We start from the raw sequence: 71089 nt of genomic DNA, 5'->3' as shown, positions 1-71089 counted from the left end.
ACCTCCACCCCGGCACGGACCCCCTCCCCAACCCCCAACCTCCACCCCAGCACGGACCCCCCCCCAACCTCCACCCCGGCACGGACCCCCTCCCCAACCTCCACCCCAGCACGGACCCCCCCCCAACCTCCACCCCGGCACGGACCCCCTCCCCAACCTCCACCCCGGCACGGACCCCCTCCCCAACCCCCAACCTCCACCCCAGCACGGACCCCCCCCCAACCTCCACCCCGGCACGGAACCCCTCCCCAACCCCCAACCTCCACCCCAGCACGGACCACCCCCCAACCTCCACCCCGTCACGGACCCCCTCCCCAACCTCCACCCCGGCACGGACCCCCTCCCCAACCTCCACCCCGGCACGGACCCCCTCCCCAACCTCCACCCCGGCACGGACCCCCTCCCCAACCTCCACCCCGGCACGGACCCCCTCCCCAACCCTCAACCTCCACCCCAGCACGGACCTCCCCCCGACCTCCACCCCGGCACGGACCCCCTCCCCAACCTCCACCCCGGCACGGACCCCCTCCCCAACCTCCACCCCGGCACGGACCCCCTCCCCAACCCCCAACCTCCACCCCAGCACGGACCCCCCCCAACCTCCACCCCGGCACGGAGCCCCTCCCCAACCCCCAACCTCCACCCCAGCACCGACCCCCCCCAACCTCCACCCCGGCACGGACCCCCTCCCCAACCTCCACCACGGCACGGACCCCCTCCCCAACCTCCACCCCAGCACGGACCCCCCCCCAACCTCCACCCCGGCACGGACCCCCTCCCCAACCCCCAACCTCCACCCCAGCACGGACCCCCCCCAACCTCCACCCCGGCACGGACCCCCTACCCAACCTCCACCCCGGCACGGACCCCCTCCCCAACCTCCACCCCGGCACGGACCCCCTCCCCAACCTCCACCCCGGCACGGACCCCCTCCCCAACCTCCACCCCGGCACGGACCCCCTCCCCACCCCCAACCTCCACCCCAGCACGGACCCCCCCCCCCAACCTCCACCCCGGCACGGACCCCCTCCCCAACCTCCACCCCGGCACGGACCCCCCCCCCAACCTCCACCCCGGCACGGACCCCCTCCCCAACCCCCAACCTCCACCCCAGCACGGACCCCCCCCCCAACCTCCACCCCAGCACGGACCCCCCCCCCCAACCTCCACCCCGGCACGGACCCCCTCCCCAACCTCCACCCCGGCATGGACCCCCTCCCCAACCTCCACCCCGGCACGGACCCCCTCCCCAACCCCCAACCTCCACCCCAGCACGGACCCCCCCCAACCTCCACCCCGGCACGGACCCCCTCCCCAACCCCCAACCTCCACCCCAGCACGGACCCCCCCCCCAACCTCCACCCCGGCACGGACCCCCTCCCCAACCTCCACCCCGGCACGGACCCCCTCCCCAACCCCCAACCTCCACCCCAGCACGGACCCCCCCCCAACCTCCACCCCGGCACGGACCCCCTCCCCAACCCCCAACCTCCACCCCAGCACGGACCCCCCCCCAACCTCCACCCCGGCACGGACCCCCTCCCCAACCTTCACCCCGGCACGGACCCCCTCCCCAACCTCCACCCCGGCACGGACCCCCTCCCCAACCTCCACCCCGGCACGGACCCCCTCCCCAACCTCCACCCCGGCACGGACCCCCTCCCCAACCCCCAACCTCCACCCCAGCACGGACCTCCCCCCAACCTCCACCCCGGCACGGACCCCCTCCCCAACCTCCACCCCGGCACGGACCCCCTCCCCAACCTCCACCCCGGCACGGACCCCCTCCCCAACCCCCAACCTCCACCCCAGCACGGACCCCCCCCCAACCTCCACCCCGGCACGGACCCCCTCCCCAACCCCCAACCTCCACCCCAGCACGGACCCCCCCCAACCTCCACCCCGGCACGGACCCCCTCCCCAACCTCCACCCCGGCATGGACCCCCTCCCCAACCCCCAACCTCCACCCCAGCACGGACCCCCCCCCAACCTCCACCCCGGCACGGACCCCCTCCCCAACCCACAACCTCCACCCCAGCACGGACCCCCCCCAACCTCCACCCCGGCACGGACCCCCTCCCCAACCTCCACCCCGGCACGGACCCCCTCCCCAACCTCCACCCCGGCACGGACCCCCTCCCCAACCTCCACCCCGGCACGGACCCCCTCCCCAACCCCCAACCTCCACCCCAGCACGGACCCCCCCCCCCAACCTCCACCCCGTCACGGACCCCCTCCCCAACCTCCACCCCGGCACGGACCCCCTCCCCAACCTCCACCCCGGCACGGACCCCCTCCCCAACCTCCACCCCGGCACGGACCCCCTCCCCAACCTCCACCCCGGCACGGACCCCCTCCCCAACCCCCAACCTCCACCCCAGCACGGACCCCCCCCCAACCTCCACCCCGGCACGGACCCCCTCCCCAACCCCCAACCTCCACCCCAGCACGGACCCCCCCCCAATCTCCACCCCGGCACTGACCCCCTCCCCAACCTCCACCCCGGCACGGACCCCCTCCCCAACCTCCACCCCGGCACGGACCCCCTCCCCAACCTCCACCCCGGCACGGACCCCCTCCCCAACCCCCAACCTCCACCCCAGCACGGACCCCCCCCCCAACCTCCACCCCGGCACGGACCCCCTCCCCAACCTCCACCCCGGCACGGACCCCCTCCCCAACCCCCAACCTCCACCCCAGCACGGACCCCCCCCCAACCTCCACCCCGGCACGGACCCCCTCCCCAACCCCCAACCTCCACCCCAGCACGGACCCCCCCCCAACCTCCACCCCGGCACGGACCCCCTCCCCAACCTCCACCCCGGCACGGACCCCCTCCCCAACCTCCACCCCGGCACGGACCCCCTCCCCAACCTCCACCCCGGCACGGACCCCCTCCCCAACCTCCACCCCGGCACGGACCCCCTCCCCAACCCCCAACCTCCACCCCAGCACGGACCTCCCCCCAACCTCCACCCCGGCACGGACCCCCTCCCCAACCTCCACCCCGGCACGGACCCCCTCCCCAACCTCGACCCCGGCACGGACCCCCTCCCCAACCCCCAACCTCCACCCCAGCACGGACCCCCCCCCAACCTCCACCCCGGCACGGACCCCCTCCCCAACCCCCAACCTCCACCCCAGCACGGACCCCCCCCAACCTCCACCCCGGCACGGACCCCCTCCCCAACCTCCACCCCGGCACGGACCCCCTCCCCAACCCCCAACCTCCACCCCAGCACGGACCCCCCCCCAACCTCCACCCCGGCACGGACCCCCTCCCCAACCCCCAACCTCCACCCCAGCACGGACCCCCCCCAACCTCCACCCCGGCACGGACCCCCTCCCCAACCTCCACCCCGGCACGGACCCCCTCCCCAACCTCCACCCCGGCACGGACCCCCTCCCCAACCTCCACCCCGGCACGGACCCCCTCCCCAACCCCCAACCTCCACCCCAGCACGGACCCCCCCCCCCCCAACCTGCACCCCGGCACGGACCCCCTCCCCAACCTCCACCCCGGCACGGACCCCCTCCCCAACCTCCACCCCGGCACGGACCCCCTCCCCAACCTCCACCCCGGCACGGACCCCCTCCCCAACCTCCACCCCGGCACGGACCCCCTCCCCAACCCCCAACCTCCACCCCAGCACGGACCCCCCCCCAACCTCCACCCCGGCACGGACCCTCTCCCCAACCCCCAACCTCCACCCCAGCACGGACCCCCCCCCAATCTCCACCCCGGCACTGACCCCCTCCCCAACCTCCACCCCGGCACGGACCCCCTCCCCAACCTCCACCCCGGCACGGACCCCCTCCCCAACCTCCACCCCGGCACGGACCCCCTCCCCAACCCCCAACCTCCACCCCAGCACGGACCCCCCCCCCAACCTCCACCCCGGCACGGACCCCCTCCACAACCCCCAACCTCCACCCCGGCACGGACCCCCTCCCGGCTCTCCCCCGGAGCCCAGCCTACTCTAACCCCCCCCCCCCCCCCCCCCCCCCCCCCCCCCCCCCCGCCGCACACACACACAAGCCGAGACACACCTCTCCTCAGGCAATCAGTCTGCGGCCACGCCATTTCCTGCCCAGAGCCAACCCCCCAGGCCGTCACTCACCTCCTCGCTGGTCGGCGTGAGCCTGGAGCACCGGGTCACGCCGATGAAAAGGAGGTTTGATTCACGTCGACGTGAACGGTCATCACGTCGACGGGACTTCGGCCCATCCGGAAGGGAGAATATCGGCAGGCCGAAAATCGGCTGCCTTGCGCAGACCCGTGACATTCTCCGCGGCAGCGGCGCCATTAACGCCCCGCCGACTTTTCTCCCTTCGGAGACTTCGGCGGGGGCGGGGGCGGGATTCACGGCGGCCAACGGCCATTCTCCGACCCGGCGGGGGGTCGGAGAATGACGCCCAGGATCCCCCCTGCAAATACCCCTTGAACTCTCCCCACCCAACCCTCCACGGAACACCCCCACAGAACAATCCCCCGCTCACAGAACACCCCTATCCAACACTGCCCCTGGCAATGCCTCCTGGTGCTGCCCGGTAGCGCCCGGGAAGTTCCCGGCTAGTCCCCAGGCATGATCCCTCTCCCTGAACTCCTCTGGGTGGTCGGCCCAGGTGCACGCTGTGGGAGACCAGTAATTCACGCCTATCCGTCCTCACACCGACGTGAATGGGTTTGAAACGCGATATGTGCCTCTCACAGATTTTCTGTTCCTGCCTTCATCAAACCAGCTTGAAAAGAGAGAGAGAGGGGGAAATCCCCCCCCCCCAATATGGTGCTTCCTGGTGCTGCTTTCTGTTTTAGTTTAAACTCCAACGCTAACCAATGGAATTCTCCCTTTTTGAGTTCTCTTTGCTTACGCATTACTCAGTAAACAGGAAGACAGACGAACCCGAACCACAGAAGAATATAGATCCTAAATCAGCCCTCTGTGGAAGGCACATCTTTGCTTTCCATCTCCTGTTTACTTGAGAGCTACTGTTTAAGGAATCACAGTGTATTTAGGAGTTTATTTATTACTATTGCGTTCCCTGTATTAAACCTCAGTTGATAGGAAAAGCGATGCCGAATTGTCTTGACAGCATTATACAATAAAAGGACAAAGAACAAAGAACAACACAGCAGATGAACAGGCCCGTTGGCCCTTCAAGCCTGTACTGGTCATGATACCAACTTTTGCCAAAACCCTCAGCATTCCTTGTGTTTGTCAAGATGCCTTTTGAGTGCCGTTAATGTATCGGTCTCCACAACCTCCCCTGGCAACGTGTTCCATGCACTCACCACCCTCTGCAGAATAAACCTGCCTCGCAATCTCCTCTAAACTTTGCCCCACGGACCTTAAACCTATGCCCCCTGGTGACTGACCCCACCACCCTGGGAAAGAGTGCCTGCCCATCCACTCCATCCATGCCCCTCATAGTCTTGCAGACTTAAAGGGCAGCATGGTGGCGTAATGGTTAGCACTGCTGCCTCATGGATCCAAGGAGCCAAGGAGGTGGCGGGGAGGAGGAGGCTTGTGGGATACCATTGGGATCCCGCCAGATATGCCCGCCGGTACCTGAATCTGCTGAAGCGTTGGTGCTGTTCTGGATCACAAATTAACTGCATCACCGGGCAGCACGAGGGCACAGTGGTTAGCACTGCTGCCACACAGCACCAGGGCCCGGGTTCAACTCTGGCCGTGGGTGACTGTCCAGTTTGCCTGTTCTCCTCGTGTTTGCGTGGGTTTCTTCCGGGTGCCCAGGTTTCCTTCCACAGTCCAAAGATGTGTAGGTTAGGTGGATTGGCCATGATAAATTGCCCCTTAGTGTCCAAAAGTTAGGTGGGATTATGGTGACCGGGCAGAGGAGTGGGCCTAGGTAGGTTGCTCTTTCAGAGGGTCTTTGCCCACCCGATAGGCCAAATGGCCTACTTCTGCACTGTAAGGATTCTAGGATTATTCTATGAGTCCAGAAGGATTGATAATCATTCCATTTTGAGTTTTGGCTGCATTACACCAGAAAAGGCCTTCCAAAATTTATCTTTAATCAGATTGACCTGAGGATGCCACTCTTGGACCTTTTGTGCATTTTGTATCTCAGAGCTATTCAGGGATGGCACTAATTCTTACCTGTGCAGTGGATTTTATTCACAGTGATTTAGAAAGACTGTTCCATGCTTCTGCTCTGGCTTCCAGCTCTTTCCACAATTTGTTTACCTTTTTCTGAGTCCAGACCTAGGCTTACCCGACCAAGCACAGTGAGCATCAATAGTAAACAGATTCACATAACCAAACGCAGATCAACTGAACGCGACTGAAGAGTGGCACTTTACTCCAAATTTCCTTTGGCAATGGTGGGTTGGCAGGTGCTGATGGCATCACCGTGGCTAGAGGAAAGTGGGTGGGAACATTCTTCCTCATCTTCACCACACGCATGTCCGTGTAATGGCACCAACAGTAACCTCCTCTGACCTGTCATCCACACCCCTCTCCCCCAGGACCAGCACATCGAGCAGAATTTTATGATGGGAGCATAAGATTTACTGAATTTATCCTCATGGGTTATAACATTCATCTTCAAGGGTTTACAGATGGTGTTCCCCAACTATGGGTTGTGGTCTCTGGTGGGGCCCTGGAATGAAACTTTGGACACAGGAGCTCTGAAGCCATGATGGCGGCTGTGGAACAGAGAATCTGTTGGGTGTGGGGTTTGAACCCACAATTTTCTGGACCAGAAGTGAGAGTGCTGACAGATGGCAACCACATAGGAGAAGAGGAGAAATGGCGGCATGGTGGTAGAGTGGTTAGCACTGCAGCCAGAGACCCGGGTTCGATTCCGACCTTGGGTGACTGTGTGTGGAGTTTGCGCATTCTCTCCATGTCAGCATGGGTTTCTTCCGAGTGCTCAGGTTTCCTCCCACAGTCCAAAGATCGACAGGTGGATTGGCCAGGCGAAATTGCCCTTTCATGTCCAAACAATAAGCAAAATCCAATCCAAATCAAAAACGTTTTGATTGGGGTTGCAGGGTTACAGGTATAGGGTGGGGGAATGGGCCTAGGTGGGGTGCTCTTTCAGAGAGTCGGAGCAGACTCGATGGGCCAAATGGCCTCCTTCTGCACTGTAGGTATTCAATGATTCTATGATATGTTTAAATGGTTAATCTTGTTATGTCGCATCCTCAGTGCATTTGCTGTGTCACTTCATTTATGCTTGGTGAGTAAATAATCTGCAGTCCTTCACTGGGAAATTTATTTTTATGGTTGAATATTATATCAATGCATAACGTCCTACATCATTACCCAAGTTATCAGTGCCGTATTTGCATTTCCATCACTCTCTGTGAAAAAGATAAGGAATGTGGGAAATTAATGTATGTTGTGAATAGTTAGAAATAAGGGGCAGTGGAGATTAATGGGTGTAATTCTAATTCAATTTCATGCCTTCACTAACGTTCAGAAACCAGTCAAGCATCGCTGAAAATTCACGATTTAATCTGAGCCACTTGATTGATGGTTGGGTTGTAACCTTGCTGGTGTGTTATTCTCAAACATCAATTCATTAGTTTCTTAATGGAAACATTGAAGTTGTCAACAGTTGCCACATTAAGGCATCATCTCTCCATATCGCAAAATACAATTGTGAGTCCTGTTTGCAATGATAATAGTGACGTTTTCTAATCTCCATTTCCAGGACACTTTGGAGAAATTTTGGCCAATGGGGTGAAATCAAGCTCTCCACTCTTGATTAAAACAAATGATCAGTAAAATAAACAAACTAAAGAGGGGGTGACCCTGTAACCCTGCAACCCCAATCAACGTTTTGGGCACTAAGGTGCAATTTAGCATGGCCAATTCCCTTCGGACAATTTAACATTTCCAATTAAGTCTATACCCGCCACCCTACAGGTTGGTGCATTCCAAAACTCAACGCACACACTGCAAAAAAAAAAGCTTTCCCTCATATTGCTCCTGCTTGTTTAGCCACCGATCAGTGGCCAGTCCTGCAACCGAGTTCCTTGTTTCTACCAGAGGTCCCCAGTACAAGGTTCTGCCAGAGGGCAAGGCTGCTCTAGGATATAAACAGGCAGTACTAATGGCAAGACCCAATAAATTCAGGTGCTTTGTCGCCTGGACTGGCAGAGCATGGGGCTTCTGTATTCTCCCTATCCAGTGCCCTGTGACAGAGGAACAATGTCGGGTACCCAACAGAACAGAAATGGATTTATCCCCCCAAAAAACAAGCTCATTCTAGCTCTCACACCGACAGTCCCTAGTCAACAAACCTCACAAATAAACGGATTAAAATCCATAGATGTGCAGGTTAGGTGGATTGACCATGCTAAATTGTCCCTTAGGGCCAAGGGTTGTGCAGATTACCTGGGGTTACGAGGTTGAAGCGATAGGGAGCCCGGTTTGGTGCTCTTTCAGAGGGCCGGTGCTGATTCAATGCGCCAAATGACCTCCTTCTGCACCGTAGGGATTCTATGATTCTATCAAAATGAACCAAATTCTAAAAGAAGCGCGATTCAATGTGTTTTTTAAATAATCTTTAATAGTGTCACAAGGAGGCTTACATTAACACTGCAATGAAGCTACTGTGAAAATCTCCGAGCCGCCACACTCCGGTGCCTGTTCGGGTACACGGAGGGAGAATTCAGAAAGTCCAATTCACCTAACAAACCCGTCGAGATTTGTGGGAGGAAACCGGAGTGCCCGGAGGAAACTCATGCAGACACAGGGAGAACGTGCAGACTCCGTACAGACAGTGACACAAGCCGGGAATTGAACCTGGCGCCCTGAACCAACTGTGCTAACCACTGTGCGTGTTGCTGGATACTTGGACCGACACAGCAGCTATTGCAAGAACTATCTAATTTCATCTGCTGTCTCCATGTGGACTAATACACATGTACACTGATTTACCTCTTTTGTATAGGTCCCTTTTCCGAAGTAAAACCTCGATGCTCATTAATGGCACTAAAAGTATACAGCCTGTCCTGAAGCAATCAAGTTTTATGTGTGTTTGTCAGTGAACAATGACGTTTTTTTATTGTATTTACACAGCTAGAGTTAGATTAGATTACTTTATTGCCACGATCCAGTGCTTTAAAAGCCGAGAGGTTGCAGATCTCTTGACCCAGATTGCCGAAGAGAGTTCTGAAGCGAAGTTCCTGACCCCAGTCAGCATGAAAACTCTGTTTGCCATCCTTTTCCTCACCAGTTGCTTGTCAAGTCTCGTGGAAAATGTTATGGTTCAGGTAAATTAAGTTCTTACCCATTTTCCAAATGATGTTGACATAACGAACGCCTTTATACATTCACGAACGTGTGGCAGATGTAAGTCTGAAAATTACTTTCAGAAGTGCCATTGCATAACTATTTGATGCGGTACTGAGAGAATGCAGCACTGTTGGATGTGCCGACTTTCAGGTGATACCCAAGACCAAGGTCCAGTCTGCCCTCTCAGATCCCGTGGCACTATTTGAAGAATGTGCTCACTATCTACTGGCCAGTATCTGTCCAGTAACCAAAAGTACCAAAACCAGGTTTAAAGTTATCCATTCATCTGCTGCATGCATGCAAAGGCCAGAATTCTCCGACCTGGTGCCGGGTTGGAGAATCCCCGGGGGGCGCGCGGGAATCGCGCCCCGACGTTAGTCTCCCTATTCTCCGGTGCCATTTTTTGGGCGCGGCGGGATTGCCGCCGCGCTGGTCGGGGGCTGTTGACAGCGGCCCCCGTGGCGATTGTCCGGGCTCCGATGGGCCGAGTGGCCGACGAGTTTGGCCCAGTCCTGGATTACTCACCTCACACACAGCGGGATCTGGATGGTAAGTGTGCGGGGGCTGTCCTGGGGATCGGGGGGCCATGGTGGCCTGGCCCGCAATCGGAGCATACCGATCGGCGGGCGGGCTGGTTCCGTGGGGGCCTACTTTACCCCACGTCGGGCCTCTGCAGGGCTCTGCCATATTGCCCAGGGGCCGGCACGGAGAAGGGTAGCCCCGCACATGCGCAGAAATATGACGGCTGTTCCGCACATGCGCAAGAACACGCCGGCCGTTCCGCACATGCGCGGACCCGTGCGTGCCATTCCCCACCTGCTGGAGCTGCGGGGACGACTCCGGGCGGCAACCTATCCCCCTATAAAGGTGAGAATTCCTCACTTTCGGGTGCCGTTGACGCCGGAGTCGTTGCCGCAGGTTTTCCCGCCGGCGTGGGGACATAGCCCCATTTTTAGAGAATCCCGCCCAAAGCGTTTGTCTAGTTTGCTTACACAGGTAACGGACTAGCGCTCAGGGTGTCCTGAAGATGTGATATGAAAGCACCACAGTCCCAGAAGACCATAGTCTGCTGTCCCACTTTGAGGAGTTCTCGACACAGTCATCCAAGGCCGGGGATCAAACCTGACTCTCTGGCGCTATGGGGCAGCAGTGCTAACCGCTGTGCCACCGTGTATGTCGGATGAAGGTCAAAGTGGAGGTGGCCACTGTCAAACCTTTTTAGATTTAAAATCAAAAGAGGGTTGTGCAGCAAGGCTGCCGCTGTTAGATTATGGGGATGTGGTGTTTGGGGTTGGGGTTGGGGGGGGGGGGGGATTGAACTCCTCGAAAGAGCAGACTGTGGTTGCTTTTGCACCCAAGCTACCCCAGTTGAACATCAGGAAGTTGTGTCCAGGCACCTAAACTGGCCCCCACCACCCACGAGAACCTGGAGCCAGCTGGAAAATCCCAATTGGCCTCTTTCAATTGGTGTTGAATGGCTCTTATTGAGCTGTCTGTACCCACCGCCATCTGTATACATCTAGCTCTGCTGCCCTCTTTCCCCAATATTGCCTCCACCCAGACCATAAGAAATAGGAACAGTAGTATGCCATTCAGCCCTTCGAGCCTGTTCCGCCATTTAATAAGATCGTGGTTGATCTAACACTCACTGAGTCTACTTTCCTGCCTTCTCTCCATAACACATAATCCATCCACTGATTAAAAACCTATCAATCTCAGCCTTGAAAATATTCAAGGACTCGGGCTCCGCAGCTTCCTGGGGTAAAGAATCCACAGATTCATCGCTCTTTGAGAGAAGAAATTCTTCCTCAAATGCATCTTAAATGAGCACCCCCTTATTCTGCAACTGTGTCCTCTGGTCCTGCACCCTCCCATTCGAGAAAACATCCTCCCAACATTTACCCTGTCTAACTGCCTGAGAATCTTCCATGTTTCAATTAGGTCACTTCTCATTCTTCTCAATTCCAAGGAGTACAGACCAAAAAGTGACCTGGGGGAGGATGGAGCCAGTGAAATGGCATGTTGATCAGCAGGGCTGTTTTAATCATCCGCACCCCTCCGATACCAGCCCCAGCAAAGCTTATAAATCAAATCATGGAGCTCTTCAGCCCATGTTGTCTGTGCTGGCCATCAAGCACCTATCTACTCTAATCCCATTTTCCAGCACGTGGCCTTGTATGCAATGGTGTCTGTTGATGTAATGTGACTGTAGATGTGATTATTCATTCACAATGCCAACAACAGAAGCACAAAGGGGCATTTGATAGTTAGGTAACTACAGTTAGAGATTGGATCCTCTGTTTGCACACATTAGCGGATAAACATTTAACACAGTTGTATACTCTTCCTCTACCTGTTATTTTAAGCCATGACATAAAATCATTGAAAACATTTTAACCTTTTCCACCATCCAGGAATTACTGGCTGTTGCTTGTGAGCACCTGTAGCACGATTTTTCAAATCCTACCAATGTTTTAACCAGGGTTGGCGACTTAAATCAGCTGCCAAAATGATAGCTGTGGATGAGACACAAAAGATTCTGAGGTTTAATTTCCCACGCCAGAGACTTGAACACATAATCCCGGCTGGCACTTCAATGCGATGTTGAGGGACTGCAGCACAGTTGGAGATGCTGTTCTTTCCGATGAGGTATTAAAGCGAGGTCCCACCTCCACTTTGAGATGGACAGAAAACTCTGGAGAGAAATGAAAGGGAGTACTCAACCAACATCTAAAGCAGCTCATTTGGCCTTGTATTTAATTCTGATTTGCAAGCTTGTTGTTGGCAGTTGCTGCAATGACTGCAATTCAAAAATATTTTATCGGCTTTGGAACATCCTGGGGTTGTGCAAAATGCTGTAGAAATGATTGTGTAGTTGATTCTTTTCATCACCACTATCCAGAGTATTGTCAACTGTGACTGGGTCATCGAATCACTGTGACCAGAATCAACTGTGACTAGAATTGTTAAGTCTCTTTCTCTTTCCACAGCTGCTGCCTGACCTGCGGAGGATGCCCAGTATTTTCTGTTTTTTCTTTAAATTTCAGATTTGCAGCATCTGTGGTATTTTGCTTTGGTGTTAGTAACTGACACTTGCTGTGTTTCTCTATTTTTATCAGGATGGAGACTACGAGTTCCTCTTGGAGGAGGTGAAGCAGTTGTGGTTACTGATGAACAAAGGCCATCTAGGCAGCACTCCAGATGCTGATAAATCTCAGGTTTCTACACTGTGCAAAAATCCGGAGCTCCCTGAAGTATTTCAACCTGTCTGTGTCTCAAATGATGCATCTCAGGTTTTCCTCAGACTGAGTAAGTAGAGCACTGATTAAGTTATATCTGAGGGATTCAGTTTAAAACATACAGAACATAGTGGATGATTCTCCGGCACTGCCAGGGGCTGGGGCCTGAAGGAGGGACTTGGGTGGGTTGGACCTGAAGGGGGAGCTCTGAAGGGGAGAGAGGGGGGGCTTTGGCGATCCCATATTGGGGTGTTGCTCATTTGGGGGGGAGGGGGTTGGTGACAGTGATGGGGAGGAGGGGTGGGTTTATGCCCGCAGAAAGTTGGGAGGGCGTTTTTGTTTCGGGTTATTCTGAGATTGGAGGGCCCTTTAAAAATGGCGTCCTAATCGCTGAAGATCTGGGCCTTGTCGGCGCTTTCAGGTCCCACACATCGTGTTTGCCGCCATTTTCAAAACAATAACACAATGTGGGAAGATCATGATGGGAATTGCACCGGATCTAACATAAGCTATGAGCAGTAAGTCTCTGAATTTACTTGCATAAAATCATACAGACAGAATCGTGTGCATGTTTGATGTCAAGAACTCACAGCAGCACCTTCCAAACCTATGACTGCTACTATCCAGAAGGACAAGGACAGCAGATATCTGGGAAAACTATCACTTGAAATTCCCTTCTAAGTCACTCACCATCCTGACTTGGAAATATATCGTCGTTCCTTCACTGTTGCTGGGTAAAAATCCTGGAACTCCCTCCCTAACAGCACTGTGGGTGTACCTACACCTCAGCGACTGCAGCCGTCCAAGAAGGCAGCTCACCACCACCTTCTTGAGGGCAATTAAGGATGGGGAATAAATGCTGGCCTATCCAGCAATGTCCACGACTCATAATTGAATTTTAAAAATACAGAAAATACATTCAGCCGATCTCTTTGAATTCAATTAGACCCACCCTCCTGCACATTCCCTAAAGCCCTGGGGTTTTTTCCTCTCCAGGTGCATATACAATTTCCAACTAATGGCTCAGTCAGCTGCTTGGTCATTTTAGCAAAGATGCCAATATTTTTTTTTAAAACATTTTTTATTCTCCTCCTTTTTCACATTTTCTCCCAAATTTACACCCACCAACAACAAACAATAATCGGTAACAAATATGTCAATCCCCACATCAATAACTATCCCATCCTCCCACCAAACGCCAAACATTAGCCCGCACGTTCACGTAAACAAATGACAAAAAGGAATCAGGAATCACCCATAGTCATCATCAACACATACTGCCCCTCTCCCCCCAACACTCCCACCCACCCCCCCAACTAATGTTCAATGTTATCCAGTTCTTGAAAGTGCATGATGAATAATGCCCATGAATTGTAGAACCCCTCCATCCTTCCCCTCAGTTCAAACTTAACCTTCTCAAGAGTCAAGAATTCCAACAAGTCCCCCCGCCACGTCAGGGCACAGGGTGGAGAGGTTGCTCTCCATCCCATCAGGATCCGCCTTTGGGCAATCAACGAGGCGAAGGCTACAGCATCTGCCTCTGCACCAGTTTCAACCCTGGCTGGTCCGACACCCTGAATATGGCCTCCCGGGGGCCGGGTCCAGTTTCATGTGCACCACTTTAGAAATTACCCAAAAAACCTCCTTCCAGTAATCCTCTAGCTTTGGACAGGACCAAAACATATGAACGTGATTAGGCACCCCCCACCCCGCAACATTCACACACATCTTCTACACCTTCAAAGAATTGGCTCATCCTCGCCCTCGTGAGGTGTGCTCTGTATACCACCTTCAGCTGTATCAGCCCCAACCTCGCGCACGAGGTGGAGGCATTCACTCTCCAGAGCACCTCACACCAGAACCCCTCCTCCATATCCTCTCCCAACTCTTCCTCCCACTTTGCTTTGATCCCTTCCAGTGGTGCCTTATCCTCTTCCAAAATAGCTCCGTAAACAGCTGACACGACCCCCTTCTCCAGTCCCCCTGTCGTCAGCACATCCTCCAGCAATGTGGAGGCCGGCTCTACCAGGAAGCACTGTATCTCCTTTCTGGCAAAATCTCGAACCTGCATGTATCTAAACATACTTCGCTTCCAGCTCCTTCAGTCCTGCAAACCGACCCCTAAGAAACAAATCTTTCAGTGCCTTAATCCCCTTCTCCTCCCATTTCCGAAAATTTCCATCCCACCTCCCTGGCTCAAAACTCTGATTCCCCCGAATCGGCATTTCCCTTGACCCTGCCCCCAACCCGAAGTGTTGGCGAAACTGCCTCCAAATTCTCAATGAAGCTATTATTACCGGACTTCCTGAGTACTTCCCCGGTGCTATCTGGAGCGGCGCTGTTGCTAGTGCTTTCAATCCCGACCCCCTGCACAAACTCTCCTCCATTCTGACCCACTGGGAATCCACCCCTCTGACCCAGCTCCGCACCTTCTCCACATTCGCCGCCCAGTAGTAGTACATCAGGGGTGAGATTCTCCGACTCCACGCCGGGTCGGAGAATCGCCGGGGGCTGGCGTGAATCCCGCCCTTGTCGGTTGCCGAATTCTACGGCACCGGATATTCGGCGGGGGTGGGAATCGCGCCGCGCCGGTTGGCGGGCCCCCCCGGCGATTCTCCGGCCCGGATTGGCCGAAGTCCCGGTGATAGAATGCTTGTCCCGCCGGCGTGGATTAAACCACCTCTCTTACCGGCAGGACAAGGCGGCGCGGGCGGGCTCCAGGGTCCTGGGGAGGGCGCGGGGCGATCTGGCCCCGGGGGGGGGCCCCCACGGTGGCCTGGCCCGCGATCGGGGACCACCGATCCGCGGGCGGGCCTGTGCCGTGGGGGGCGCTCTTTTCCTTCCGCCTTCGCCACGGTCTCCACCATGGCGGAGGCGGAAGAGACCCCCTCCACTGCACATGCGCGGGGATGCCGTGAGCGGCCGCTGACGCTCCCGCGCATGCGCCGCCCAGCAAAGTAATTTCCACCCCAGCTGGCGGGGCACCAAAAGCCTTTCCCGCCAGCTGGCGGGGCGGAAATCAGTCCGGCGCGGGCCTAGCCCCTCAAGGTTAGGGCTCAGCCGCTCAAGATGCGGAGGATACCGCACCTTTGGGGCGGCACGATGCCGGACTGATTTGCGACGTTTTTGGCGCCGGCCGGTGGACATCGCGCCGATTACGTAGAATTTCGCCCCAGGTTCGGAAGACCCAAATCCCCTGCCTGCCTTCCCCTCTGTAGCAGCACCTTTCTAACTCTGGCCATCTTCCCTCCCCATATGAATGAAGTAATCGGTTCTTCAATCTCTCTGAAAATAGCCTTTGGCAGGAAAATCGGCAGGCATTGAAAAATAAACAGAAATCGCGGCAGCACGTTCATTTTAACCGCCTGTACCCAACCCGCCAGTGACAGAGGGAGACCATCCCACCTTGCCAGATCAACTTTCACGCCCCCCACCAAACTAGAAATGTTGTACCTGCGGAGCCCCCCACTCCCGGGCAACCTGCACCCCAGGTACCTAAAGTGAGTCCCTGCCCTACGGAATGGCAGCATCTCCCCCCCCCACCCCCGGCCGAGACACCACAAAATACTCACTCTTGTCAAGATTTAGTTTGTACCCCAAGAAAGACCGAAACACTCGAAGCAGCTCCAATATGCCCTCTATCGACACACTTGGTTCCGACACGTATAACAGCAAATCATCGGCGTATAAGGACACCCTTTGATCTTCCCCCCCCGCACTATTCCTTTCCATACCCCAAACGTCTTAATGTGATGGCCAACGGCTCAATCGCGACTGCAAACAGCAGGGGGGGACATAGGACATCCCTGCCTAATCCCACGGTGGAGAGAAAAGTATCTCGAGCTGATGTTGTTTGTGTGGACACTCGCCCTCGGCTCCTGATATAGTAGCTTTACTTGGTCCAATCTTGGTCCAATCCCAAACCGTTCCGGAACTGCCACCAAGTACCCCCATTCTACCCAGTCAAACGCCTTCTTAGCGTCCAATGCCACAACTACCTCCGTTTCCTTCCCCTCCGCCGGTGCCATAACAACGTTCAATACCAGTCTAACGTTTGAAAAGAGCTGTCTCCCTCCCACGAACCCCATCTGATCTTCACCTATCACCTTCGGAAGGCACTCCTCCAGCCTACCCGCCAGTTCCTTCGCCAATACATTTGGGTCCACATTCAGAAGCGATATGGGCCTATACGACCCACACTCCATCGGATCCTTATTTTTTTTAGCAACAGGGAAATCGATGCCTGCCCCAAAGTTTGTGGCAACACCCCCTTCCCTATCGCCTCTTCAAACATCCCCACCATCAGGGATGCCAGCTTATCCTTGAATTTTTTATAAAATTCCACCGGAAACCCATCCGGCCCCGCCACCTTCCCCGACTGCATCCTCCCAATCGCATCCTTTATCTCCTGCTCCACTATTGCTCCTTCTAATTTAGCCCTGTCCCCCTCCCCTAACCTCGGGTACTCCAACCCATCTAGAAATTCCTGCATCTCACGGTCTCCCCCAGGTGGCTCTGACCTGTACAACCTCTCATAAAATTCCTCAAAAACCTTGTTAATCAGATCCGGAGCCATCACCAACTTCCCTGCCCTATCCCTCACCTGAACAATTTCCCTTGCCGCTGCTTCCCTCAGGAGCTGACCTGCTAACATACGCCCCACCTTATGTCCATGTTCGTAAACTGCACCCCTTGCCCGCCTCAGTTGGCGCACCGCCTTCCTGGTGGACAGTCGGTCGAAGCTCGCCTGTAGTTCCTTCCACTTTTCCAGCTTCGCTGGGTCCCCATCTTCTGCATAACTCCCACCTAGCTTCAACAGCTCATCTATTACCCTCTGCCTCCAACCTCTCCTTTGTCCATCCTGGCCTTAAACAAAATTACCTCACCCCTCACCACCGCCTTTAGAACCTCCCAGACAACTGCCTTCGACACCTCACCCATACAGTTGAAACCTACATATTCCTTAATTACCTTTCAATTTTGTCACATGGTCCCCCAAATGTCCCACATCTAATTTGCGCCCCGGCCTCTGTGTTACCCCCTTCTCCAGTACCATTACCACCCAATGCGGAGCGTGATCTGACACTGCAATTGCCGAGTATTCCGACCCCTTAATTCCAGCCAGCAAAGCCTTCCCCATCACGAAAAAGTTGATCCGTGAGTACACCTTATGGACTGCCGAGAAAAACAAGTACTCCCGTTCCCTCAGGTGCAGAAACCTCCAAGGGTCCACCCCTCCCATTTCCAGCATTAGCCCAGCCAACGCCTTCGCCCCCCCCTCCCCCCGATAGGACCAGCGAGCGTGGCCGTGACCTGTCCAACCTTGGCTCCTGCACCAAGTTCCAGTCCCCCCCCACTATCAGTTTGTGTGTGTCCAAGTCGGGGATGGCCCCAAACACCTTCTTTGCGAATCCCACAGTGTCCCAATTGGGACCGTACACACTTAATAGCACCACTAACCTCCCCTCCAGCGCCCCTGTCACAATCACATATCTACCCCCCTGATCTGCCACCACCTTCTCCATCTGGAAGCGTACTCTTTTGCTGACCATTACCGCTACCCCTCGAGCCCTTCCGTCAAATCCAGAGTGAAACACCTGACTAACCCAGCCCTTTTTAAGTCTCACCTGGTCCTTCACCGTCAAGTGAGTCTCCTGCAGCATTGCTACATCGGCTTTCAAACTTTTAAGATGTGCAAGCACCCTTGACCTCTTGACCGGACCACCTAACCCCCTCACGTTCCACATGACTATCCTTACTGGGGGTCTCTCACCCCCCACCCCCCACCCTTCTTATCCACCATCATCATACCACCGGGCCCTGCCCCATGAGCCTGACCCGCCCCTATCCATTATTGACATCGAATCCCTTCCCCCCCCTCCCAAAAACCCCCCCTACATTTCCTCTCAAAAAAACATCTCCCAGCATCAATCCCTTCCCCCTCCTCGCTCGCCTCGTAGGCCCATCAAAATCTGCTAACCAGGCTCCAATGTCCGCAGCCAGATGCAAATATTTTAAAATGTTTTTTTTAAATTGAAAGATTCTCAACCTTTAAAGCCTCATTTCAGGACAGCAGAAATGTAATGCTCAATTGCCCTGGGTTTGATTATGTGAGTCTGTTGACAGTTTATTCTCACTGCGCTCGATTGTTAAGACTGGGTGTGGACTAAAAGGGAAGTGAGCAAAGCTATAGAAAGGGATGGATGCCAGATCGGCAGAGTATGGAGTTGACAAGGGCTGGGGGCCCTTGGTTTTGGGCAAGAGATGGGGGGGGGGAGTTGAAACGTGAGGAAGAACCTCTCTTTGCATCTAGTGGTCGTGACTTGGAACACAACGGTGATTGAAACGGAGATAATCAATGAACTCAAAAGGAAATCGTTGGGCAATTGAGAGAAGCAAACTCTCAGGGCTACGGGGAAAGAGTGGGGGAATAGGACTGAATGAATGTAGGAACAGGAGTAGGCCATTCAGCCCCTCGAGCCTGTCCTGCCATTTAATGAGATCATGGCTGATCTGTGGCCTAACAAATGGGTTGCTCTCCAGATAGCTGTCATGGACTCAATGCATTCTTTCTGTGCCATAATGATTCCAGGATTGTGTGCAGCTGAAGTACAATACAATTTATTTCTCTCTCTCTCTCTCTTTTACAGAGGAACTATCGGTGAAAGCGGACATCTGTGAAATCTGTGCCTATGCTGCTTGCAGTGGCTGTTGATCAGGGATGCAGAACCTTGCGATAAGCCAGGAGTAGACGTGTAAAAAACTGTGGTTGTGAAGCTGCAGGAATGAGTGCAAAAAGCACCTTGTTTGTCCCCAGACTAATTGAGCCAATTTCATTGAATCATTAAAGCTACAAATGGTCTTCCTTTAATAATTGTTGGAACGTGTGTCATTGGGAATCATTGTCCATTTTCTTCATTGAAGTAACACAGAGTGGCTGACCTGTAGGACTATAATATCTTCCTCGGCACCCACTCATCATTGCACTGATGAATGGCTAATGTTGCATCTCTCCCTGCATGCCCTTCTCATTACCCATCTTTTTTGATCCCCTGTTGCCTACCTAACCCCAAGAGTGAGTTTCAAAAATCCGGCACTGAATTTATGCGGAAACTGAGGAATGTTGGCTCATAGACATCAAAAAATAAATGAACCTACATAACATGTCTACATGTGTGTCAATCCTAGAGTGGATCCTGATGGTTGCACAGCTCACAATGCATAGCTGAACCTCACCTTTTTCATTGTTATCGAATGAGCACTAAATATAGATCTCAAAGTGAATCAAAGTTAATCCAAGTCTGGGCTCAATCATAGAATTTAAAGTACAGAAGGAGATTCGGCCCATCGGGCCTGCACCAGCCCTTGGAAAGAGCGCTATGCCCACACCTCCACCCTATCCCCGTAACCCAGTAACCCGACCAAGACCTTTTGAACACTAAGGGCAATTTAGCATGGCCAACCCACCTAACCTGCACATCTTTGGACTTTGGGAGGAAACCGAAGCACCCGGAGGAAACCCACTTAGACACGGGGAAAATGTGCAGACTCCGCACAGACAGTGACCCAAGCCGGGAATCGAACCTGGGGCCCTGGAACTGTGAAGCAACAGTGCTAACCACTGCACTATCGTGCCGTCGTGTAAATTTCAAATCAGATGAATCTTCCCATTAACTGACCAGGGTTCAATTACTTTCCAGTTCTGGCAAGCTAAAAAGTGTCCATTCAGCATTGGTGCATTGGATATCTGAAAACTTTCTTTTTTTAATTTGAAACTTTACACTATCTGTCTTAGTTTAAACCTTATCGAATTTATACTTTGACCGATTGCAGTAATGCAATATGAACTCTGCAACATCATTTTCACAATAATATTGGGCCTCGATCCAGCCTGGCAAAGGGTAACGACGTGACTGTGAGAGTGTTGGTCTAAGATTGGGATCTCCCTCGCTATTGTAACTCTCCAAGTTTACATTGATTACTTTCACTTGCAAAGTCCTGAATCGCATTGAAGATTTTTCTGCTGCCTCCCACAAGGTGCTTTAGAAACGTTAGTTGTGAACTGGATTGGATTAACCTGGGCCACAAGAAACATTTCTCTTGCTGAAGGGTTGAATTTTGCTGCAAAGGAAACTCTCTAAGTGTATTTGTGTTCATAGCCATGTTTTTGTACCATTATATTTGTTATTCATTTCCATATAATAAAAGTAATCAAAAACCATCCTGCCACTGTCTCCTGTGTAATCAAAATGTAAGTCATCAAAATTGCGCCTTGTTTTGATCAACGCGATTCTCCAGCCTCGTTGTGCTCTTATACGAGCGAAACGAGGCCAGAGCATAGCGGGAGAGGCCAAAAACAAGAACCATGCCAGGCGGCAAACAGTTTGCGATGCAACCAGCCCGCTCCCGTAGGCGAAAAAGGGATCTCGCCGTTGCGCGGCGAAAATCCAATTATCACCGCTTATGCCCAATTTCCGTACAATTCACGGGAGCCACCCCATATCCAACAGCCTCCCATGATTGAGCGGCTTCCCCAGCAAGTGGTCACGCTGGCGCCGATTAGAATTCTTTTTTGAAAACGTGAACTTGGCGGAAGTGCTTCTGCGGGGAGTTGAGGAGGTGAGTCGCCATCTTTGCTCACAGGCGCTCGGTTTGCCGCCCCAGTGCTTGACGGGGTTGGGGGCCCCTTGGCTGGGGGTGACGTTACATCCTCCGCAGGGGTGGGCCGCTATGGGAAGGGGGGCAAAGGGGTGGCGCTGGGGGGGCAACCGCGCACGGCTCCACCATGCCAACCGCTGGATCATGTGTATCCGTTCCAGGATCAATCCCAGCCATTGCCTGTCTGTCCCACCGACCACCCATAACATCCACCGACTGACAAGGCCTTTGGTCATGCGGCTGAAGGCTATTGATAATAGGGATTTGGCAATCGTAGTTAAGTGAGCACTTCAGAGAACCCAAGTGCAACCCCATGGGTGGCGGGACATGCAGCATGTGGGAATCATGCTCTGCAGTGCCTCGCCAATGCCCATCTGTGGCTGGGACATGTCCCGCGGCACCTCATCAAGGTCAGCCTGGTACTGGGTCACATCCCCCAGTGAGGCGGACATTCTGCTGAGGCCTTCAGCCATGGCCGTCACCGACTGCGCCACGCCTTGGACACCTCCACTAATGCTGCCGACATCGTGCACCAGGCTTTCCACTGCAGCTCGCCGGAATTCCTCAGTGCAGAAGTGGCGTCCTGATCTCCTCGGCCCCCTGACTCGGCCCCATAACTCCCATAAAGCCAAAACTCACCTATAAGGGGGCCCTTAGTCCCCCCCCCCCCCCCCCCCCCCCACCCGCAACCCTCTGCCCCCAGGCCCGGCCCCGAGCGCAGAAAAAACACCAGATTGGCAACCTGGGAGCGCTAGTCTGGCATGCCACCTTGACACCCAGGTGGCACTGCCAGGTGCTAGACTGGCATTGCCAAGGTGCCACGCTGTCCAGTGAGCAAGCACCTGGGGGCTTCTGATCCCTTGAGGGCTATTCCATCTGGTCCCCATTTGTGGAGACCAGCACTGAAGGCGCTCGCACAAAATCTCCAAGGCGAGTGGGTTGGATCCCACACCTTGGATAGATCGTGTGAGAGCAAATTAGTCTCACTCTAATATGCAGATTTTCCAAAAAGTGATCTGCCCACAATGGGCGGGATTCACATCGCGATGTCTTGCGAGCTCGCATTTGATCCCGCGCAGCACGGCATGCCGGATAGATCCTGAAAGAGGGATCGCCTGGCATCTACCAGTCGCGTTGCGGCGTGCTGCTTTTGCGTGTACTGTTAGTTCGTGCCCATGGGTAAAGGAGTAGATACATGTAACACCCCTGATTCAACAATACGCTCGCAAAGAGTTTCATGAAGATTTATACATAGGAGCTTCAGTTCTGGGCGATTGGCTGGGTCGCTCAATTCAAACTGCAGTGTCAATTAGTCACTGTCCTTTGTATCCCTCCTGACCATTATATTGACAAGGCCTGATTGTCAAGGTTCTCCTTGACACAAAATGTTGAATAACATGTTGAAGTATTTGTCTAAACTATAGGGTTAAAGCTCATCTGTAAGTTACCTTTGACGTTCTATGGCCTGGTGCAGCCTTTGTATCTACAGCATGCCCAAGATTGTTTTCCTTATCTCTTTCTGTTTCCCATGGCCCCATCCAAGCAATAATCTAGTAATCTGCAATCTACATTCTACTAACACTAGTCTCTATACTCTATCTATAACTGTACTCTGCACTCTCTAGACCTCTTCCCTGCACTCTCCCAGAAGCCCGAGAGTCAGTGCTTTATATAGTTCTGCATCTAGCTCCATCTGGTGGTCAATTATGAGATTACATTAACCCTTTATATGCTCAACATTCTACATACTGTCACAGGTGGTGGAGAATTAAACAACTCACTAGAGGAGGAGGCTCCACAAATATCCCCATCTCAATGATGGAGGAGACCAGCACATATGTGCAAACGCCAAGGCTGCAGTATTCGCAACGACCTTCCGCCAGAAGTGCCGTGGATGATCCATCTCGGTCTGGAGATCCCCAGTATCACAGGTGTCAGTCTTCAGCCAACACAATTTACTCCACGTGACATCAAGAAATGGCTGAAGGCACTGGATGCTGCAAAGGCTATGGGCCCTGACAATATTCCGGCAATAGTATTGAAGACTTGTGCTCCAGAACTTGCCGCACCCCTAGCCAAACTGTTCCAATGCATCTAAAACACTAGCATCTACCTGGCAATGTGGTAAATTGCCCAGGTGTGTCTGTACACAAGAAACAGGACAAATCCAACCCAGCCAATTACCGCCCTCTCAGTCTACTCTCCATCATCAGCAAAGTGATGGAAGGAGTCATCAACAGTGCTATCAAGTGGCACTTACTCAGCAATAATCTGCTCACGGACGCTCAGTTTGGGTTCCGCCAGGGTCACTCAGCTCCTGACCTCATTACAGCCTTTGTTCAAAAATGGACAAAAGAGCTGAATGCCAGAGGTGAGGTGAGAGTGATTGCCCTTGATATCAAGGCAGCATTTGACCAAGTTTGGCATCAAGGAGCTCTAGCTAAACAGGAGTCAATGGAAATCAGGGGGAATACTTTCTACTGGTTGGAGTCATACCTGGCACAAAGGAAGATGGTTGTAGTGGTTGGAGGTCAGTCATCTCAGTCAAGGGACATCACTGCAAGGATTCCTCAGAGTAGTGTACTAGGCCCAACCATCTTCAGCTGCTTCATCAAGGACCTCCCTTCCATCATAAGGTCAGAAGTGAAGATGTTCGCTGATGACTGCACAATGTTCAGCACCATTCATGACTCCTCAGATAATGAAGCAGTTCATGTCCAAATGTAGCAAGACCTGAACAATATCCAGGCTTCGGCTGACAAGTGGCAAGTTACATTTGCGCCATACAAGTGCCAGGCAATGACCACATCTGACAAGAGAGGATCTAACCGCCGCCCCTTGACATTCAATGGCATTATCATCGCTGAATCCTTGACAATTAACATCCTGGGTGTTACCATTGATCAGAAACTGAACTGGACTGGTCACATTAATACTGTGCTTACCAGAGCAGGTCAAAGACTAGGAATCCTACGGCAAGTAACTCATCTCCTGACCCCCCAAAGCTTGTGCACCATCTACAAAGCACAAGTCAGGAGTGCAGTGGAATACTCTCCACTTGCCTGGATGAGTGCAGCTCCAACAACACTCAAGGAGCTCGACACCATCCAGGACAAAGCAGCCCGCTTGATTGCTCCCCGTTCCATTCAAACCCTCCACCACTGATGAACAGTGGCAGCCTTGTGCACAATTGACAAGATGCACTGCAGTAACTCACCAAGGTTCCTTAGAGAACAACTTCCAAATCCACGACCTTTACCATCTAGAAGGACAAGAGCAGCAGGTACCTGGGAACCACACCACCTGGAGGTTCCTCTCCAAATCATTCACCAGGGGCAGCACGGTAGCACAGTGGTTAGCACTATGGCTTCACTATGGCTTCACTATGACTATGGGTCACTGCCTGTGCGGAGTCTGCACGTTCTCCCCGTGTCTGCGTGGATTTCCTCCGGGTGCTCCGGTTTCCTCCCACAAGTCCCGAACGACGTGCTGTTAGGTAATTTGGACATTCTGAATTCTCCCTCTGTGTGCCCGAACAGGCGCCGGAATGTGGCGACTAGGGGCTTTTCACAGTAATTTAATTGCAGTGTTAATGTAGGCCTACTTGTGACAATAAAGGTTATTATTATACCACCCATGGAAATATATCACCGTTCCTTCACTGTCGCTGGGGCAAGATCCTGGAAAACCCACCCTAACAGCACAGTGGGTCTACCTACACCTCAAGGACTGCAGTGGTACAAGAAGGCATCTCACCACCACCTTCTGAAGGGCAACTAGGGATGGGCAATAAATGCTGGCCTAACCAGCGACACCAAACATCCCATCAATGAATTTTTAAAAAACATCACCCCACCCCCTCGCAAACTTACCTCATCCCCTCACCCACTGTTCTCACCTTCACCAACACCTCACATCCCCATTCTGGCCCTACAGTCGAATGGTTCCTTTTTAATAAAATTAATAATTAGTTGCTCTATGTAGCTGGTCTCAAATGGAATCAATAGGGCCAGTAAAATTAATTGGGCTAAATGGTGGTAACTGGAACAAAATTTGTCTGGGAGCAGCTGAATTGGCCAATGGAATCAGTTTGACTGGACCTCATTGAAAGCTGGTGAAACAAGACAAGGGGACAACTGGCTTGGACACCCAGGCTCGCAGGAATGAGAACCGGGATATTGTACATCTCTGTCTCTGTTCCTCTTGGGCCACATTTTATCAAAACAACAAGTATTTAAATTGTCATTTTTGCTGGCAGGCGCTGGGTGGGACTGACTCGGCAAAGGGGTCCAAAAACCTGCCAGCAGCATCTCTCTTCCCTCACCTGAATGCCCGTTTTAGACAGCTGCCCGGGTGTCTGAAAAATCACCCTACCCAATGTCATGATATGCAGACATGCACATAATGAGATACAGACAGGCAGCTAATGAACACAGAGAACAGGACATAACCAATCAGCAGGCAGAAAACTTGGGGGTGGTTTCCCACTAAAAAAGGCACGAGGCACTCACACTCCGCCTCTTTCCACTGGGGACATCGACAGAGTGAGTCAGGTGTATATATCAAACAACACCTACAGCACGTGGCTAAGATCAAGTCTGGTTTAGTCAGACAAAGTAAAGATAGATATAGGACAGATGTCAGAGGTAGGTTCTTTACTCAGAGAGTAGTAAGGGCGTGGAATGCCCTGCCTGGAACAGTAGTGGACTGTTTTCATAGAAGTTACAGTGCAGAATGAGGCCATTCGGCCCATCGAGTCTGCACTGGCCCTTGGAAAGAGCACCCTACTTACCTCCCCCTATCCCCGTAACCCAGTAATCCCACTTAAGCTTTTTTTTGGACACGAAGGGCAATTTAGCATAACCAATCCACCGAACCTGCACATCTTTGGACTGTGGGAGGAAACCGGAACACCCGGAGGAAACCCACGCAGACACGGGGAGAACGTGCAGACTCAGCACACACAGTGACCCAAGTCGGGAATCGAACCAGGGACCCTGGAACTGTGAAGCAACAGTGATAAGCACTGTGCTACCGTGCCACCTCAAGTTCAAAGTAGGAGGAGGAAAATTTAGGTGAGATGTGTGGAGAATGTTTTAGATGCAGAGGATGGTGATTGCCTGGAACACGTTGCCAGTGGCAATGGTGGAAGCAGGCAATGTAGCAACTTTTAAGATGTACCTTTTTAGACACATGAAAGTTTGGGGAATGGAAGGATACAGATCATTTGGGTAATCAGTAGTAGGTCTAAATAAGGAATCTAGATCGATGAAAGCTTGGTGGGCCGAAGGGCCTGTTCCTGTGCTATAAAGTTCTTTGTTCTTTTAGACGCAGGACACCAAAATTTCATAGATTATCAGAGAATTTACAGTGCAGAAGGAGGTCATTCGGCCCATCGAGTCTGCACCGGCTCTTGGAAAGAGCAGCCTACCCAAGGTCCACACCTCCACCCTATCCCCATAACCCAGCAACCCCACCCAACGCTATGGGCAATTTTGGACACTAAGGGCAATTTAGCATGGCCAATCCACCTAACCTGCACATCTTTGGACTGTGGGAGGAAACCGGAGCACCCGAAGGAAACCCACGCACACACGGGGAGAACGTGCAGACTCTGCACAGACAGTGACCCAAGCCGGAATCGAACCTGGGACCCTAGAGCTGTGAAGCAACTGTGCTAACCACTGTGCTACAGTGCTGCCCCCTGTCAAAATTCTAACAGGACTAGACAGGGTAGATGCAGGGAAGATGTTCCCAATGGTGGATGTGTCCAGAACCAGGACAGTCTGAGGATTCAGGGTAAACCATTTCGGGCAGAGATGAGGAGACATTTCTTCACCCAAAGAGTGGTGAGCCTGTGGAATTCATTACCACAGGGAGTAGTTGGTGCTAAAACATTGAATATATTCAAGAGGCAGCTGGATATAGCACCTGGGGAGAATGGGCTCAAAGGCTATGGGGAGAAAGCAGGATTAGGCTATTGAGTTGGATGATCAGCCATGATCGTGATAAATGGTGGAGCAGGCTCGAAGGGCCACAGGCAAAAAGTCCCGCTGCTATCTTCTATGTATCTATGTAACCCCAATATTGTTCCTCATTTCCACCAATGTTATGCCCAGAAGTCAGGATGAGGTCCAATTTCTGCACCTGTATGAATATTCAGTTGTCTGCTTTGGTAGGGCCTTGTGATGATGCAATGATTGTGCCAAGAAGCTATAATTACTGGTACACAAAGTCTGTGTGAGGCACATTCAGTGCTCTTTTTATGTGTGTATCATTAACTAGTTGGAACAGAGTATCTGAGCCTGTCATCCATTAATGGTACTAAAGAGTATAGGTGCCCTGGGGTGCCACAGTGTTTCTGTTCCTTTTCGCTCACTGACGATTTAATTTGTGCCCTGAGGTACATCAGAATATTCAACAATCACAAACTGGGATCTTTAAAGGTAGTTGCATTCTGTAGTTTTTCCTGAGTTTCTGAAACAACTTGTCCACTCCAGCTCTGAATCAGGGATCAGCCGACATGAGAATCTCCTTCATCCTCATCCTTCTCACCTGCACCCCATCACGCTGCACAAGAGATGTGCTTGTCCGGGTAAGGTGAATAAGTATTCTCGTTAAACGTTCTCATTGGTTAGTGTGTGAGATAGACTTGTTGCTGTATGTCAATGCTCTAAATACTGACCCCCATACATTGGCAACCCTTCAAGGTCAAGATAGGGGAATCTGGCAGTGTGCACTGTCCTGTGAAGGAAGCAAGCATAAGTGGCTGGCAGGTTATTGGTGAGTTGATACCCAGTCTTCTGGTGGTGCCAGCTCTTTCTGCCAGTCAGGGATTCAGGCAGGTGGATTGCCACTTGGCTCAATGCGCATCTGATCTAAGACCAACGAGTGCTGAAAGAGAGATGAACGCCATTGTATTGTTGTTTGATTGTCGCTAATCTGTTCCCAAAGGACTGCAGCAGGTCCAGACAGTCTACAGGAAAACAAATCAGCCAATTCCTCTGCTGTTGTAAAGCCTTGGGCCCATTATCTTTCCCAAATTGTGGCTCAGGATCGTGTGCAATGCGCTGGCTGATATTTATCCCTCCATCAACATCGCAAAACAGACCACCTGCACATTATTCCTGTCTGTGGGAGTTCATCGTGGGTAAATTCGCGGTCGAATTTCCTAAATTACTACAATGTTTAGCACAGGGCTAAATCGCTAGCTTTGAAAGCAGACCAAGGCAGGCCAGCAGCACGGTTCAATTCCCGTAACAGCCTCCCTGAACAGGCGCCGGAATGTAGCGACTAGGGGCTTTTCTCAGTAACTTAATTTGAAGCCTACTTGTGACAATAAGCGATTTTCATTTTCATTTCATTTTCATTCAAAACGTATTTCATTGGCTGTGAGGCACTTTGGGATGTCTGGTGGTTATGGAAGTCAGTCGATCTATGCAAGCTCTCCATGCCTTTGTTACCTCTAGACTCCACTATTCACACACACTTCTGGCTGGTTTCCCACATTCTATCCTCTGTAAACGTGAGGTCATCCAAAATCCTGCTGCCCATGTCTTAACTCAGAGCAATCCTCCAATCGGCTATGCAGTCACTGGAATGTACCTGACCTCCCCTCCTGAATGTCACGGCTGTGTCCTATCATCTGCATCAGCTGTGGGGAAACCCTGTCCAGAGGCTCGATATCTGACTGGTACCCAATGGACTCCTGGGATCCAGCAGACCTCTGACTGGTATTTCCCTTGGATATTCCTGCCTCCACCTGATGTGCATCAGCAAATGTGCCCCAGAAACCTTTCAAATAATGTTGCCCATCTCTGCGCTGGTGGAAGATGAGGGTGATTGCTGTGATGCCTCAATCTCCTCTAGCTCTCCTCCGAGATGGTCTCTTGAGTGGTGGGGGCGGGGGAGGGAGGGGTTGACTCCAGGTGGCCCCGGCCCCATCAGATGGAGATCCTGCGAGACAATGGACATGTGGTCAGTGCGAGGGAAGGGTAATTTTATCTGACATGAACAACTCACTTGAGACAGGTGAAGAGGCAATGGATCCTCACCTCTGTAGTGCAGGCCATCCTCCCTGTTGGTGACTGCTCTCTCTTTGGGCAACCCCACGATCTCCAAGCCCATTCCTCATAGTGGGTGAGGACTTGAATCTCTGGTTCTCCGCGCCCTACCCCCGTCCTGTCCCGCTTATTATGGGCTATCTTCTCCTGTGGAGATTTTGATTTAGTGTCATGTGTATCATTGTACAGTGGAACGTATTGTTCTGCGTACAGTCCAGGCAATCACTCTGTACACAAAAAACATACGATAAATACACAATGTGAATACATAGACATCGGGTGAAGCATATGGAATATAGTGATGGAAATATAGAGAAGATTCGTAGAAAGATCAGTTCAGTCCATAAGAGGGTCGTTTAAGAGTCTGGTAACAGCGGGGAAGAAGCTGTTTTTGAACCTGTTAGTGCGTGTTCTCAAACCTTTGTATCTTCTGCCTGATGGAAGAAGTTGGAAGAGTGAATAAGCCGGGTGGGAGGGGTCTTTGATTATGCAGCCCTCTTTCCCAAGGCTGCGGGAGATTTAGGCAGAGTCAATGGATGGGAGGCGGTTCTGTGTGATGGACTCTCTAGTTTCTTACGTTCTTGGGCCGAGCAGTTGCCATACCAGGATGTAATGCAGCCAGACAGAATGCTTTCTATGGCGCACCTGTGGAAATTGGTAAGAGTCAGTGTGGACAAGCTGAATTTCCTTAGTTTCGCGATGGAGTATAGACATTGTTGTGCTTCCTTAGTCGTAGCGTTGACGTGGGTGGACCAGGACAGATTTTTGGTGATGTCCACACTTTGGAATTTGAAGCTGTCAACCATCTCCAACACGGCACCATTGATACAGACAGGGGCATGAATGACACTTTGATTCCTGACGTCAATGACCAGCTCCTTAGTTTTGCTGATGTTGAGGGAGAGATTGTTGTCATTGCACCATGCCACTAAGTTCTCAATCTCCCTCCTGTACTCTGACTCATCGTTGTTTCAGTCTTGACCCACTACGGTCGTGTCATCAGCAGAATTGTAGATGGAGTTGGAGCTGTATTTTGCCACACAGCCATGTATCTGTAAGGAGTACAGTAGAGGGCTAAGTGCACAGCCTTGCTGGGCCCTTGTATTGAGGACTATCATGGAGGAGGTATCATTGTTTATCCTTAGGTAGCACAGTGGTTAGCACTGTTACTTCACAGCGCCAGGGTCCCAGGTTTGATTCCCGGCTTGGATCACTGTCTGTGCAGGGTCTGCATGTTCTCCCCGTGTCTGCATGGGTTTCCTCCCACAAGTCCCGAATGATGCGCTGTTAGGTGAATTGGACATTCTGAATTCTTCCTCAGCATTCCCGAACAGGTGCCGGAATGTGGCGACTAGGGGATTTTCACAGTAACATCATTGAAGTGTTAAAGTAAGCCTGCTTGTGACAATAATAAAGATTATTATTATTATTACTCATTGTGGTCTTTGGGACAGGAAGTCGAGGATCAAGTTGAAGAGGGAGGAGCCAAGTTCTACGATTTGAAGTTTGGAAATGAGCTTGGCTGGGATTATGGTGTTGAAGGCGAAGCTGCAGTCTAATAACAGGAGTCTGACGTAGGAGTCCTTATTATTGAAATGCTCCAGGCACACTTCCGGTTGCGGTGATGCCTAACTAGCCGCACGCTTCGGCGGCTCCAGCTCCGACGGACCTTCGGGCTCTTTTAAGAGCCCCAACGGGGAATTTTTCGACGACGCAACCCGGTGTGGGGTGTGTGAGAAGGGAGTCCCCCCCAAACGAAGGAGGGAAAAAACCGGCGGCGGCGGCTGCAGCGCGAGGAATCGTCGACCAAAGGGTCAGAAAGAGAGAAGTACAAGATGGCAGCGGAGAAAGCGCAGGCGACATGGGGGCCTGAGCAGGATGAAATTGTGAGACGGTGCGTGGAGCTGCTGAAGAGGGAGGTGCTGACCCCGTTGCTACAGGCAATTGAGGGGCTCAAGGAGACATTAAAGACCCAGGAGACAGAGCTCCGCGTGGTGGAGCAGTAGGTGACAGATATTGAGGACGAGATCCTGGGCCTGGCGGTTAAGACACAGACGCACGAGGCACTTCATAAAAAGTGTACTGAAAGGATCGAAGCCCTAGAAAATGGAGCGCGAAGGAAGAACCTTTGGATACTGGGTCTCCCTGAGGGTGTGGAAGGAGTGGACTGTGGAGCGTACGCAAGTACGATGCTGAGCTCACTGATGGGTGCTGAGGCCCCTACGGGCCCCTTGGAGGTGGAGTGGGCAAATCGGATTCCGGCGAGAAGACCAAAAGCGGGAGAACCACCCAGGGCGATAATCGTGCGATTTTACCGCCTTAAGGATAGAGAAGAGGTCCTGAGATGGGCTAAAAAGGTGCGGAGTAGCAGATGGGAGAATGCAGTGGTACGGGTATACCAGGATTGGAGTGCGGAGGTGGCGAGAAGGGGGGCGAGCTTCAACCGAGCCAAAGAGGTGTTGCATAAAAGGAAGGTGAAGTTCGGGATGCTGCAGCCGGCAAGACTATGGGTCACGTATCAGGAGAGACACCATTATTTCGAGACGGCGGAGGAAGCATGGACCTTCATCAAAGAAGAGAAATTGGATCAGAACTGAGGGACTGATGCTGCAGGAAATGTTATTGTTAATGTTATGGTTGAAGTTAACTGAGAAGTAAATTGGGAAGGGGGGAGACATTGGGGAAATGTGGGCGCCGGTGAGGGGGGAAAGACGGGACATAGTTGGAGAATGGGGAAGGGGAGGGGGAGGGGAAAGGGAGCTGCGCCATAAGAGGCGGGTCAGGTAAAGGGATGTTCCCGCGCCAGAAAGAATAAGGCGGGAAGACAGGCGCAAGGCGGATGGGAGTTCCCCACACGGGGGGGTCGAGGAATGAGCAGGAGTAGCCGGGGTCAGTTGAAGTCAGCTGACTTACGGAAGTAATATGGGGGGAGCAATCATGCTAGAAAGAGATCTAGCGGGGGGGGGCGGGGGGGACAACTGGGTTGCTGCTGCGGAAATCCAAAAGGAAATGGCTAAAGAGTGGGTGGGCGGGGATGGTGTGCGACGCTGGGGGAGCGAGCGGGAGCGCGGAGGCGGGATATGGGACTGGCCTAGAGAAGGTAATGGCTAGTCGACACGGGAGGGGGGGCAGGTAGCCCCCTAGTGAAGCTGATCACGTGGAACGTGAGAGGCCTGAACGGACCGATAAAAAGGGCCCGAGTGCTCGCACATTTGAAAGGACTAAGGGCAGACGTGGTTATGATCCAAGAGACGCACCTAAAGGTGGCGGACCAAGTTAGGTTAAGGAAAGGATGGGTGGGACAGGTGTTCCACTCAGGACTGGACGCAAAGAATAGAGGGGTGGCCATTTTGGTGGGGAAACGGGTAGCATTTGAAGCAAAGAACATCGTAGCAGATAGCGGAGGTAGATATGTAATGGTGAGTGGCAGGCTGGAGGGAATGGAGGTCGTGTTGGTTAATGTGTATGCCCCAAACTGGGACGATGCGGGATTTATGAGACGGATGCTGGGGCGTATACCGGACCTGGAGGTAGGAAACTTGATTTTAGGAGGGGACTTTAATACGGTGCTGGACCCGGGGCTAGATAGATCCAGCTCAAGGACCGGAAGAAGGCCGGCAGCGGCCAAGGTACTTAAGGGGTTTATGGACCAAATGGGGGGAGTGGATCCATGGCGATTTCTTAGACCTAGGGCTAGGGAGTTTTCCTTCTTCTCCCATGTCCATAAAGTGTACTCCCGGATAGATTTTTTTGTTTTGGGTAGGTCGTTGATCTCTAGGGTGGAAGAAGCTGAGTACTCAGCCATAGCGGTTTCGGATCATGCCCCACATTGGGTGGACCTGGAATTAGGAGAGGAAAGGGAGCAGAGAACACTCTGGCGATTAGATGTGGGACTGATGGCGGATGTGGGAGTATGTGCAAGAGTGCGGGGGTGTATTGAGAGATACCTGGAGGTCAATGACGACGGCGAGGTCCCTGTGGGAGTGGTTTGGGAAGCACTAAAAGCGGTGGTCAGAGGAGAGCTGATCTCTATTGGGGCCCACAAAAGGAAAACAGAGGCCAAGGAAAGGGAAAGATTACTGGGGGAGATTTTAAGAGTGGACAGGGAATTTGCAGAGACCCCGGAGGAGGAATTGTACAGGGAGAGGAGACGACTCCAGACGGAGTTTGACCTTCTGACCACCAGAAAGGCGGAGGTACTGTGGAGGAAGGCACAGGGGAGGAGGTATGAATATGGGGAAAAGGCTAGTCGCCTGTTGGCTCATCAATTGCGAAAGAGGGCAGCAGCGAGGGAGATAGGAGGAATTAGAGACGAAAGGGGAGACACGGTGCGAAGGGCAGGAAAGATAAATGAGGTGTTCAAGACCTTTTATGAGGAACTGTATAGGTCTCAACCCCCAGAGGGAGAGGAGGGGATGCGGCAGTTCCTGGACCAATTGAGGTTCCCGAAAGTGGAGGAGCAGGAGGTGGTAGGCCTGGGGGCACCGATTGAGGTGGACGAGGTCATTAAGGGACTGGGATGCATGCAAGCAGGGAAGGCCCCGGGGCCAGACGGGTTCCCGGTGGAATATTACAGAAAATATGTGGACTTGTTGGCCCCGTTGATGGCGAGGACATTCAATGAGGCCAGGGAAGGGGGGACTCTACCCCCGACGATGTCGGAGGCGACGATATCGCTAATTTTGAAGAGGGACAAAGATCCGTTGCAGTGCGGGTCCTATAGACCTATTTCACTATTGAACGTGGATGCCAAATTGCTGGCAAAGGTACTGGCATCGAGGATAGAGGACTGTGTCCCGGGGGTGGTGCACGAAGACCAGACAGGGTTCGTAAAAGGGAGACAACTGAATGTTAACGTGCGACGACTATTAGGGGTGATAATGATGCCCCCAGTGGAGGGGGAGGCAGAGATAGTGGCGGCAATGGACGCAGAGAAGGCATTTGATAGGGTGGAGTGGGAGTATTTATGGGAAGTGTTAAGGAGGTTTGGGTTTGGGAACGGGTTTATTAGCTGGGTTAGACTTCTTTATGGGGCTCCAACGGCAAGCGTAGTTACAGGTCGACATAGATCGGAGTATTTCCGACTATATAGGGGAACAAGACAGGGATGCCCGCTGTCTCCATTGTTGTTCGCGTTGGCAATTGAATCTCTGGCCATGGCGTTGAGAGACTCCAGGAAATGGAGAGGGGTGATTAGAGGGGGAGAAGAACACCGAGTCTCGTTATACGCGGATGACCTATTGTTCTCCGTGTCGGACCCAGCGTGGGGCATGATAGAGGTTATGCGAATTTTGAGGGGGTTCAGGGAATTCTCGGGGTATAGGCTAAACATGGGGAAGAGTGAATTATTTGTGATACATCCAGGGGACCAGAGTAGAGAGATAGAAGGCTTGCCGCTAAGGAAAGTGGAAAGAAACTTCCGATACCTGGGGATTCAGATCGCTAGGAGCTGGGGAACCTTGCACAGACTTAATCTGACACGGCTGGTAGAACAAATGGAGGAGGACTTCAAGAGGTGGGACATGCAGCCTCTATCGCTGGCGGGCAGGGTGCAAGCAATTAAGATGATGGTCCTCCCGAGGTTCTTATTTGTATTTCAATGTCTCCCTATATTAATCACCAAGACCTTTTTTAATAAAATAGACAGGAGCATCACGAGCTTCGTGTGGGCAGGGAAAGTCCCGAGAGTAAGGAGGGGGTTCCTTCAGCGTAGTCGGGACAGAGGAGGATTGGCACTACCGAACTTGGGCGATTACTATTGGGCCGCCAATGTGGCAATGATACGTAGATGGATGTTGGAGGGTGAGGGAGCGGCGTGGAAAAGACTGGAGAGAAAGTCCTGTAAAGGGACGAGTTTAGAGGCGCTGGTAACGGCGCCACTACCATTCTCACCTAAAAGGTTTACCACGAACCCGGTGGTGGCGGCAACACTGAATATCTGGGGACAGTGGAGGCGACAGAGAGGGGTGCAGGGAGCCCTGGTGGGGTCCCCTATCAGGAACAACCATAGGTTCGCCCCAGGAAGAATGGATGGAGGATTTCAGAGCTGGTACCAGTTGGGAATTAGGAGGGTGGGAGATTTATTTATAGATGGGACTTTTGCGAGCTTGGGAGCATTGGAGGAAAAGTATAAGTTACCCCGGGGGAATTTCTTGAGATATATGCAGGTGAGGGCGTTTACTAGACAACAGGTGAGGGAATTTCCATTGCTCCCGACACAGGGGATACAGGACAGGGTGCTTTCAGGGGTGTGGGTCGGAGAGGGCAAGGTGTCAGAGATTTATCGAGAGATGAGGGAAGAGGGGGAGGAGTCGGTGGGCGAACTAAAAGGAAAGTGGGAAGAAGAATTAGGGGAGGAGATAGAGGAGGGCATGTGGGCTGATGCCCTAAGCAGGGTAAATTCCTCTTCCTCATGCGCCAGGCTTAGCCTGATTCAATTTAAGGTGCTACATAGAGCACACATAATGGGAGCAAGATTGAGCAGGTTCTTTGGAGTGGAGGACAAATGTGGGAGGTGTGGCGGGAGCCCGGCAAACCACGCACATATGTTTTGGGCGTGCCCGGCACTGGAAGGGTATTGGAAGGGAGTGACGGGAGTGATTTCGCAGGTGGTGAAGGCCCGGGTCAAACCAGGCTGGTGGTTAGCTCTATTTGGAGTTGCGGAAGAGCCGGGAGTGCAGGAGGCGAAAGAGGCCGACGTTGTGGCCTTTGCGTCCCTAGTAGCCCGGCGCAGGATCCTACTCATGTGGAAGGAGGCAAAACCCCCCGGACTGGAGGCCTGGGTAAATGATATGGCAGGGTTCATTAAACTGGAGCAGATAAAGTTTGCCCTGAGAGGATCGGCTCAAGGGTTCACCAGGCGGTGGCAGCCATTTCTCGACTACCTAGGGGAACGTTAGAGGGAAGACAGATGACCAGCAGCAGCAACCCAGGAGGAAGGGGGGGGGGGGGAAGGGAGGAGGGGGGGGGGGTTTAGTTTAGTTTAGGTCAAAGATAAAGGGGTTTTGTTACTTGTGTATTGTTAAAAAATTCTGTATTGTTATTGTTGCGTTTGCTTTGTAAGAGGGGAAAAATTGTTGTTTGGGAAAAAAATTTCAATAAAACATATTTAAAAAAAAAAAGAAATGCTCCAGGCATGAGTGTAGGGCCAGGCAGATAGCACCTTCTGTGGACCGGTTGTGGCAGTAGGAGAATTGCAATGGAGGCAATCTGGAAGGATGGAGTTGATGTGCCTCATGACTAACCTCTCGAAACACTCCATAATGATGGATGTCAGGGCAACCGGATAGTAGTCGTTGAGGTACATTACCTGGTTTTTCTTTGGCACCGGTATGAAAATGGTCTTCTTGAAGCAGGTGGGAAACTCGGAATGGAGTAGGGAGAGGTTGAAGATGTCCGCGAACACACCCGCCAGTTGGTCCGCGTAGGATGTAAGTGCACGACCTGGGACTCCGTCAGGACCCATTGCTTTCCGAGAGTTCACTTTAAAGAAGGCTGACCTAACTTCTTAGGCTGTGACGATAGGTATGGGTGTGTCTGAGGCTGCTGGGGCAATTTGTCAACGGTTTCTTGGCTTCCTGCTCGAAACAAACATAGAATGCATTGAGTTCATCGGGGATGGGTGCGCTGCTGCCGGAGATTCTACTTGGCTTTGCTTTGTAGCCCGTTATGTTTTTTAAGCCTTGCCAGAACCGACAAAAATTTGTGTTGTTAGCCTGTGACTCTAGTTTAGTCTGGTATTGTCTCTTGGCATCCCTGATGACTTTGCGGAGGTCGTGCCTAGATTTCTTGTACAGATCAGGGTCACCCGTCTTGGACACCTCAGTCCTGGACTTCAATAGGGAGTGGATCTCCCGGTTAAACCATGGTTTCCGGTTGGGGAACATACATACTACCTTCTTTGGCACACAATCTTCTACACACTTATTGATGAAGTATGTGATGGTCGTGGCATGCACGTCCAGGTTGGCCACTGAGTTCTTGGATATGGACCAGTCCACTGACTCCAAGCAGCCACGTGGGAACTCTTCCGTTGTCTCGGACCAGCATTGCAGGACCTTCTTAACCGGATCCTCCCACTTAATGTTTTGCTTATATGCCGGGAGAAGCAGCACCATCTTGTGGTCCGATTTTCTGAAATGTGATTGGGGGTTGGAGCGGTAGGCACCTTGATGTTTGTGTAGCAGTGGTCAAGGATGTTGGGGCCCCTAGTGGAACAGGAGATAAGTTGGTGGAATTTTGGCAGTGCTCTTGAGGTTGGCCTGGTTGAAGTCCCCGACCACAATGAACAAGGCCTCTGGGTATTCTGTTTCACGGTTTTTTATAGTGATATACAATTCATCGAGCAACTTCTTCACTTCCGCCTGGGGTGGGGCGTGGACTGCCCTGAAAATAGCAGAAGTGAACTCCCGTGGAAGGTAGTATGGGTGGCACTTCACAGTCAGGTATTCCAGGTCTGGGGAGCAGTAGTTCTCCAGGGTCTGAGCACCAGGAGGAGTTGACGAAGATGCAAATTCCTCCACCCTTTGCCTTGCCCGAGGACTCGATGAATTGAGAAGCCCTCAGCTTGTATGGCACAGTCTGGTGAGACAGCAGTGAACTATGACTCTGTGAAACAGAGCACAGAACAGTCTCTCACTTCCCTCTGAGAGCTAAATCTAGCCTTAAGCTCAAACAAAAACATAAAATACTGGACAAACTCTGCAGGTTTGACAGCATCTGTGGAGAGAGAAGGGATCTAACGTTTCGAGTCTGGATGACTCTTTGTCAAAGCTCCCTGCTAAGCCCGTCCAGCTTGTTTTCGATCGCTTGGACATTTGCCAGGAGTATGCTGGGGAGAAGATCCTTGAAACTATGTTGCTTTAGTCTCACCTGCAGACCGGCATGTTTCCATCATTTCCTAGGTCAGCCGCTGCTTCTGGGAGGTCCTGAGATCCGATGAGAGAAGTCTGACCTTGTGGAAAGTAAGTGGATGCGTCTATAGGGGTCCTGGGCTCTGGTTGCGATTTCAGGGTCATTGGGAGAGCATGTTCACGATCTAGGTTGGGCCTCGGAGGTCCGCGAGCACGGGTCTTCCTTTCGGCATGTTTGGGTCCTCGCGAAGGGTCTTTGCTGTTTTGAGGCTGTTAAGGCCATATCTGGGTCGCTCATAGGGTCTTTCTGGGTGGGGTCAGGGTGGGCCACATGGTCGGATCCAGCGCCGGTGGTCCAATCGGGGGTCCTGAGATCGGGCCTCGGTCGAGGCCTGGTTGGGCCTATTCGTCGATCCTCTTCTTTTCCTCCTTCAGGTGAGCCAGGACGCTGGACAGGCCTCTCTGGGGCGGGTTGGGCTGGGTCACATGACTGGAGGCCGGGTTAGGTATTTCGGAAACTGGGTCGGGTGCTTCGGGAGCTGAGTCAGGCACTTCGGGAGCCGGGTCGGAAGCTTTCAAAGCCGAGTCAGGCGCTCTGGAAACCGTTCGGGCTCCAGGCATGTTCAGGGTCAGGCCTCTTTGGCCGGCCCTTCTATTTCCAGGTCGAGGCCTGGGTCGGGTTGCTGGTCGGGTTCTGCCAGGTTGGGTCGTGCCCGGTCATGTGGGTTGGTCCACGGAAGTCGGAGGATCGTCAGACTTTTCAATAAACGTAAAAGAACATGGTGTAAGATTATATTAGAATTAAGATTTAAAAGGTTCGAAGGGTTATAAAAGATGTAGGAAAAGGATCTCATTTTTCTTGCAAAGGGAGGGCATTGTGAGTTGCATGCTTGATGGGTCAGTGGGTTCTATAGTAGGTGGCACATATGGGCACCGAGCCTGGACGTGAAGGGCTGTGCTGGTGTGTGCCAGTGGGTTCTGAGGAGCAAGCACAACGATCGGTGTGGGGTGGATGCGAGATGTCAGCCAGTGAGCTGTGTGGGGATGGGGGTTTGAAAATGTGAGAGGGGTGGTAACGTACCCTTGCAGCTCGGTGGAGGTCACTAGTCTTCTTCCGACATTGGGCGTTGGTCCTGCTTGTCAAGCTGACTCTAATTGACAGCTGCTGCTACTGCGTCCCAGGCAGCATTGCTGACCCTGCTGCTGGGCTTCCGGTGCCCTCAGGAGAACAGGGTGCCCCGTCTCACATCAATGGCGTTGAGTAGCCTGTGAGGTCAGCATCTCCAAAGCGAGGAGCAGGTCTGCGCACTGCCATGCTTATGTGTTGACTGGGAGTGAGTGGTAAGGGAACGTTTAAAGCAGCTCCCCCTTGTGTTACATCACCCTGGGCTAGTACATGGTCAGTTCTAGCCCCACTCATCCCGGAGTCACAACATAAGTGAATCAAACAATAATTCTGATAAAATTTCCTGATGTCTTTGGCCCTTGGCTGCCCAATAATTTCAGACACCAGGGGCGGGATTCTCCCCTACCCGGCGGGGTGGGGGGTCCCGGCGCCGAGGAGTGGCGTGAACCACTCCGGCTTCGGGCCGCCCCAAAGGTGTGGAATCCTCCGCACCTTCAGGGGCTAGGCCGGCGCTGGAGTGGTTTGCGCCGTGCCGGCTGGCAGGGAAGGGGCTTGGCACCTCACCCTCCAGTGCTGAAGGGCCTCCGCGTGTGCTGGCGTCATCCCAGCGCATGCGCAGGGGGGGTTAATCTCAGTGTCGGCCATGGCGGAGGACCACAGTGGCCGACGCAGAAGAAGAGAGTGTCCCCACGGCACAGGCCCGCCCGCGGATTGGTGGGCCCCGATCACGGGCCAGGCCACCGCGGGGGCACCTCCCGGGGCCAGATCCCCCCGCCCCCCCCCCCGAGGACCCCAGAGGCCGCCCGCGCAGCCAGGTTCCGCCGGTAAGTACCTACTCTAATTGACGCCGGCGGGAATGGGCGAAAACGCGCAGCCACTCGGCCCATCACGCGCCGGAGAATCGCCGGGGGGGGCGCTGCCAGCGGCCGCCGACTGGCGTGGCGTGATTCCCAATCCTGCCAAATCCCCGGCGCCGGAGAATTCGGCAGCTGGCGGGGGCGGGATTCATCCCCGGCCCCGGGGGGGGGGGGGGGGGGGGGGGGGGAGAGAGAATCCCGCCCCAGGTTTGTAAGTTGAAACACAATTACTGCTTATTTGAAACGAGAAGTATCATGAAAGGCGCAGTAAATACAATTGGATAACAACAAGCTAATACCTACTACCCACTTTAACTGTCCCAATCTCTACCCACACACAAGACAGATAAACACAGAGGGGTGGAAAGCGAATAAGAATAAGAATGAAGGTTAAAAGAATAGAGTCTTTGCTTCAGATAGTGGTTCTGCCGCATGTTCGCTGTTTAAGGTCTCTGGTTTATAACTGGTCGTGGCCTTATTTGCAGGGTGTTATTCATTCAGAATCCCGGTAGTTTGAAAGGAGAATGCAGTGCTCACAGGCAGCAGGCTTTCCAGAGAGGTACTTCAGTTCTTACCAAACTGGGCCTTCAGCTCGAGGTTCACATTCAGGTCTATATCTTTCTGGAGAGACACTTTATTTCACATCAAACTTTTCTACCAGCTTGTGGATTGACTTCACGCCTTCTGCAGACTCAAAAGAACGGTGCCTAAAACTTGCTGGAGAGAGAGTCGGTCCTCTCAGCAGCCTTCTGGATAGGATTAGTTAGATCTTTTTGGAGAGAGTTAGTTGGAACTCTTCATCCAGGCTCCCAGATTCATAAGTGAAGCCAAACTGGAACCTCATGACTCTGAAAAGATTCCAGTGGGATGGGCAATTGTGTTTCAACTTACAAACCTGGTGACTGTAATTATTGGGCAGCCAAAGACTTCGGGAATTTTTATAAGAATTATTCATTAATTCACTTGTGTTGCGACTCCAACTTCTGGGTGGGGCAGAAATTGACCATGCACGTTCCCAGGGTGGCGTAACATTATAATGATACCCTTGGTTCGGGACACGCCTTGTCTAGTCTTGTTTGAATTTTATAGATCTCTATGAGAATCCCCCTCATTCTACTCCTGTGAAAATAATCCTAACCGACTCAATCTCTCCCCATACGTCAGTCCCGCCATCCCAGGATACCCAGTTATAATGGCTTCATTCACCACTGCTGGCTGTACTTTCAGTTGCCTGGCTCCCAAGCTCTGGAATTCCCTCCTGACCTTCGCTGCCTCTCTACTTTGTGCCTTTAACATATTCAGGCAAGCTTTAATTTGATACAGTGTTCTTCACAAGCTCGGAATGATCCACTGCACTCAATGAAATGGTTCTGAAGGTGAAATGCAGAAGCATGGCAGTCAATTTGTACACAGCAAAATCCTGAACAGGAATGTGAGAATGATCAGAGAATCCATTTCAGTGATGTTGCCTTGGGGACCCTGAGGGAAGATTCCCATTTCTATTCTTGGAAATAGTATTTATGGAATTGTTTGTGCTCACCACAAGGAGAGAAGGCCTTTTGGTGTAACCTCTCGTTAGAAGGACAACACCTCCGACAGTTCAGCCCTTCCTTGGTATTCCACTGGAGATGAGCCTAGATGTTGTGCTCAAGGTTCTGGACTGAGTCGTGAACCTCAGAAAAAAAGAGTGTGACCAATGGAGCCACGTTTGACATCTTTGCTCAGTCATTCGTTCTGACATCTCCAAAATGCTCCCTTTATCTCTCTCCAAGAGTAAAATGCTTCTGCCTTTCAACTTAGACCAAAGGGGCGGCTGGGTGGCACAGTGGTTAGCACTGTTGTTTCCGCACCAGAGACCCCAGTTCGATTCCAGCCTTGGGTGACTGTCCGTGTCAAATTTGCCCGGTCTGCGTGTGTTTCTTCCGGGCGCTGAAGTTTCCCCCACACTCCAAAGATGTCCAGGTTAGGTGGATTGGCCGTGCTAAATTGCCCCTTAGTGTCCAAAGTGTGTAGGTTAAGTGGATTGGCCATGCTAAATTGTGTTGGCATTCCAAAGATTAGGTGAGCTTCCAGGTATAGTGAGGGGGGGTGCTACCAAATAGGGTGCTCTTTCAGAGGGTCGGTGCAAACCTGATGGGCTGAATGGCCTCCTCTTTTACTGTAGGGATTCTATGGACAATGAATGTGTTGATCAAGAGACTGGATTTTGGCTATCGTATGGACAATGAATGTGTTGATCAAGAGACTGGATTTTGGCTATCGAGGTGGGGAAATCGAATCAGCAAATTTCCCAACTTGCAAAGAACCACAAAGCATGCGATTTTCACCCTGGAGCGGCTTGTGGGGGTGCCTCTGATTCCTGGAGGCAGATTTTAGGCAGCCAAGGAGGCAGGCGTGTGAATGCAGAACAGTTTAAAGGTCCACTTTTTTTCTTTGGTCTTTGTCCATATTGACTAAGATGATTTTTGCACCTCTAGCCCTCACCCTGACACTTCCTCACCCTTCCTATGGCCACTCATTACAACTTGAAATGAAATGAAATGAAAATCGCTTATTGTCACAAGTAGGCTTCAAATGAAGTTACTGTGAAAAGCCCCTAGTCGCCACATTCCGGCGCCTGTTCGGGAGGCTGGTACGGGAATTGAACCGTGCTGCTGGCCTGCCTTGGTCTGCTTTCAAAGCCAGCGATTTAGCCCTGTGCCCCAGTTGTGCTAAACAACTTGCCAACTCAATGCCCCCCATAATGGTCCCTCATATTTCACATAAAAACTGAATGCCAACACAATCAATATTCGGCATGGCAGACCTCTGGAGCCCTGTGCAGATTAAATAAAATAAATTTTAGCAATCTAACAGAACTCTCACTCTACACGTTTGATCATGAAACATCTTCCATTCATGAAGTTCATTCATGACACCCATTCAAAATTTTAAAATCTGAATTGGTTAATCTCTTATGAAAATAAACAGATGTCTACCAGCACCCCACATTCAAACCAGTGAATCCTTTAATAGGCTCTCTAAACGGTCAATCAAATTGTTAACTTAGAAACCGTGCTGAGATACCTGTAGTTTTGGAAAATCAGCCAAGCTTTCATAACGACATAACAGCAACGATAAAATGGTTCTATTCATAAACAGATGCTGCAATAGTTGGCCTGACAATTAAAGCAGTCCAGCAGATTACAATCATTGACAGCTGCTACCTTTGTTTTTTCAATGTTCAAAGAGCACTCCATTAAAACCAATTCAGGTTGTGAAGTTTAAACAAACCTTATCTGCCTTTCAAAAGTGTCTGGGAACAGAGTCCTGCAGTCAGTTCTTGTTTAGAAAAACAAAGAGTGACATCAGAGGAAAACTATGGTGTTGGAGAGATAAAAAAGTGCAAACAAGAGAAAGATTCAGAGCAGAAATGGATGATAAAAGAGCTCAAGAAAGAGTGAGACTGAGAGGTGAGCCAGGAGGATAAAAGAGCGTGACTGAGAACAGAGTGGGGGGGGGGGGTAGGGGGGGTAAAAGAGTGTGAGAAAGAGCGAGATTGAGAATGGAGTACTTGCTTAAAGTTTGGAGCTACTGAGGTGACATCATGATTTGAAAGTGACCTGGGACAAGTGATTACAGCTGATTGGATGAGTACGGTCAGGTAAGTACACAATACTTTTATCACTTATAGCTTATAAGGTCTATGTTTTGTGGTATATAGTTTGCAAGGGCTATATTCTGTAGTGATGAGGACCAGGGAAGAAGGGCCCTCGGATAATTGATATTATTTGATTTAAAGGGATAAGTTATAGCAGGAGAGCTCAAAGCCGTGGTGTGCTCCTCTTGCTCTATGTGGGAAGCCAGGAATATTTCCAATGCCTGCGGCCGGCATGTGTGCAGGAAGTGCCCTCAGCTGCAGCTCCTGGACCCCCAAGCTTCAGAGCTAGGGCAGCAGCTGGAGACACCATGCAGCATCCGCAAGGCAGAGAGTATTGTGGATAGTACATGTAGAGAAGTGGGCACACCGCTGGCTAAGACTCCACAGGTGGAAAGGGGGTAGGTGACGACCATGCAGAGCAAGAGGACTAGGCAGACTGTGCAGGAATCTCAATGTGGCCATTATCCTACAAAATAGACTTTGGATACTGTTGGAGGAATGGCCTCTTGGGGGAAAGCAGCTACAGCCAAATTCATTGCACCATAGTTGGCTCTGCTACACAGAGGAGGAGTAAAATGTGTGGGAATTAAATAGTTACTGGGGATTCAATTGTAAGGGGAATAGATAGGTGTTTCTGTGACTGCAGACCAGACTCCATGATGGTATGTTGGCTCCCAGGTGCTAGGGTCAAGGGTGTCCCAGTACAGCTACAGGACATTGTTGAGGGGGAGGGTAAACAACCAGATTGTGGTACACATTGGTACAAATGACATAGGTTAAAAAAAGAGATTAAGTCCAGTAAGCAGAATATAGGGAATCAGGAAGTAAATTAGTTACTACCAGTTCCACGCGTGTGTCAGAGCAGAACTAGCAGGATATATCAAATGAATACATGGCTGAAGAAATGGTTGATTCTGAAATTAGGGTCCTGAATCTAAATAAAGGAAACTACGATGGTATGAGGTGCGAGTTGGTAATGATAGATTGGGGAACGTTACTTAAAAGGATGACGGTGGATAGGCAAATGCAAACATTCAAGGAGCGCATGGGTGATCTGCAACAATTGTTTATTCCTGCCTGGTGCAAAAATAAAACTGGAAAGGGGACCAAATCATGGCTTACAAGGGAAATAAGATATTATTAGACACAAGGAAGAAGTATTAAAATTGGCCAGAAAGACAATAGGCCTGAGGACTGGGAGCAGTTTAGAATTCAGCAAAGGAGGACAAAGGGATTGATTAAGAAGGGGGAAAGAGAGTATGAGAGTAAGCTTGCAGGGAACATAAATACTGATGGTAAAAGTTTCTATAGGTATTTGACGGGCAGCACGGTAGCCTTGTGGATAGCACAATTGCTTCACAGCTCCAGGGTCCTAGGTTCGATTCCGGCTTGGGTCACTGCCTGTGCGGAGTCTGCACATCCTCCCCGTGTGTGCGTGGGTTTCCTCCGGGTGCTCCGGTTTCCTCCCACAGTCCAAAGATGTGCAGGTTAGGTGGATTGGCCATGATAAATTGCCCTTAGTGTCCATAATTGCCCTTAGTGTTGGGTGGGGTTACTGGGTTATGGGGATAGGGTGGCGGTGTTGACCTTGGGTGGGGTGCTCTTTCCAAGAGCCGGTGCAGACTCGATGGGCCGAATGGCCTCCTTCTGCACTGTAAATTCTATGAAAAATTCTATGAAGAGAAAAAGATTGGTGTAGTCAAATGTAGGTCCCTTACAGTCAGAAACAGAACATTTATGATGGGGAACAAATAAATGACTGACAAACTAAATACATAGGTTGGTTCTGCCTTCACAAAGGAATACATAAATAATGTACTGGAAACGTTGGGGAACACAGGGTTTAGTGAGAGGGAGGAACTGTAGGAGATCAGCATTCGTAGAGAAATGCTATTGGGGAAATTGATGGGATTGAAGACCAATAAATCCCGGGGGCCTGATAATCTACATCCCAGAGTACTTAAGGAAGTGGCCCAAGAAATAGTGAATGTATTGTGGTCATCTTCCAAGATTCTATAGACTCTGTAACAGTTCCTACAGATCAGGCGGCAGCTAATGTAACCCCACTAGTTGAAAAGGGAGCTGGAGAGAAAAGGGAGTTATACACCAGTCAGCTTGAAGTTGCTAGTGGGGAAAATTATAAGAAATTTAATAGCAGAGCACTTAGAAAACAGTGGTAGAGTCAGGATAGATTTACGATAGGGAAATCATGCTTGACAAATCTACTGGAATTCTTCGAGGATGAAACTAGTAGAGTTGATGAGGCTAGTGGATGTGGTTTATTTGGACTTTCAGAAGGATTTTGACAAAGTTCCACATAAGAGATTAGCATGCAAAATTAAACCTCATGGGATTGGAGGTAGTGTATTTAGATGGATAGAAAACTGTTTGGCGGACAGGAAATAAAGAGTAGAAATACTCAAGTCTTTTTCCAAATGGCAGACAGTGATTAGTGGGGTACCGCAGGGCATTGGTTTAGCTGGACAGCTGGTTCGCGAGGCCAACAGCGTGGGTTCAATTCCTGTACCGGCTGAGATTATTCATGAAGGCCTTCTCAACCTTGCCCCACGCCTGAGGTGTGGTGACCCTCAGGTTAAATCACGACCAGTCAGCTCTCCCCCTCAAAGGGGAAAGCAGCATGTGGTCATCTGAGACTATGGCGACTTTACTCTACAACAGGGATTAGTGCTGAAACCCTAGCTATTCACAATATATGTTAATGAATGATGGAACTAAATGTAATATCTCCAAATTTGCAAATGATACAAAGTTGGGTGGAAGGGTCAGCTGTGAGAAGGATGCAAAAATGCTTCAGTGTGATTTGGACAAGCAGAGTGAGTGGGCAACTGAATGACAGATGCAGTGTAATGTGGGTAAATGTGAGTTTATCCACTTTGGTAGCAAAAACAGGAAGGCAGATTATTGTCTGAACGGCTATGGAATGAGAGAGGGGAATGTACAATGAGAGATGGGTGTCCTAATACACCAGTCGCTGAAAGTAAGTATGCAGGTTCAGCAGGCGGTGAAGAAAGCAAATGGTATTTTGGCCTTCATAATGAGAGGATTCAAGCACAAGAGCCGGGATGTCTTGCTGCAATTATGCAGCGCCTCGGTGAGATCACACCTGGAATATTGTGTACCGTTTTGGTCTCTTTATCTGGCAAAACATGTTCTTCCAATAGAGGGAGTGCAGCAAAGGTTTATCAGGCTGATTCCTGGGATGACATATGAGGAGAGATCGAGTCGGTTGGGATTATATTCACTGCAGTTTGGAAGCATTAAGGTGGAACTCATAGAACGTATAAAATTTTAACAGGACTAGACAGGGCAGCTGCAGGAAGGATGTTCCCGATGGTGGGGTGTCCAGAACCAGGGGGGTCACAGTCAGAGGATGCGGGGAAGACCATTTAGGACTGAGATTAGGAGAAATGTCTTCAGCCAGAGAGAGGTGAGCCTGTGGGATTCATTATCACAGAAAGCAGTTGAGGCCAAAACATTTTTCAGGAAGAAGTTAGATATAGTTCTTGGAGCTAAAAGAATCAAAGGATATGGGGGAAGGCAGGCCCTGAGTACAAAGTTGGATGATCAGACATGTTCATAATGAATGGCGAAGCATGCTCGAAGGGCCAAATGGCCTCCTCCTGCTCCTATTTTCTATGTTTGTGTCCGCTTCACAAATTCATGACTCCCACACTGTGAGTTAAGGCTCTTGCAACACCAAAGATGGACTCAGCATTGAATGAGTTTGAGATCCCACGCGTGTGAATCACGACCCCCCCCACCCCCTTTTCCCCCTAATCATAAAAATGGTATCTGCTGGAAATAGGGCCTGGACCTCCTCATCTGGCTGCCATAGTTAGAGGTCCGGGGAACCTCCCCGACTCTATGAAAATCCCGGCCAAGGTCTTAACGCTCAGCTCTTGTAAATTTTCACCAACATTCATTGATCCATTTTTGGAGGAGGAGAAAAGATCTGCACAGTGCCAAACATGGGCAAATAGTCCATTGGTATTTTCTGCCAACGTGATGGCTCTTTTTGCTCAGATTGTTTTCAAAGATATAATGGGGACAGAGCAAGTAAAATATAATGCTTGTCATGAAAAATTATTTTGAAATCGTGGCAGATATAGTGGGGCTGAATGGCCTGCTTCAGCACTTTAAACTTTAACCACTCTAAGATATTCGGAACAGCGGGCAGGTTGAATAATTCATTCAAAGAATGAGACGGGATCTCATTGAAACTTTCAAAATTCTGACAGGGTGTGGCAGGGTGGATGTGGATGGGAATGTTTCCCTCATGACTAGAGTGTCTGGAATCCGGGGATACAGTTTCAGAATAAGGGGCAGGCCATTTAAGACTGAGATGAGGAGGAATTTCTTCACTCAAGAGGGTGGTGAATCTTTGGAATTTTCTCTGTGCTGTGGAAGCTCAATCATTGAGCTTGTTCAATCAGAAATAGGTAGCAGGAGACTAGCGGCATCGAAGGACATGGGGACAATGCGGGGGAAGTGGCGTTGAGGCAGTTGAACAGCCACGGTCAATTTGAATGGTGGAGGAGGTTCGATGGGCTGAATGGTCTTCTCCTGTTCCGACAAAGGAATTTGACCTCTCCTGTGAATCAAAAATGAGAAATTGAAGGAATTTTCCAAAGGTTTGATTAATTATATCATTCATAATAAAGGCCAGACGACCTCCAAGATAAAAATGAAACAAAAAGGAAAATGAAAAATCGCTTATTGTCACAAGTAGGCTTCAAATGAAGTTACTGTGAAAAGCCCCTAGTCGCCACATTCCGGCGCCTGTTCGGGGAGGCTGTTACAGGAATCAAACCATGCTGCTGGCCTGCCTTGGTCTGCTTTCAAAGCCAGCGATTTAGCCCTGTGCTAAACAGCCCCTTAACAGATCATGTAGACTTAATAACGTTTCTGTTTTTTTTAAAGATGGATGGATATATATTGACACTATCTGATGTATTATTCCTGAAAGAGTTAATTTACAGAGAGGCACATGCTCCAGATCGACAGTTCAGCTTCTCCGGGTTATGCAAGTATCAACCTGTTTCAGTGCCAATCAGAGCAATCTGTTCTTCATATAATAACACACGACTGTTCTACAAACTGAGTAAGTATCTCGTTAAATCTCCATTCCGTGTGCATTCGGTCATCAAGATTGGGTACGAAGGGGATCGAGGGATAAGAGGGTAGCACAGCAAGGTGCATTGAGCTAAAGATCAGCCACCATCATATTGAATGGTGGAGCAGGCTCAATGGCCATTTAGTCCACTCCTGCTGATATTTCTTGTGTACTTATTTGCTCAGGAAAGCATTAAATTCGAGGAACCAAGTGATTATAATAGGGTACATGTGGGGAAAAAGGGCAAACCAGCATTTTTCTAGCAGATCCTCAGGAAATCGCAAAATGTTTCCCAATCAATATATTGCTGTTAAAGTATGGACACGATTACACAGCAAGACCACATAAATGTTAATGAGGTGAGTGATCAGTTAATCTGATGTGTTGGTGATGGTTGAGGGGTGACTGGTGCCTGGCACACTGAGGGAACTCTTCCAAAAGGGTCATAGGATCTTTAACATCCACCTGAATATGTAGACATGGGCAAGGTTGAACATCCCATCCAATTAAGTAGCATCTCCCACAATGTGGTGCTCCCTCAGAATTACATTGGAAAGTACATTGGAATTGCAAAGTACATTGGAGTGAGCTGTGGGTTGACAAGCTGGGGACACATGTGAATGCATTTCTATTTCAGGAAGGTTAGACAGAACCCTCTAAGCCCACCACCACTACCATCTAGAAGGGCAAGGGCAGCAAGACACATGGGAACGTCACCACCTGGAGATTTCCCTCCAAGTCATTCATCATCCTGACTTGGAAATATATCACCATTTGTTCACTGTCACTGGATCAAAATCCTGGAACTTCCTTCCTCACAGCACTTTGGGTGTACATACACCACATGGACTGCAACGGTTCAAGAAGGAGACTTGTCACCACCTTCTGAAGGGCATTTGGGATGGACAATAAATGTTAGCAAGACCCACAGCACATGAATGAATTTTTAAAAATCATCAACACATCAGATTAACTGATCACTCACCTCATTAACATTTATAGGGTCTTGCTATGTAATAGTGTCCATACTAAAAGTGTCTTTGTGTGCGTATAAGTGTGCCTGTGTGAGGGTATGTGTGTGTGTGCCTGTGTGAGTGTGTGCATATGTGTGTGTCCTTGTATGTGTCTGTATGAGTTTGTGTGTGCGTGTCTTTTTAAGTGAGTGTGTGTGCATGTATATGTGTCTATGTGTGTTAGTGCATGTGTGTGTGTGAACGCATGTATGCATGGAATTTGTACATTCTCCCCGTGTCTGTGTGGGTTTCTCCTGCTCCGGTTTCCTCCCACAGTCCAAAAATGTGCAGGTTAGGTGGATTGGCCATGCTAAATTTCTCCTTCGTGTCCAAAGATGTGCAGGTTAAGTGGGGGAGCAGGGTTACAGAGATAAAGCGGGGGAGTGCCCTTGGGTGGGGTGCGCTTTCAGAGGGTCAGTGCAGACTCAATGGGCCGAATGGCCTCCTTCTGCACTGTACGGATCCTATGGTGTGTGCATATATGTGTGTGTCAGTGTATGAGTCTGTGTGTGTGTCAGTGTATATATGGCATGTGCCCATAATCAAATAGAATTTTATATACTACAAAGTTCACTACTTGGTCCAGAAATTTGAATATACTCTCATTGGCCCAGATCCTCCGGCCTCCAGGTAGTCAAACCCCAGATGTAGCCCAGATGATGGTTGGGGGAGCCCCCGGAAGTTTGAACGCAAGGACTCCACAGGAATTTCTGGAAAGTTTAAACTTCCAATGGGCATTTCACTTGTATCCAGAATACTCCGAAAAGGTCCCCAACTCTGAGCTTTGAGTCAGTGACTTCTGAACATTCCAACTCAATTACCTTGAAATGTTAGATTGAAAATAAAACACATGTAACTATATCCACCTCTATTTATATCCACCTCTATTTGTCAACCTCAATCAGACTTCCCTTTCCTCCCTTCCTCCATTTTGTCTTTCTTGAGTATTTTTTTCTTTCAGTTCTTCCCTCCAGCATTCCCTATCTTATCCCCTGGAATCCCTCCCTAACATACCACTGCTCCTGTGTGCCTCACTCACATTCTCCTACAGGTTGTGATGGTACTCATTACTGCCTGCTTGGTAACAGAAACCTCCTAACCACCCCAGCTTTTTCTCCAGACAACCCTCTTTCCCTGCATGTCAGACCAATTGATTACAGGGGGGGAATGAACACACCGCATAGCTCCACATGGCGTTGGGCAATGTTATCCTTCACATGGGCCTACCTTCCATCCCCTGAGTGACATGTACTTTCTCCCACAAGTCCCACCAGTGATTTGAGATTAGGCCCAATTGAAGGCTTTTGACCAGTTTTGGACAACCTCAGCTAGTGAATGGGCCGCATGAGTGGCCCTTCTTCATCTCAGTGGTCAGCAAGATTGAAATCGGGCCTTGTTCACCAACCTTGACCCTTGAATAAGATTAAATACATTTAATACACGCCAAGTGTTTCATAACAAGTTCTGGAAAATGATTAATCGTTCATATATTAATGGCATTGTCATCAATTTCAAATGGTAAAAACAAAAGAAATATTTACACTTTGGACACAGAGGCAGCAGTTAATGTTGTGAGAGATCAGCGCACACCTCACTTCACTTGCCCTCTCTTCACGTGTGACTCACTTTTGTCATAGCGGGAGGAAGAAAACTACCTGGATGGAAACCAGCGGAACGTCGCATTCCTGCGCATGGGCAATGGCAACAAAATGTCTCCTGAGCCGCACTCAGAACCGTGATGGGCCGCATATGGCTCCCCGGCGTCAGGTTGCACACCGCTGCTCTTGACTGCTCTGATGCACTTGCTTTACTTAATTTTGGGAAAGGTCTGCATCTCTCCATGGGACGGCCCAGAACATCCTGTTTAAATACGTTAGGCCATCCGGCCAGCAGTAACTCTGTGGACTGGATGGCTTATGTCTATATCATTTATCTCTGTCATTGTATAGGCTGGTTAATGAAAGGAAGCAAAGATCTGAATAAAAATGCCAATGTGATTTAAATTATTTCAAGTGAGTGTAAGCTTGTGATTTCTGCATCGCAGTTAACTCATGTCTAATCTCTTTCCCCAGGACATATAGCCGAACACCAAGCTCTCTGTGCGTCTTGCTTCTATCCCACTTGCAGCGGGTGTTAGTGAAAGATTCAGCACTTGGATGTTGTTGTCCTGTAGGTGATCCAAGGGACCGAGTGAGGAACACAAACCAAGAATTCTTTCTTAGAGATTAGCGAATCAATCATTTCGAAAGAGAAACGCAGAACGTTTTCTTCACCACTTTTGGATCTGTTACCATGAAAGCGTGAACCTTCTCCAGTCCCGCAGCATCGTAGCAAAAACCCTGTGGTGATCACCAGGACTCACCATGAAGGACAAAACTCAATGGTCAGCATGAGTGGTAACCAGATGTCTTTCAGTCACCATTCCATGGATGACACAGAGGCAGAAATCATAGAATCCTACCGCACAGCAGGAGGTCATTTGGTCCATCATTCTTTGAACGAGTTCTCCAATGAGCCCCACTCTCCTGATCCCTGGCCCTGGGAATCTTTCCTTTTCAGGGATCCAATTTCCCTTTTGAAAGTTATGAGTGAAGTTGCTTCCACCGACCTTTCAGGCAGCTTAATCTTAAATCTGTATCCTCTGGTTGCAAACTCTCCTGTCAGTGGCCGGGATTCTCCGAGCGTTGCGATTCAATTTCCCCGTCGGCAGCGTGGCCCCGCCAGCGGGTTTCTCGCCAGCATGGGGTGGTTACAATGGGAAATCCCATTGACAATCGGCAGGAAGATAGAATCCTGCTGCTAGTGAGTGGCACAGCGCCGAGAAACACGTGACTGGCGGACCGGAGAATCCAGCCCAGTTTCTTATTCATTGCACCAAAATGCCTCATGCTTTTCAACACCCTTATTAAACATCCGAATAACAATCGCTGCTCCAAGGAGAACAATCCCATTTCTCTGGTCTCCACACTTAAGTCCTTAGTGCTGGTGCCACCCTGGTAAACCTGCTCAATAGTGTTAGCAGTCTGAGCACAGTATAATCTCGACTGTGAATCAAAATTGATTAACAGGATGACTATGATAAAAGTTAGCAATCCATCCCCCACCCCCCAATCCCCATCGCCCCACCCAACAGCAGCAGGTTTCCTGGCGGTGGGGGCCGCTCGGGCGTTGGCCGCCAAGAAGAAACTTCCGGTCCCGCCGAATCCTATGGTTGTGTGTGTGAATGTGGTCCCAGGATTGGAAGAGAAGAGGCGAAGCCATGTAGATGTTCACCCAGCCTTGTGGGCGGTATAAGATGGAGACTGCTTTGCCTCGGGTATTTGCTCGCCTGCAGGAGGAGATGTATTATCCACAAAGGTGGACGTCAGGATAAACCGTCCTGAGTGAAAGAGACTGATCGCCTCCTCATTTCAAGCGTAGTGTAACCCATTCTAGTTTGTTCAATTCAAAGGAGTTACTTTGCCACGTCACACTGATAATTGTATTAAGAATGCAATGACTTAATTAAAAGAAAAGTGTTGCGGGAACAACTGAATTTGATGAAGACTTATTAGTATGGAATCATGTTAATGTTAATCCTATTCTTAAGGTTGAGGATGTACAGCTGCAGGTTAAATGCCCTTCACCTCTGCAGTCTCACACTCACTGGAGGATATTGAGCACATATAAAAAAGGACTAGGTGTCCCTGGAGAGGGAGCATGCAATGCCCGCCAATATGCACAAGGCCTTCGATGACCAGTGGCCACCTCAGGGGCTGGAAGGTATCATCAGCCTCAGAAGTGACATTTTAATTCAACTTGCTAAGTTTCCTTTTAAAATTTTGTTTGTTACAGTGTCCCTTGTCGGAGCTGATCATTTGTTTACTTGTTCATTTATTTTCACTGATACTCAATAGAGTATAAAAAGGGACCAGATGACTGGTGAGGGAGCGCATGGAGTCCATTGACATGCTTTAGGTCTTTCATGACCGATGGGCACTGCAGGAGATGGAGATAATTTGATTAGTTTCCTTTTAATACTCTTCAGAGTGTATCAGAAGTAACCTTCCCAGGGCTGATGATACATTCCATCCTCTCCAGTGCCCATTGGGGTGGCGCAGTGGCACAGTGGTTAGCATTGCAGCCTCGCAGCTCCAGGCACATGGTTCGTTTCGGACCTTGGGTAACTTTCTGTGTGGAGTTATCGCATCCTCCGCTGTGTCTGCGTAGTTTCCCCCGGGTGCTCCAGTTTCCTCCCACAGGCCAAAGATGTGCACGATAGGTGGATTAGCCATGCTAAATTGCCCCTCAGCGTCCAAAGCATGTGCAAGTTAGGTGGATTAGTTGCGATCAATGCATGGGATTACACGGAGAGAGTAGGGGCGGGGTGCAGATAGAGTGCTCTTTTAGGGGGTCGGTATAGACGTGATGAGCTGAATGACCTCCTTCTGCACACTACGGATTCTATGGGTAACAAAAGACCACAAACATGTCGGTGGGCACCATGTGCTTACTCACCCAGAGTCACCTAGTCCCGTTTCATACTTAAGCGGCAGTTAGGTGAGTTGATTTGCTCAGAAGAATATAAAAATGGACAAAGGCGTTGTTAATAAGTTAACTTGTTTAATCAGTTATAGTTTGCTCAGTAAAGTATCATGAAACTATGGGTTATGAAAAATTACTTTACTGGCTCAAGCCATTATTGAATTTGCAGAAAGGTTAAAGCCACATTTCAATGATTTGAAATCAGTCAAAGATGGCTTCACATTTGCGTCACAGTACATTCTACATTCCAAGGTCAATAAGTGGAGACCCCGGGCGCGATTCTCCACTCCCGCGCCGAAGTGGCCGCGCCGTCGTGAACGCCGTCGAGGTTCACGACGGCGCGAAACGGCCCCAACCCCGACCGATTCAGGGCCCGAAAATGGGCTAGGATCGGGGCCGCGAGAGCTTCGGGGGGGCGTTCCGCGAAGGCCGCGTCGTCACCGTGCGACGCCCGAATGACGCACCGCTGCATCATCAATTGCGCGATCTGCGCACAGAGGACCTGGAGGAGAACAGAGGAGATGGCTGAGCCCCGAAGAGCCGCACCGAGGTTCCGGGATACGGACCTGGACACCCTGGTGGATGAGGTGGAGCGGAGGAGGGACACCCTCTGCCCAAGACCTGGGCATCGCCAGCCATCCAGCGCGGTGAGGCGCGGCTGGCAGGAGGTGGGCACCGCAGTCAGTGCTGTGGGGCAGACCCCCCCGGATGGGGGAGCAGTGCCGCAAGAAGCTGCACGACCTCACACGGGCAGCCAGGGTAAGTGCCATGAGGGTGCCCCCCCTCATGGGGGGGGGGGGGGGAGTGTTGGGGGGGGAGTGTTGGGGGGGACTGGGGCATCAGGGGCGATGTTGAGGGGGGTCAGGGGGTTTGGGGGGGTCACGGTGCCCAACTATCTACTCGACCCACATGAGCCCCGGGACCCCCCTGGAGCGAACCCATGGCGTGCTGTCTCCTGAACCAGCAACAATGTTGTCTATATCTGCATGCCCTGATGATACCCGCCATTAGGTGATGCTTTATCCAACCCCCCCCCCCCCAGGACAAGACAGCGCATAACCAGCGTGAGCGCATGAGAACCGGAGGGGGTTCTCCGGTCCTGCATCCCCTAACCGTTCACGAGCAGAGGGCCCTGGACCTCGCTGGGGGATCCGCTACCCGGGAGGTCGCGCCATGCCAGGTCGGAGGCGCAGAAGCAAGTGAGAGAACCCTGCATGTCCGTCCCCCCCCAATCCGTCATCGCCCCCCTCACACTCTGGCCACTGCACCCTCGATCCCATCCCCCCTCACACTGTGCACCCACCACCACCATACACCCAGGCCACCGTGTCGAACGAACCCCGAATCTTTTATGTTCCCCAGGGCCATCCGCCGAACCTTCAGGGACGTCTCGCCCAGGAAGCAGCGCAACGCCACCCACCGCAACGGCACCCAGGGACGCACGCCAGAGGTTGGCAGTTGGTCGGACAGGAGGGCAGACCTCACAGTCTGGGACACAGGACCGGGACGCTGAGACCTCCGGGACAGACATTAGTCAGGGGCACAGGGTGGACAGTAATGACGAAGCCCACATCACGGCCACACACCCGCTGGATCAAACTCAAGACGACATGGCCCGCATGGAACTTGCGCCGGGCCATGAGGGGGACCAGTACACACCAGACTTCTTGACGGATGATGACTTCGAGCTTGCGGCACTGCTGTCTCCCACACCGTTCACCATCGCAGAGACACTCACCTCGGTCGGGCATATAAGTGATGAGGCTCCCGGGTCACTGTCTGGTGCACACCCCACAGCCGAGCCGGTACAGCAGGTGGAGTTTGGAGCAGCCGAGGGGCTGGACGGTCAGAGGGCAGCCCAGGCCCAGCAACCAGCTGCCACCCAGACGGTTCCCGGGTTCCTGGATGTAATTGACCCACCCGGACAACCGATGCGTGTGGACAGCCAGGGACTGAGTAACGGGATGAGGGCCATCTTCCAGGACCTGCACACGCAGCTGGAGGAGTCTATCCGCGTCCAGGAGCAGGGAGTGGTGCCGCTCATCGCAGCCACCCAGGCCGATACCGCACGGGTGGCGTCCGCGGTGGAGGCAATGGGTGAAGGGGTTTCGGCCATGGGTCTGGTTCTGCAAGGCATTGAGCTTCACGTGCACGCGTCATCCATGGCCCAGGAGCGGGCTGCCCTCTCACAGGCAGCCACCTCACAGAGCCAACACGACATTGTCGCCGCTCTCCGGGCCCTGGCCGAGTCTCACCCTGCCATGGCCCGGTCCCAGCAAGCGATGGCACAGTCCCAGCAGTCAGTCGCAGAGAGCATTGACCGCTTGGCGCACGTGATGGATGGCGTAGCGCACTCACAGGTCGAGATCGCACAGACCTTGGCAGGAATGTGGCACTCCCTGGGCCCCGTCTCGGCGAACACTCGGACCGTGATCGATACCGCTACAGGCCTCCAGGACTGGCAGCACCAGGTGTCGGTGGTGCAACGGGGCATGTCTCCGAGCGCATCTCTGTCCCACAGTGAGGCCCGGGGGCCACCGGGCTCCCCGAGGGAGGAGGAGGTTCTGTGGCCCGTCCCGGTAGCTCCATCAAGGGACGTCCCGGTACACTCGGCCTCCCCCCATTCCGTCCCTGGCGCATCTGGTGGGGAGCGGGCAGGTCAGGGTGGCACCATGCCATCCAGCACGCCCGCCGAGCAGCCTGGTCCATCGAAGCCGGGCCGCCCCAGGAAACGTGTGCCGACGGGGAGCCATGTCGAAGGGCGTGATTCACAGCAGTCCGCTTCCACTCCTGCTGTACCATCTGGGAACACACCTAGACGTAGTGGTAGGTCCCGTAAGACAAAGTCGTTAGGCACATAAGAAGTTGGCACGGGTGCAGGGCACAGTGTAGTTGTAGTGGGTAGGGCACCTATGTTTACCACACGAATAAACGCACTGTTAAATCTGACTTGTAAGACTGTGTGCTATGTCTGGTGCCAGGGGGCTCGTGAGGGTGCCCGATTGGCGTAGTGGTATACGAGCCGTTCAAGGTCTGTTCCGGATGTGCTGACCCTTCCCCGCCACCCCCCCCCCCCCCCCCCCCCCCGCCCCCCATAATCGGACACCGTTGTCCTCGGTACACCGATGCCAGCCACCCCACGGGCATGTGGTGAAATATCCGTCACGAAGGCTGTGACCACCGGAGTGGATGGTTCAGCTATAGCCATGAGTCAGACCTTGGCTGGCGAATCTGAGCACACAGCTCATCGCAGAGCAGGCTGTCATCATTCAACATGGCACTGATCACACCCGCTTACCCAATCATCAATGTTGTGCAATCCCGTAGTGCCGCAGTGGTAAGGTGATGTGGAATTGGTGCCGTGAACGCGGTGCGGGGGTGGGGGGGGGGAGGTGCTGGGCGCTATGTGGTGCCCATGTACAGGAGTGATGGTGCAAGTGGCAGTGTTCAGCGAATCCCACCCCCACAGTGCGTGAACCGTGCGGCCACCAACGCGTCGCGTGCCCGCTGTCCGCGGCGGTGCCGTCGCGCAGCCTCCTGGGCGTAACGAGCAGCCGGGCAGTGTCTGTGTCCTGCGCCCCTCCCCCCACCCTGATGCGCCCCATCATCCTCATCCTCCGCATCCTCCTCTTCCCCATCCCCCTCGTTTGCGTTGGCTCCGGTGCCGTCGGGTCCTCCCTCCGACTCCTCCACCAGGGCATCTCCCCTCTGCGTGGCAATGTTGTGCAGCGCACAGCAGACCACAACCATGCGACCGACCCTGTCGGGTTGGTACTGCAGGGCCCCTCCTGATCGGTCCAGGCATCTGAATCGCATCTTCAGCAGGCTGAAGCACCGCTCCACCACACTCCTGGTTGCTGCATTTGCCTCGTTGTATAGGCTCTCCGCGTTGGTGTGAGGCCTCCGTATTGGCGTCAGCAGCCATGCCCTCAATGGATAGCCCTTGTCGCCCAGCAACCGGCCCCTAAGCCGGGGGGGGGCATCCATCGAACATCGCGGGGATGAACGACTGTGCCAGAATGTAGGCGTCATGCACACTGCTGGGGTACCTTGCACACACGTGCATGATCTTCATGTGGGGGCCGCACACCACCTGAATGTTCATGGAGTACGCGCCCTTCCTGTTCATGAACACGTCCCTGCTGTCTGCAGGTGGGCGCATGGGGACGTGCACACCATCGATGACACCCTGGACCATCGGTATCCCGGCCACCTTGGCGAATCCACGTGCCCGTGCTTCCTGCTGTGCCCGGTCCTTGGGGAATTGAATGTACCTGTCCGCGATGGCGTACAGGGCGTCGGTGTCAGCCCTGATGCACCTGTGGACCGATGCCTGTGATATCCCGGAGAGGTCCCCGCTCGGCGCCTGGAAGGAACCGGTCGCATAGAAGTTTAGGGCCACCATCACCCTGACGGAGACTGGTATCGCGTGTCCTCCTCCCATTCCACGTGGTGCGAGGTGCGCCACGAGCTGGCATATATGTGCGACCGTCTCCCTGCTGAACCGTAGTCTCCTCCTGCATGTGATGTCCGTTAGGGCCTCGAACGACATTCTGTCACGGTACACCCTCGGCCTTGCTGGACGCCTGTGGCGCCCTGGCACCACCATCAGTGGATCCTCCTGCTCCACCTGCCCCTCCTCCTCCTCCTGCTCCCCCCAAGCACTTCCTCTGCATCCCTCGCCGTCTGGCGGTCAATGTTCCCCTCGGCATCCCCCTGTACATTCGGGTCCTGAGCGCCTGCGGCCTGCGTGTCGACGACGGGCCACTCCGCCGCCATACCCTCTGCTGCAGCAGCAACCGCTGCATCTGCAGCCACTGTGGGCCGTCTGACTCTACGCTGCCGGGTGGCAAACTCGAGAGCTGCGGCTCCAACCACGGCAGTAAACATCGCTGTCTGGTTAGCATACATGGTGACCTGCAGGAGGGTGGTGGGGGGCAGAGAAACGACATGTTACACGGAGGTTCTTCCACACCTCGTCAGCCGGGTTGCCTGGGATCCCTGTGTGTCCCGGTGGCCTGGTCGCGCTGCAGACACGCAGCCAGCCTAACACCTGGTCACTGTCTGCGCCCAACGGTCAGTTCACACCGTACTGCTCACCAGTGTGCCGCTCGCCTGTGCCCATCAGCCACACGCACCCTGCGGCCGTGTCCTCGTCACCGTCCTGCCATATCAGGGCGGCTGACATGTGGCATCCGCGGATGGACGATACCATCCACACTCTCCCTCACCCCCCTCCCACCAGCACACCGCTCCCTCATCCACCCCCCTCCCACCTGCATGCTCTCCCACCCCCCCTCCCACCTGCACCCTCTCCCACACCCCCCCCACCTGCACACTCTCCCGCACACCCCCTCCCACCTGCACGCTCTCCCACCCCCCCTCCCACCTGCACGCTCTCCCAACCCCCCTCCCACCTGCACCCTCTCCCACACCCCACCCTCCCACCTGCACGCTCTCCCACCCCCCTCCCACCTGCACCCTTTCCCACACCCCACCCTCCCACCTGTACACTCTCCCGCACCCCCCTCCCACCTGCACGCTCTCCCACCCCCCCTCCCACCTGCACACTCTCCCGCACCCCCCCTCCCACCTGCACGCTCTCCCACCCCCCCTCCCACCTGCACGCTCTCCCACCCCCCCTCCCACCTGCACGCTCTCCCACACCCCACCCCCCTCCCACCTGCACGCTCTCCCACCCCCCCTCCCACCTGCACGCTCTCCCACACCCCACCCCCCTCCCACCTGCACGCTCTCCCACCCCCCCTCCCACCTGCACGCTCTCCCACACCCCACCCCCCTCCCACCTGCACGCTCTCCCACCCCCCCTCCCACTTGCACCCTCTCCCACCCCCCCTCCCACCTGCACACTCTCCCGCACCACCCCTCCCACCTGCACGCTCTCCCCCCCCCCCCCCTCCCCCCCCCCCCCCCCCACCTGCACACTCTCCCTCACACCCACCCTCCCACCTACACACTCTCCCACCCCCCCCCCCCTTTGGCCGCAGCCTTCTCGGGTAAGCCGACCCGGTCTCCAGGAGCTGCGGAACAGTCCGATCACCTCCTCCCTGCTCAGCGTCAGCCAGCACGACTGGCTGACGACTTTGAAAAGCAGGTGTGAGCGGTGACGGCGTGAACTGGGGTCACGCCGTCGGGACTTCGGCCCATCCGGGCCTGAGAATAGCAGGGGTGCATCGCCATTTTGGATGTCTCGGGCGATTCTGCGGCCCGCGGAACTCGACCGGGCCGTTCCCGCCGCTTGGGAGAATCGCGGGAGGGCGTCGGACCGGCGTCGCTGGAAATTTTGGCGGCCCAGGCGATTCTCCCAACCGGCGCGGGAGTGGAGAATCGCGCCCCCCATGTCTACCAAGCCTGACCGCAGGAACGGGAGGCATCTCCTTCTCATTAGCAAAGCATCTAGATAATCAATTAGGGGGACAAACACTTTCAGACAAAATCAATTAGACAATGGGATTCTGGCTATGAAAGGGATTTGTCCAGACATCTTCTAATCCAATATACTTTAACCAGGTGGCTGGACATTTGGGGAAAGAGGGTCATGTGACAAGGCAGCTAAACCTTTGGGTTTTTAAGCACTTTTTTTTCCTAAGTGTAGGTTAGTGACTGAGACACTGAAGTAGAAAGATTCCAGTGTGGCTCTCTCTCATTCTCTCTTTTCAGGCAACATACACATTTTGAACCCTGTCTGCTTGTTTTTGGTCTCCACGCGCAGCAGAGATCTTAAAAAGAACTCAATGCTGCAGCTCAGATCGTCAGACGAACAGTTAAATATACCTTACCTTTAAACCACAATAACTGTGAATCAGCAGGACTAGAGTTCAGCCTGAAGCTAACCAAGTCACCAACAATCAAGGACTATCTGCGGGATTCTCCTTCGGCGGGATGCTCCGTCGGCGGGATCGGGATGCTCCGTCAGCGGGATGCTCCGTCGGCGGGATGCTCCGTCGGCGGGATGCTCCGTCGGCGGGATTCTCCATCGGCGGGATGCTCCGTCGGCGGGATCGGGATGCTCCGTCAGCGGGATGCTCCGTCGGCGGGATGCTCCGTCGGCGGGATGCTCCGTCGGCGGGATTCTCCATCGGCGGGATTCTCCGTCGGCGGGATTCTCCGTCGGCGGGATGCTCCGTCGGCGGGATTCTCCGTCGGCAGGATGCTCCGTCTGTGGGATTCTCCGTCGGCGGGATGCTCCGTCAGCGGGATGCTCCGTCGGCGGGATTCTCCGTCGGCGGGATCGGGATGTGCCATCAGCGGGATGCTCCGTCGGCAGGATTCTCCGTCGGCGGGATTCTCCGTCGGCGGGATCGGGATGCTCCGTCGGCGGGATGCTCCGTCGGCAGGATTCTCCGTCGGCGGGATTCTCCGTCGGCGGGATTCTCCGTCGGCGGGATTCTCCGTCGGCGGGATTCTCCGTCGGCGGGATTCTCCATCGGCGGGATTCTCCGTCGGCGGGATTCTCCGTCGGCGGGATCGGGATGCTCCGTCGGCGGGATCGGGATGCTCCGTCGGCGGGATCGGGATGCTCCGTCGGCGGGATGCTCCGTCGGCGGGATTCTCCATCGGCGGGATTCTCCGTCGGCGGGATCGGGATGCTCCGTCGGCGGGATGCTCCGTCGGCGGGATTCTCCATCGGCGGGATTCTCCGTCGGCGGGATCGGGATGCTCCGTCAGCGGGATGCTCCGTCGGCGGGATTCTCCGTCGGCGGGATGCTCCGTCGGCGGGATGCTCCGTCGGCGGGATGCTCCGCCTGCGGGATTCTCCGTCGGCGGGATGCTCCGTCTGCGGGATTCTCCGTCGGCGGGATTCTCCGTCGGCGGGATGCTCCGTCTGCGGGATTCTCCGTCGGCGGGATTCTCCGTCGGCGGGATGCTCCGTCGGCGGGATTCTCCGTCGGCGGGATTCTCCGTCGGCGGGATTCTCCGTCGGCGGGATGCTCCGTCGGCGGGATTCTCCGTCGGCGGGATTCTCCGTCGGCAGGATGCTCCGTCTGCGGGATTCTCCGTCGGCGGGATGCTCCGTCAGCGGGATGCTCCGTCGGCGGGATTCTCCGTCGGCGGGATCGGGATGTGCCATCAGCGGGATGCTCCGTCGGCAGGATTCTCCGTCGGCGGGATCGGGATGCTCCGTCGGCGGGATGCTCCGTCGGCAGGATTCTCCGTCGGCGGGATGCTCCGTCGGCGGGATTCTCCATCGGCGGGATTCTCCGTCGGCGGGATCGGGATGCTCCGTCAGCGGGATGCTCCGTCGGCGGGATGCTCCGTCGGCGGAATGCTCCGTCTGCGGGATTCTCCGTCGGCGGGATGCTCCGTCGGCGGGATGCTCCGTCGGCGGGATGCTCCGCCTGCGGGATTCTCCGTCGGCGGGATGCTCCGTCGGCGGGATTCTCCGTCGGCGAGATTCTCCGTCGGCGGGATTCTCCGTCGGCGGGATTCTCCGTCGGCGGGATGCTCCGTCGGCGGGATGCTCCGTCGGCGGGATTCTCCGTCGGCGGGATTCTCCGTCGGCGGGATTCTCCGTCGGCGGGATCGGGATGTGCCATCAGCGGGATGCTCCGTCAGCAGGATTCTCCGTCGGCGGGATGCTCCGTCGGCGGGATTCTCCGTCGGCGGGATGCTCCGTCGGCGGGATTCTCCGTCGGCGGGATTCTCCGTCGGCAGGATGCTCCGTCGGCGGGATGCTCCGTCGGCGGGATTCTCCGTCGGCGGGATTCTCCGTCGGCGGGATGCTCCGTCGGCGGGATTCTCCGTCGGCAGGATGCTCCGTCTGTGGGATTCTCCGTCGGCGGGATGCTCCGTCTGTGGGATTCTCCGTCGGCAGGATGCTCCGTCTGTGGGATTCTCCGTCGGCAGGATGCTCCGTCTGTGGGATTCTCCGTCGGCGGGATGCTCCGTCGGCGGGATGCTCCGTCGGCGGGATTCTCCGTCGGCGGGATCGGGATGTGCCATCAGCGGGATGCTCCGTCGGCAGGATTCTCCGTCGGCGGGATTCTCCGTCGGCGGGATCGGGATGCTCCGTCGGCGGGATGCTCCGTCGGCAGGATTCTCCGTCGGCGGGATTCTCCGTCTGCGGGATTCTCCATCGGCGGGATGCTCCGTCTGCGGGATTCTCCGTCGGCGGGATTCTCCGTCGGCGGGATCGGGATGCTCCGTCGGCGGGATGCTCCGTCGGCGGGATGCTCCGTCAGCGGGATTCTCCGCCGGCGGGATTCTCCGTCTGCGGGATTCTCCGTCGGCGGGATGCTCCGTTCGCGGGATGCTCCGTCGAGTGTGTGTAGGTGTGAGAGAGTGTGTGAGTGTCTGTGTGTGAGAGAGTGTGAGAGTGTGTGTGTGTCTGTGTGTGAGAGAGTGTGAGAGTGTGTGAGTGTGTGTGAGAGAGTGTATGTGTGAGAGAGTGTGTGTGTGTGGGAGAGTGTTGTGAGTGTCTGTGTGTATGAGAGAGTGTGTGAGTGCGTTTGTGTATGAGAGTGTGTGTGAGTGTCTGTGTGTGAGAGAGTGTGTGTGTGTGTGTGAAAGAGTGTGAGTGTCTGTGTGTGAGAGAGTGTGAGAGTGTGTGTGTGTCTGTGTGTGAGAGAGTGTGAGAGTGTGTGAGTGTGTGTGTGAGAGAGTGTGTGTGTGAGAGAGTGTGTGTGTGTGGGAGAGTGTTGTGAGTGTCTGTGTGTGTGAGAGAGTGTGTGAGTGCGTTTGTGTATGAGAGAGTGTGTGAGTATCTGTGTGTGAGAGAGTGTGTGTGTGTGTGAAAGAGTGTGAGTGTCTGTGTGTGAGAGAGTGTGTGTGAGTGTCTGTGTGTGTGAGAGAGCGTGAGAGTGTGTGTGTGTGAGAGAGTGTGTGAGTGTGTGTGTGTGTGAGAGTGTGTGTGTGTGTGTGTGTTAGTATGTCTGTGTGTGTCTCTGTATGTTTGGAGTATGAGTATCTGTGTGAGAGTGTGAATGTCTGAATGTGTGTCTGTCTGAGTGTCTGTGTGAGAGTATGTGCAGGTGAGAGTGTGTGCGTGTGGGTGTAAGTGAGTTGTGAGTGTGCATGAGAGTATGTGTGTGAGAGGGAGTGTGTGCATGAGAGTGTGCGCATGAGAGTGTGCATGAGAGTGTGTGCGTGAGAGTGTGTGCGTGAGAGTGTGTGCGTGAGAGTGTGTGTGTGTGAGTGTGTGCGCGAGAGTGTGTGTGTGAGTGTGTGTGTGCGTGAGAGTGTGTGCGTGAGAGTGTGTGCGTGAGAGTGTGTGCATGAATGTGGCGCGTGAGAGTGTGTTTGTGCACGTTAGAGTGTGTGTGTGCACGTGAGAGTGTGTGTGCGTGTGAGAATGCGTGTGTGAGAGCGTGTGTGCGTGCGAGTCTGTATGTGTGTGCGTGAGAGTGTGTGTGCATGAGTGTGTGTGTGCATGTGAGTGTGTGTGTGCGTGAGAGCGTGTGTGCGTGAGAGTGTGTGTGTGTGAGAGTGTGTGCGTGAGAGTGTGCCCGTGAGAGTGTGCCCGTGAGAGTGTGCCCGTGAGAGTGTGCCCATGAGAGTGTGTGGCGAGTGTGTGCGCGTGAGAGTGTGTGTGTGCGCGTGAGAGTGTGTGCTCATGAGAGTGTGTGTGTATGCGAGAGAGTCACTATGTGTGCGTGTGTGTGTGTGTGTGAGTGTGCCCGTGAGAGTGTGTGCGTGAGTGTGTGTGTATGCTTGAGAGTGTGTGTGTGCATGAGAGTGTGTGTGCGTGAGAGTTTGTGTGTGCTTGAGAGTGTGTGTGTGTGTGGGTGAGAGTGTGTGCATGTGTGTGGGTGAGAGTGTGTGTGGGTGAGAGTGTGTGCATGTGTGTGGGTGAGAGGGTGTGTGGGTGAGAGTGTGTGTGGGGTGGGAGAGTGTGTGTGTGTGTGGGTGAGAGTGTGTGGGTGAGAGTGTGTGTGTGGGTGAGTGTGTGTGGGTGAGAGTGTGTGTGGGGTGGGTGAGTGTGTGTGTGTGGGTGAGAGTGTGTGTGTAAGAGTGTGTGTGTGTGGGTGAGAGTGTATGCATGTGTGTGGGTGAGAGTGTGTGAGAGTGTGTGTGTGGGTGAGAGTGTGTGTGGGTGAGAGTGTGTGTGTGAGAGTGTGTGTGGGTGAGAGTGTGTGTGGGGTGGGTGAGTGTGTGTGTGGGTGAGAGTGTGTGTGTGTGGGTGAGAGTGTGTGTGGGTGAGAGTGTGTGTGTGTGGGTGGGAGTGTGTGCATGTGTGTGGGTGAGAGTGTGTGCATGTGTGTGGGTGAGAGTGTGTGTGTGGGTGAGAGAGTGTGAGAGCATGCGTATGTGTGTGGGTGAGAGTGTGTGTGAGGGTGAGAGTGTGTGTGTGGGTGAGAGTGTGTGTGTGGGTGAGAGTGTGTGTGTGAGAATGTGTGTGTGTGTGCGAGAGTGTGTGTGTGGGTGAGAGTGTGTGTGTGGGTGAGAGTGTGTGTGGGGTGGGTGAGTGTGAGTGTGGAGTGGGTGAGTGTGTGTGTGGGTGAGAGGGTGTGTGTGGGTGAGAGTGTGTGCATGTGTGTGGGTGAGAGTGCGTGTGTGGGTGAGAGTGTGTGAGAGCATGTGTGTGTGTGTGGGTGAGAGTGTGTGTGTGGGTGAGAGTGCGTGTGTGGGTGAGAGTGTGTGTGTGAGAATCTGTGTGTGTGTGTGTGAGAGTGTGTGTGGGTGAGAGTGCGTGTGTGGGTGAGAGTGTGTGTGTGGGTGAGAGTGTGTGTATGGGTGAGAGTGTGTGTGGGTGAGAGTGTGTGTGGGTGAGAGTGTGTGTGTGAGAATGTGTGTGTTTGGGTGAGAGTGTGTGTGAGAATGTGTGTGTGGGTGAGAGTGTGTGTGTGGGTGAGAGTGTGTGTGTGGGTGAGAGTGTGTGTGGGTGAGAGTGTGTGGGTGAGAATGTGTGTGTTTGGGTAAGAGTGTGTGTGTGAGAGTGTGTGTGTGGGTGAGAGTGTGTGTGTGGGTGAGAGTTTGTGTGGGTGAGAGTGTGTGTGGGTGAGAGTGTGTGTGGGGTGGGTGAGAGTGTGTGTGTGGGTGAGAGTGTGTGTGGGTGAGAGTGTGTGTGGGTGAGAGTGTGTAGGTGAGAATGTGTGTGTTTGGGTGAGAGTGTGTGTGTGAGAGTGTGTGTGTGGGTGAGAGTGTGTGTGGGTGAGAGTGTGGGTGGGTGAGAGTGTGTGTGGGGTGGGTGAGAGTGTGTGTGTGTGAGAGTGTGTGTGGGTGAGAGTGTGTGTGGGGTGGGTGAGTGTGTGTGTGAGTGTGTGTGGGTGAGAGTGTGTGTGGGGTGAGTGTGTTTGGGTGAGAGTGTGTGTGTGGGTGAGAGTGTGTGAGAGCATGCGTGTGTGTGTGGGTCAGAGTGTGTGTGAGGGTGAGAGTGTGTGTGGGTGAGAGTGTGTGTGTGGGTGAGAGTGTGTGTGTGAGAATGTGTGTGTGTGTGTGTGAGTGTGTGTGTGTGGGTGAGAGTGTGTGTGTGGGTGAGAGTGTTTGTGTGAGAATGTGTGTGTGTGTGTGTGAGAGTGTGTGTGTGGGTGAGTGTGTGTGTGTGGGTGAGAGTGTGTGTGTGGGTGAGAGTGTGTGTGGGGTGGGTGAGTGTGTGTGTGGGGTGGGTGAGTGTGTGTGTGGGTGAGAGTGTGTGTGTGGGTGAGAGTGTGTGCATGTGTGTGGGTGAGAGTGCGTGTGTGGGTCAGAGTGTGTGTGAGGGTGAGAGTGTGTGTGGGTGAGAGTGTGTGTGTGGGTGAGAGTGTGTGTGTGAGAATGTGTGTGTGTGTGTGTGAGTGTGTGTGTGTGGGTGAGAGTGTGTGTGTGGGTGAGAGTGTTTGTGTGAGAATGTGTGTGTGTGTGTGTGAGAGTGTGTGTGTGGGTGAGTGTGTGTGTGTGTGTGAGAGTGTGTGTGTGGGTGAGTGTGTGTGTGTGGGTGAGAGTGTGTGTGTGGGTGAGAGTGTGTGTGGGGTGGGTGAGTGTGTGTGTGGGGTGGGTGAGTGTGTGTGTGGGTGAGAGTGTGTGTGTGGGTGAGAGTGTGTGCATGTGTGTGGGTGAGAGTGCGTGTGTGGGTGAGTGTGTGAGAGCATGTGTGTGTGTGGGTGAGAGTGTGTGTGTGGGTGAGAGTGCGTGTGTGGGTGAGAGTGTGTTTGTGAGAATGTGTGTGTGTGTGTGAGTGTGTGTGGGTGAGAGTGCGTGTGTGGGTGAGAGTGTGTGTGTGGGTGAGAGTGTGTGTGTGGGTGAGAGTGTGTGTGGGTGAGTGTGTGTGTGGGTGAGAGTGTGTGTGTGAGAATGTGTGTGTTTGGGTGAGAGTGTGTGTGTGAGAATGTGTGTGTGTGGGTGAGAGTGTGTGTGTGGGTGAGAGTGCGTGTGTGGGTGAGAGTGTGTGTGTGGGTGAGAGTGTGTGTGGGTGAGAGTGTGTGTGTGGGTGAGAGTGTGTGTGGGTGAGAGTGTGTGTGTGGTTGAGAGTGTGTGTGGGTGAGAGTGTGTGTGGGTGAGAGTGTGTGTGTGGGTGAGAGTGTGTGTGGGTGAGAGTGTGTGTGTGGGTGAGAGTGTGTGTGGGTGAGAGTGTGTGTGTGGGTGAGAGTGTGTGTGGGTGTGAGTGTGTGTGGTTGAGAGTGTGTGTGTGAGAATATGTGTGTTTGGGTGATAGTGTGTGTGTGAGAGTGTGTGTGTGGGTGAGAGTGTGTGTGTGGGTGAGAGTTTGTGTGGGTGAGAGTGTGTGTGGGTGAGAGTGTGTGGGGTGGGTGAGAGTGTGTGTGTGGGTGAGAGTGTGTGTGGGTGAGAGTGTGTGTGTGGGTGAGAGTGTGTGTGGGTGAGAGTGTGTGTGGGTGAGAGTGTGTGGGTGAGAATGTGTGTGTTTGGGTGAGAGTGTGTGTGTGAGCGTGTGTGTGTGGGTGAGAGTGTGTGTGGGTGAGAGTGTGTGTGGGTGAGAGTGTGTGTGGGGTGGGTGAGAGTGTGTGTGTGTGTGAGAGTGTGTGTGGGTGAGAGTGTGTGTGGGGTGCGTGAGTGTGTGTGTGTGAGTGTGTGTGGGTGAGAGTGTGTGTGGGGTGAGTGTGTTTGGGTGAGAGTGTGTGTGTGGGTTAGAGTGTGTGTGGGTGAGAGTGTGTGTGGGTGAGAGTGTGTGTGGGGTGGGTGAGAGTGTGTGTGTGTGTGAGAGTGTGTGTGGGTGAGAGTGTGTGTGGGGTGGGTGAGAGTGTGTGTGTGTGAGAGAGTGTGTGTGGGTGAGCGTGTGTGTGGGGTGGGTGAGAGTGTGTGTGGGGTGGGTGAGAGTGTGTGTGTGTGTGTAAGTGTGTGTGGGGTGGGTGAGTGTGTGTGTGTGGGTGATGATTTTGAAAACTCACCACTATTCTTAGAAGTCCCCCTATACCAAAAAGGGCCGACATTCTAAATGGTGATCAGGGATTCTCACTCCCCGACTCCGATGCAAGCTTCAGTGGGTGCTATTCAGGTCAAACTATATTTTCAAGTTATCCCCCGGTATAACCCATACCTTCACCGAAGATTTCATCTACTTACCACTTAGTAGCATTGATCCTGGGTCCCGCATTGCTAAGTAAGTAAAGTAGACTTTGGAATAACCACTGTTTCAGGTTAAAACTTTTAAGTTATTTTATTATTATATATATTTTTCTCTTTTTAAAAGATGCAATCACTGTCTTTACAGAAAAGTAACAAGATCTTGCTTCTGGATCCTTCTAGTTGGTTGAAGGGACCTTCAGGCCCAACTTGACAATCAATCTTCTTTAAAGTCTGGTCTTCTTTAGATGTATCAGCTATTTTAGCTCGGCTGCTCTGCCCTGTCCATTTCCCATGGCCGAGCTGACTGTGACTAGCTGCTTGTTCCTTCTCTGCTTCTCTCTCTCTCCCTCTGAGCTCTGGTTCTGGTTCTGGTTCTGGATCTGATCTTTCCTGCCCTGGTCACGAGGTTTATATTTGCTTTCTAACAATTAAGTTTTTTGATGTTATTGTAAAGTAACTCTTATTTTCTTTGATTGTAAAAAGGAACTTTGATCTAAAACAGTCTAATCCAACTAAGTATTCATTGTGACATTACTTCATCTCATAGATCTGATTTCACTGTTTCCTTTGTGATGTTCAAAATGCTTTGGTTTCAAGAGGTGTTACTTTTAATTCCTGTAATTTCTATAGTTTTATTTTCCAATTGTGTCCTCAGCTCAATTTTGACTTTGATTTTGGCTTGATATTAAGTTTCTCGTAGACTGATAAACCTGGTATTAGCAAATTTTCACACCTAGAACCTCATCCTTCCTTTTCCAGATGCTTACTCCGATAGTTACTTTCAATGAAGGTGTGAGCCATTGTTTTTGGCTTCATTCAAAATCCTGTTTGTCTTGTTTGCTCAGCCTGCTTGACCAAGAATATCTGCATCTTACAATCCTTCCCTGGCAGCTGCTGTTAACCCTTTGTGGGATCTTCCCCTGTATCCTATCATGTTTCTCTCAGACCAGATATTGCCAGACTTCCATGTTTCAAATTACACATCTTTCCATATTATCAATTACAGTGAGAATGTGTGTGGGTGAGAGTGTGTGTGGGTGAGAGTGTGTGTGGGGTGGGTGAGAGTGTGTGTGTGGGTGAGAGTGTGTGTGTGTGGGTGAGAATGTGTGCATGTGTGTGGGTGAGAGTGTGTGTGTGGGTGAGAGTGTGTGAGAGCATGTGTGTGTGTGTGGGTGAGAGTGTGTGTGTGAGAATGTGTGTGTGGGTGAGAGAGTGTGTTTGAGAATGTGTGTGTTTGGGTGAGAGTGTGTGTGTGAGAGTGTGTGTGGATGAGAGTGTGTGTGGGGTGGGTGAGTATGTGTGTGGGTGAGAGCGTGTGTGGGTGAGAGTGTGTGTGGGTGAGAGTGTGTGCGGGTGAGAGCGTGTGCATGTGTGTGGGTGAGAGTGTGTGTGGGGGTGAGAGTGTGTGAGAGCATGTGTGTGTGTGAGAGTGTGTGAGAGCATGTGTGTGTGTGTGGGTGAGAGTGTGTGTGTGAGAGTGTGTGTGTGGGTGAGAGTGTGTGTGTGAGAGTGTGTGTGTGGGTGAGAGTGTGTGTGTGAGAATGTGTGTGTTTGGGTGAGAGTGTGTGTGTGAGAGTGTGTGTGTGGGTGGGTGAGAGTGTGTGTGTGAGAGTGTGTGTTTGGGTGAGAGTGTGTGTGTGAGAGTGTGTGTGTGGGTGAGAGTGTGTGTGTGAGAGTGTGTGTTTGGGTGAGAGTGTGTGTGTGTGAGTGTGTGCGTGGGTGAGAGTGTGTGTGGGTGAGTGTGTGTGTGGGTGTGAGTGTGTGTGGGTGAGAGTGTGTGTGTGGGTGAGAGTGTGTTTGAGAGAATGTGTGTGTGTGGGTGAGAGTGTGTGTGGGTGAGAGTGTGTGTGTGGGTGAGAGTGTGTGTGAGAGAATGCGTGTGTTTGGGTAAGAGTGTGTGTGTGAGAGTGTGTGTGTGGGTGGGTGAGAGTGTGTGTGTGTGAGTGTGTGTTTGGGTGAGAGTGTGTGTGTGAGAGTGTGTGTGTGAGAGTGTGTGTGTGGGTGAGAGTGTGTGTGTGAGAGTGTGTGTTTGGGTGAGACTGTGTGTGTGAGAGTGTGTGTGTGGGTGAGAGTGTGTGTGTGAGAGTGTGTGTGTGGATGGGTGAGAGTGTGTGTGTGTGAGTGTGTGTGTGGGTGAGAGTGTGTGTGGGTGAGTGTGTGTGTGGGTGAGAGTGTGTGTGGGTGAGTGTGTGTGTGGGTGTGACTGTGTGTGGGTGAGAGTGTGTGTGGGTGGGTGAGAGTGTGTGTGTG

General features: G+C 52.8%; 1 protein-coding gene and 1 long non-coding RNA gene across 3 annotated transcripts; both read left to right on the top strand.

The window, feature by feature from the left end:
* The first annotated feature begins 9119 nt into the window (after nucleotides 1–9119).
* LOC140392841 (guanylin-like) lies at nucleotides 9120–20733 on the top strand. Its single transcript, XM_072478554.1, has 3 exons — nucleotides 9120–9251; nucleotides 12393–12582; nucleotides 19163–20733. The coding sequence occupies exons 1-3, from the start codon at nucleotides 9180–9182 to the stop codon at nucleotides 19225–19227; spliced, it is 327 nt and encodes a 108-aa protein (XP_072334655.1). The 5' UTR covers nucleotides 9120–9179; the 3' UTR covers nucleotides 19228–20733.
* A 6843-nt stretch (nucleotides 20734–27576) lies between these two features.
* On the top strand, nucleotides 27577–53385 carry LOC140392840 (uncharacterized). 2 transcript variants are annotated; one of them, XR_011935437.1, is made up of 3 exons: nucleotides 27577–27765; nucleotides 48650–48830; nucleotides 51928–53385. It is a non-coding gene; the product is annotated as an uncharacterized lncRNA (long non-coding RNA). The 2 variants fall into 2 exon arrangements; XR_011935438.1 differs by lacking the exon at nucleotides 27577–27765 and adding an exon at nucleotides 43581–43711.
* The last annotated feature ends 17704 nt before the right edge of the window (nucleotides 53386–71089 follow it).

Source organism: Scyliorhinus torazame, chromosome 16, assembly GCF_047496885.1.
Source record: "Scyliorhinus torazame isolate Kashiwa2021f chromosome 16, sScyTor2.1, whole genome shotgun sequence".
In the NCBI taxonomy this organism is placed as follows: Eukaryota; Metazoa; Chordata; class Chondrichthyes; order Carcharhiniformes; family Scyliorhinidae; genus Scyliorhinus; species Scyliorhinus torazame.
The sequence above is the reverse complement of the archived record's forward strand: the minus strand, read 5'-3'. Positions and strand labels throughout refer to the sequence as shown.

Bases quoted from the DNA above. Each gene is read 5' to 3' on its own strand.
- LOC140392841 (XM_072478554.1), top strand. From the start codon at position 9,180: ATGAAAACTCTGTTTGCCATCCTTTTCCTCACCAGTTGCTTGTCAAGT. The intron at 9,252-12,392 runs GTAAATTAAGTT...TATTTTTATCAG, and splicing joins TGGAAAATGTTATGGTTCAG to GATGGAGACTACGAGTTCCT. The intron at 12,583-19,162 runs GTAAGTAGAGCA...TCTCTTTTACAG, and splicing joins TCAGGTTTTCCTCAGACTGA to AGGAACTATCGGTGAAAGCG.